Raw genomic sequence first — 72089 nt, 5'->3', positions numbered from 1 at the left:
CAGCGTGCGTTCTGCATAGTTGTCTTGCAATTGATTGAAGATGATAAGAAAGACAGAAGACCTACTCAAAGAAGTAAAATATGTAGTAGGGTCCCACAAGTGTCGACTCTAGTACGGGCAGGCAGGCAGGTGTCACAAATCCTCCGTATTTCTGGGTCATTCTTTTCCAGTTCGGGCAAGTAAAGAAGGTTCCCTCTGCACAAACTATTTCTACACTCGATGATTGCTATAGATGGTGTAGAAGAAAAGCATGTACAAGGGGACGTTTATGACCTTGTTTTTTTTTTTTTTAAAGTAGTGTCTCTGCCGACAAGGGATATCAATCAACTTGCTGGCTTTGCAAGCCCATACAGCTTTGCAAATCTGTCGCTGACGCCTATTACATTTACTGATTTATATCTGCAGCGTGTGCTTTTTTTTTTTTTTTTTGGCTATTGTAATTGTTTTGTAATTATTTTATTAGATCTTTATTAAGTTATTTAAACATAAAAAGCATAAGAATTGACAAATATAGAATAGTAAGACAATCAAGCTAAAAAACCGCTGTGGAAACACGAGCGAGAGAGAAGCCGTGATATAGCAAAAAAAAACATTCTGTCTTAGCCACATTTTATGTTAGTATATACTTTATAATTTATAATGTGTTTTACGTATTACTATCAAGTTCCTGTTATTTAGAAACACCATAAAAAGAAGAAAAATATTAAACAAACGCCCTAAATTGACCGACCCAAATGTGACCCAGGGAACCTAGGGGTCGCTCAGCCCGCGTAGCTGTTCTGGAAGGGTTAAACCTAATGAAAATAAGAGATTTAAAAGTTGAAATTATGGAGACATTTTTTTTAATTGAAGCCTTGATCTGCATGTCGGTGTGATAGAAGCAGCGTTACCGGCTACATTTCCCGCCCCAAGGTTATTTCTCACCCCATCCTGGGTCCGCTCAGCAACAAGCAGTTGCTTAACAACACAGGATAGAGAACGTAATGGGGAGGAATAATCGCGCATACACAGAGCGGTGCAATACGACGACTTCATCTATTGTAAATACACAAAGTACATTTTTAGCTATCTTGTTTAGCCGAGGACACCGTCACGTGGGTTTATTGGTGTATCGATCTGCAGAATATGGCGAGTGACTGATTGCCTTCAACACCAGATAATACATTAGTTGTATGTGATTTAATTTTGTATATCTACGTGATCGTAAGTAACTCGTGACCCAACAGGACACTTAATGAGCAATGTAGTTAATTTGTCTCTGTAATTACAGTAATAGCTGCCATCGTCGGCATTCTAAATATGATTTAATTACTGTTCCGGCACTTAGACTTAAAAATGAAACTTATTCACGATATGGTTCTGCTCTAGCACTGGGAAGCCACACACGTGTTTCAATTCTAAGTATACGTTAGGTAAACGTCAGAGCTTATAGTATAAATGTGTTTATTAAAACTATCTATTTGTACTTTTTGTTTGGTAATCGTGTAGCTGTGTTTTGAAGATATTATATGGCATAAAAACGTACTTCCCAAAAGCTGAGATCTATTCCTGCATGAATTTTCTCGCCTGAAGTCCTCTGGCTTCGCCATCGATGGTCAACAACCAGCAGCTTAGCAATAGAGAAAATATAACTTAAAGGGGAGGGATGCTTTCTCCACGGAATATAAAGAATTACATTTTTAGTGTGTGTGTGTGTGTACATATATATATATATATATATAGTAGAGGTTGTAGCCGTATTAGTCCAGTGGTGTCGATATCAAATAACAGATGGAATAAGTATCTTGTGATAATACCTTTTTTTAATTGGACTAAAAAAGGTATTATCACTTATTCCGTCTGTTATTTGATATATGTGTGTGTGTGTGTATGTGTATATATATATATATATAATAGTACACAGCTACATTTTGTAACAAATATATTTTCATATATATACCTCCCCTTTTTTAACTAGATTTCAACCACTTTTACGCACGTTGATTGTCGAAATTGACTGAGTTTAATATTTGTAAAATTTAGGAAAACAATGTTAGTTTTTTTATATATATATATAAATATTGGGTTCTGAACACCGTTCACTGTTTATTTGTTCTAGATAGAAGCATTTCAGCGCCCTCCGCAGTCAGTACGTGGCGTTTTAGTCAAAGCATCTTCTCTACCCCCTGATAACATATCATCGGATTACACCAGGGTGGTTTCAGGAACCCCAGCGGGACAGATATCTCCTCTTCGACCCTGCAGACCCTCTCCAGCGGGCTCCCCGCGTAGCCGACCCATCCAAACCAGCTCCACCAACCTTCACCTTTGTCAGGACTCCTTAAGCAAAAACCAGGACGGGGCTGTGGTCACGCATGAGCAGTTCAAAACTGCCCTCAGGATGGTGGTGGATAAGGGAGATCCACGATTATTAATAGAGGATTATGTGAAAATAGGAGAAGGGTCAACCGGGGTGGTTTGCATTGCTCGAGAGAAGCACAGTGGACGCCAGGTGGCAGTGAAAATGATGGACCTCAGAAAACAGCAGAGGAGAGAGCTTTTGTTTAATGAGGTGAGTGCCCCGTCTTTTTATTTATTGTTTTATATAGCGCCATCATATTCCGTAGCGCACTGCAATGGGTACTTTCTTTCTATACTTCGCACTGGTTACTTTGATCAGGGCCTTGAATCAAATCCGATGATATTGCGAATCTTGCGTTGATACATTTTCGAAACAAACCGGTCATATTTGTCTTATGCCAAGTACTATTTCAGCAATACTCAACGCTCAATGGGTTTAGGGAGACCTCAAACCAAACCAGTAATCTGCAGGCTTCTCTGTGCAGTGAGTGACCCTGACCAGCAGAGGGAGCTGTTATCTGAAAACTACATGGATCGCTTTGCTTATTGCACTGTCAGCATATTAATGTGCATTGTGTCAGCTGCCAGCTCATCCCTGTGTTAAAATATTTTTCTTTAAATAAATTCCTAAGGGAAATGTCGCTGCTATCCTTACGATCCTTCTCTCTGTGGTGGGCTAACCTGGGGGGCATCTGTTCAAATTCTCTGCTAGTGGCGATGGGAGCTCCGTGGGGTCACAATAGTCAGAATTGTCAACCCTATTATCATCTTAGGGTCTAAGGTTACCGTCGCAGACCAGCACGTTAACCCCTCAAGGTGCCAAATTTGAAATGTTGAGGAGAGTGGTGATACGTTAGTCTCTTAACTACCCTACAATTTTATGCCAGACAGCTTCAGGTTTAAGAAACCCCTATTCTTCTTCCTGCAAGCATTTTTCCTTAACTTCTCCCTCTAAGGATCAGCACAGCTTGGTTTGTCACAACTCCCTGAATTGAGGACCATGATTCACATTTTGTCCATGAGATTGACAGTGGCAGATGGAGTAGCCAAATATTGACTGTTTGGGGCATCTTATGCTTTTAAGTATGTCAGAGGCATGGGTGTCCGCAGGAGTGCTCCTGGGGATGGGGGCAAAATATTCTCCGCACCTTTCCCCTCCCTAACCCCAATACCTCCTTACTTTCTACCCATTGCCTACCTTTGTTGACTCAGGAGAGGGGTTTCCTGATGAAAGACAGACAAATGTTAATTACCCATTACTAGGAAAAATGATATGACCACGGTAGTAGTAGCTAAAGGTCCGCCATGAACCTGCTCAACATGAGAACTTTAATTTACAAGAGCTGAGGTGGTAAAGATTAGCCACAATTTCTATGGAGTTCAGCCAGTGATGGCTGACTGTATATAATGGGAGCTGCAGTTAGTGTGTAGCATAGACCACCACAACCCCAGTCTTTAATTCCCATGTTTACTCAGCCATATGGCTTCTGAATATTATTGTAGCTGTTTGTACAGTAGACTTCGTGTAGCCCCCAATCTACAGTTACAGCTACTATTCCTGTAATAGTCAACTAGTAATGTTGTTGCTCGATACCATGGGAGTTGGAATCAGGAAAAGTTAATGTTGTGTAGCTCTGTGATGCACAGCAAACAGTATGAGGTACTACAAAAGGATGATTGTTAAGAGTTTAGTAAAAAAGGGACCAAAGTCTTGGTACTAAAATAGGATGCTTGGTTGTTTTTGTAGAAGACTCAACAGCTGGAGTATTAACTAAGCCTAGCTGTAATACATGTTTGAATTAAACTACCTTGTGTCTGCAGCATGCAAACTGTGTCTATGCACAGGAAAACAAATAAAGGCTCCAGGCACTCAAGGGTTCCAGCTGAGGCAGATTTATTAAAGGAAGACAGCAACAACGTTTCGACCCCACAATGAGGTCTTTATCAAGTTCATGGCCAAAAAAACTTCCATTAATATCTCCTGTACACCCTGGTCTGCCCTTTGACAATAGAAGCTGGCATAGCTGGCACAGCTGGCACAGACACAATGTAACGACCCAGACAGTCTCCCCTCCCTTCAGATTGGGTAACTAACAGTCTGAGCTCAACTATGCACAGTCTATTCCTGTGTGTGGTTTAAGGGAGTGTAGTTAACCTCTTCAATGCTGAAGTGCAACTTTGATATGTATTTGTGGTTAACCTCTGCCGGTGTTCTCTGTGTGTAGATATCCTCTATCTTTGTGTGTGTATTTAACCCATCCAATTATGGAGTGCAAAGCTTTGTGAATTTGATGGCATAATGTGATGCCGTGCCAAATTGATGGGTGTGTGCGTGGCACTATGGCTGCAAGGTGCTCTCCAAGGCGATTGGCAAGTCTACATGTATGACATTTCTGTTTATCGTAACAAGTATCAATCCACATTAACTTTTATGCATAGCCGCCAACAGTCCTGAACAGTCCTGGCATAGTCTTTATAACTAGATCTATGTGTTAAATGTCCACTGTATACAGTTTTTTGGGGGACTTGCGGCACCTTTTCATGTGTACGGGCATGAAGACAGGATTCCATGTGACATCGCTGCAATGTCCATAGAAGATTTGTCCTAGGTGCACGGACCATGGGAAAGCTGGCAAGAAGACGGGGCATTCCCCGTGCTGATCACTTATTAAGATTCTTTTTATTACTGGCTGGGCATGTCACCCCCCCGGCCACCAGGCAAAAACCCTATGGGGCAAGCGTAAGATTCTAAACAATCACTCGTGTTAGGAGTCCTAGAACAATGCATAGACATGATGGCTGTAAATCTGTATAACCCAACCCAACATTAAAAAGTCATACTGTGAGGGTAGATGGTTGTCGGTGATGGATTTAGTTATGGTTATTGTACATTCCCTGTTTAACGGAACACCGTGTCCTCTGTATGCTACACAGGTTGTGATCATGAGGGATTATCAGCATCCAAATGTAGTGGAAATGTACAAGAGCTATCTGGTGGGAGATGAGCTGTGGGTCCTGATGGAGTTTGTCCAAGGAGGTGCGCTTACTGATATCGTATCACAAACCAGGTACGTGGGAGGAAAAAAGACCCCCAAACATAATGCATTATGAGATGTTCTGTATATTTGATGGTTTGGTTTGCAAAGGGCAAACACTGTACAAAGAGTAACTTTTTGTTGATATCCTATGCTTTTTTATGCCATGAAAGCAGCGCAAACAGGTTTTACACTTATGAATATGTTATGATTTCCTCTTTGAAAAGTTGGAACCGAAAGAATTCCATACACGAAATACACTTACAGTGGCAAGAAAAAGTAAATGAACCCTTTAAAATTCCCTTATTTTCTGAATTAATTGTTCACAAAATGTGATCTGATCTACACTAAGTCACAAGTATAGACAAACTCAATGTGCTTAAGCTAACAACACACAAATGATGATAATCTTTCATGTATTTATTGAATGCACCCATTAAACATTCACAGCGCTGGTGGAAAAAGTGGGTTCTAGGGGTTCACATACTTTTTCTAACCCATACTGTGAATGTTTGAATGATGTATTCAACAGGGGCTTACCTAGAAACCACAGGGCCCTGGTGTGGAAATTAGGGCTGGTCTGAGCCATCATTGCCCCTCAAACAACTTGTCTCTGCTTTCCTTGCACCTTGCACCCTTCAAACTTATCCTCTGGCACACATATGTAAACACACTTACACAAATGACACACACTTATTCATACTCACTAACACATTCATTCTAACACACACTCCATCTTACCCCACTTACACATCCATGTTCACACACATACAATTACACATCCACACACACACACACACACACACACACACACGCACTGCTCCTGCAGCTTGCTGTCCAGCAGCCCCTTTTTTTTTTACCGTGGGGTCACGTGACATAAGGTGACCCGTTATGTTATGCCTCCCAGTGCCGGTTCAAAATAATTTAGACAGGGCTCGTTCTAAACAATTTTGAACCGGTACGGGGGAAACAGGAACAAGGTGTCTCAGGTGTCATACCCAGCCCACTGTAGTTATGCCGCTGGTATGCAATATGTACAAGAACAACACAATAATTTGTATGTTATTAGTTACAACAGATTGTGTTTGTTCATTGTTGTAAATTAGATGAATGCTGGTAATTCTAAAGGGCTCACTTACCTTTTCTTGCCACTGAATATAATAGAGTTTGTACATTACAATAATCTCCTCTCTTTTCTTTCTCTCTCCTCTCTCTCTCTCTCTCTCTCCCTCCCCTCTCTCTCTCCCTCCCCCCTCTCTCTCCCCCCCCCCCCTCTCTCTCCCCTCTCTCTCTCTCTCTCTCTCTCTCCCCTCTCTCTCTCTCCCCCCCTCTCTCCCCCCCTCTCCCCCCCCCCCCCTCTCTCTCTCTCTCTCTCTCTCTCTCTCCCCCTCTCTCTCTCTCTCTCCCCCCCTCTCTCTCTCCCCCCCCCTCTCTCCCCCTCTCTCCCCCTCTCTCTCTATCTCCCCCTCTCTCTATCTCTCTCTCCCCCCTCTCTCTCTCTATCTCTCTCTCCCCACCTCTCTCTCCCCCTCTCTCTCTCATCTCTCTCATCTCTCACTCTCACTCTCTCTCTCATAATGCTACTTTCAAAGTGTACATATGCAAAGAGCTGTGGCACCAACAGCCAAATATAAATAGAAGTTTATCAGGTTTGGCAACCGACGTAAAGATTAGGAAAGATTTTGTAATCCTAAATCCTTAATTCTAACTTTTTAGGTTAAATGAGGAGCAAATTGCCACAGTTTGTAAATCTGTTCTCCAAGCACTTGAATATCTTCACTCCCAGGGTGTGATTCACAGGGACATCAAGAGTGACTCAATTCTTCTTACCTTAGATGGACGCGTGAGTTTCTTTTATTTTTTTTTTCCCCAACCCCAACTTCTATTGCTCAGATTACTTCCGTCAATTTTTTAAATTCTAATCCACTATTCCATGGCCAATATAGCTGAATACTGTAGCATATTATTCTCAGCCCACCTCTTCTTTCAGAATAGCACCCAAAGCCATTGCCTTACTTCAACGCAGCTGGTTTTTTCTAAAGAAAAGTCTGATTTGTAGGTGAAATATCTAGCAGGAGGAACAAAGCCGAGCTTTGTTTTTTCAGATGATATTTTTTTTATATTGGGCTCTCTGAGACTCCGAGTCTTATATTGGGCACCTGGAAGGCGTTAGCACTGCAAAGCGCTGTCTGGCATTTGGAAATCTTTCTAGGTTGGGGTAAAATGATGTCATATTAGTCCAGAATCAAAAAAGGAAGCTGCCCCCCTCATTCTCACATAGCTTCGTAAAATATTCAGCCCTCATTTTAGTACACGGATTTATGTGCGTTTTGAGATATCGCCACGTTCATTCGTAAAATTGGTTGTTATTGAGCTATATTTTGTAACCATCTTTTGATGCTCTTGGACGATATATTTGAATACATTTCAATAAATCTGATCCTGATGTTTGGAAACGGTTTTTGTTTTGTAGGTAAAACTTTCTGATTTTGGATTTTGTGCACAAATAAGCAAAGATGTTCCAAAGAGAAAATCACTAGTGGGTACACCGTATTGGATGGCTCCAGAGGTCATTATGAGGTCTTCATATGGAACGGAGGTAACCTAATTATGATAGAGCATAGTGTCTTGTGACAAAATCGTGCTTTTAATTTTAATTATAATCTAAATACATTATGTTCTGCACGATGCACACAGTGCTGTGGAATCTGATTTGATAAAAACAATAATAATGCAAATTAAGTTGATTGTCCTACCGTCTTAAGTAATAGTATGGAGGTAGGTTGGTCCTTGGCGTCAGACCTCTCTGTGTTTCATGTTACTGCAGGTGGATATCTGGTCTCTGGGTATTATGGTGATCGAGATGGTAGATGGTGAACCGCCATATTTCAGTGATTCTCCTGTGCAGGCTATGAGAAAGCTGAGGGACAGCTCTCCCCCCAAACTTCGGAACTCTCATAAAGTAAGTGAGTCGCACTTGGGGTGTTATTGACAAAAGCGTCTACCTGCTCTTTAAACAAACAAGCGTTGCGTATCTTAAAAATAAATTTTGCATCCCTCATCTGAAATTCTAAAGCCATTAGTCCACTTTAATCATCTAAAAGGGCTGACTACTTGAAAGTGTCACAGAAAATTGTACACTTTGGTCTTAAGGGGAGCTGACTTGTGGAATATGTCACTGTCACATAATGTGCTTTTGTGAATGTTGTCTGTTACAATTCACACTACAGGCTACAGATTCTACAATTATTCTTTTGGTATTCATTACTTGTATTGCCTCTCCAGGCTTCGCCAATTCTGAGAGATTTCTTGGAACGGATGTTGGTTAGGGAAGTATCGGAGAGAGCTACAGCCCAGGAACTCTTGGATCATCTTTTCTTATTGCAAAGTGGCCTCCCAGAATGCATGGTCCCTCTAATCCAGAAATATCACAAAAGAAACGTTACCTGCTAATATCGGGGGACCGATCGGTGAATCTGAACAACTACGAAACAACTCTATTGCATTTTTCAAACTAAAAAGCTATAAGGGATGTACTATCCTTTGACGGATTCTCTACCCTGTGGCATGGGACAATGACAAACTGACTTGCTAGAATATCCTAATTGTACAGGGATGACGCATAACTGAGAAACCGTGGTTTCAAATAACAAATAAGCTACTTGAAGCTTCGAGAGCTAGAATCCACCTGCCTTTTAACAGGGTTTAATGTGATTGTTTACAGAAGTTAAGCTCATCGCTGCTAGAGGCTCCAGAAATGCAGTGCTGGTAGTTCTGGCAGTAGATGGGTGATTTCTTTTCCTTAAAGTCTTTTGACACAAGCAGGAGCAAATTATTATTGTGCTGTTGCATTTCTGCACATGGCCAGCAGAGGGAGCTGGTGACACCAGAAAACCCATTGACAATCTTGACTTTTTTAACCCTTGGCTGCTGTTTGGGTGCTTTAACAAACCAGTGCTTTATAGGTTTAAACTAACTTTGTTTCTAAGGCTTAAAGTTAGCAGGATACAGGTAAGCTGCGCAGTAGGACTCCGGTCGCACTCCAGAAATCCAGTCATGTTGGGTGTTGGTTAAAATAATTGTTAAAGTTAAGTGTTTTATAAAAAGAGTGTCTATCCATCTGTTTTTTAAAATGTGTACAACAGTACACAGTGAATAGAGTATGACAAATAATGCAAAATCAATGAGGTGTGTGTTTAAATAATGTTGTGAATGTTAGAAACTGTACACAATATATTAGTGCAATTCTCTAAAGCTAAAATACGCCTCGTTTGTTTTGCAGAATGTGGCTGAATTTAAATGAGTTTGAGTTAGTAATTTGATTAGTTCCGTTTGATTCTTATTGATGACTCCAAGAATACCAAATAGCTACCCAAATTTGTAGCCATCTGTTTTCACATGGACTCTCCCGCTCGTCTCCTTTATAATGTTATCTGGCCGACTGGCAGAATGTAGAATATCATAGAACAGCTGACAAATTCTTTATTTTACTGTTCAATGTAACCTGCTCTGCTGTCAAACATAAACTGTTTGTGTACAAACGCCAAGCACTTTGAACAGAATTGTTTTAATAAAAACTTTTGATGGTCTATCCCAGCCGGTTCCATTTGATGGCTGTATTCATTTGTTTAGAATCAGCGTCTCCAGTTCTTTTGCCAGATATCTGCTATCAGGCAGACATTAGCCAGAAATGGCTTTTTATAAATCTACATTAACATTCGTACACAGGAAACCAGGGAGAGATTAGGATATTTATCTACATTCCACCAATGTTTGAAAGTTTTCAGCTGCAGCTGCCACTAAAAATGATGTGTCAAGGAAGTACATGAGATTGTATTAGCATTTTTTTGCACTGCCGCAGTATTACACAGTTACATAGTTCATAAGATTGAAAAAAGACCATCAAGTTCAACCTCCCTACTCTTGATCCTAAAAAAGGTAAAAAACCCTATTTAAGCTAATTCGAGTTCTTGACTCCAACAGGCAATCGGATTTCTCCTTGGATCAAGAATATTAATGTTATTCTATTTATAGCCCTGTATGTCATGCCTTTCTAAGAAAATATCCAGAACCCCTTTGAAGGCATCTAATGTATTGGATAACGCCACCTCCCTTGGCAGTGAATTCCACACCTTTATTGCCCTCACTGTAAAGAATCCCTTCCTTTGTCGTCTATGAAATCTCCGCTCTTCCAGTCTCGGAGGGTGACCTCTTGTTCTTTGTACATTTCTGTTAATGAACAGGTCACTGAAGAGTTTGTAATATTGGCCCTGCGTATATATATTTATATAATGTTATCATATCCCCTCTGAGATGCCGGTTTTTTTTTAGTCTCTCTTCATAACTAGTATCTCCCAATCCCCTTATTCATTTTGTATTTGTGTGGTAGGTGAAGGAAGGCACCAGTAAAGTGTTATTGAAAAAGGGAAAAGCGATCGTTACATGTACAGTTACAGAGTATCACCAGGTCCTTGATCTTCATGTTCTAGAGCCATACTGCCCAAAGGGATAAGTGTGGATCCTTCATTCCCTCCCCGGTCAAAAGGCCTGAGGGACAGCCAGATCTTTTTGATCCTTATCTGAAAAGAAGAACCACTGAAGTTATCCTCTCTCTCACTAGAAAACAAGTCTTCAGGTGCCCGACAGTACTGTGGCAGTTCTAGTGCTTGCAAGAAAGTGAAGAAAGTCAATCAAGACATTAGCTTAGTATTCATCCATTAACCATCAGCCATAGGTCAGGTCTGGGAGGGAAAAAAGCGTAAAGAAGGGTCTATACACTGTAGGGTATAAATCAGTGGTCTTGCCAACTCAAATAAAATGAGTGGTCAAGTGTACCCTGTGATATATTTATATGCACAAATTGTTGTAAAGAAGAGGTAGGGAGATCCCAATAGAATGATCTACACTTTGGTCCAGGGGCTGCCACCATTTTGGACCTCTTTTCCCAGGAAAATACATTACCACAGGTGGTAAGACTGGCCCTGGAATATTGCATTATTAACCTGGGCTGCCATCAGGTTACAACCAGTACCCGTGCATGGGTTGGTGGCAAGCCGTTATCTACATTAACAGCTGGGCGCGTCTGTGTGGGTTGGAGTTCAATTCCTGGCTCTGCTTAGCTTGTCAAGACTGAAGTAGCGTGAGCCGGAGGTGAGCTGCCATAAACTCCCCTTTCATTATATTGCAAGTGAGCCCGTCTCAACCAAAATTAGTGCTGTATGACCAGGGAAAAGCTGGACCCAGGGGCAAGAGGGTAAATTCACCCAACCATACCCCCCTGCCAGGCCAAATTCTTAAAACAGGGGGTAACTTGGCATGAAATTACATTATTAACCATCAGTAATAGGGTGGAAGCTTTGAAGACTGGCTCCTTCAGGCCAGAAGGGTTCAGCTCTCCCCTGTGTATTAGCAAACACCCTGCCCAACTCAATGACTACCAATATTGTGTATTACTACATTTATATAGGAAATATGTGCCTTTATGTGCTGTGGCATGTTTGTTAAAGGTACATTCCAGACATCATATGCCCTTTAATCTATGTTATGGGAGGGTGTTACATTGAGGTTATTTTTTACATGTAATAACCCATAAGGATTCATTGGAATCCTCTTTATACATTTTCTCTGTTTCCATGTGTGAGCTGCATGGAAGACAGACTCAAAGTTCAAGGTGAGTGATTGGATGTGCTTGTATTAGCGTAAGCGTGTTACATTGTGTGTTCGTGTTGGTTGGTAGGGGATCCAACAAGACTCTCGGCACACATGCTAAGAAAAAGCTACAACTGATTTCAGTGGGAGGATTTCCCTGCCAGCGACTGGAGACGAGGACAAATAGTTGTTCCTCTTGGTGATGCTGTCCCTTTAATATAAAATAAACATTTTTATCATATACCAAAGCAATCTGTAGCAGTTTATTCCGTAAATTAAATACGTTCTCCCTTGGGTGACAGAAGCATTAAAAGCATTCTAAAAATTCATGGGAAATTAAGGAAAATACGCATATAGATCTAGACCTCTTAAAAACTGGACGTTAAATAAAGTTGACAATAAACAATGTGGCTTTTAGAGTTGGGCCGATTACTGTTTGTTTTATCCCCTTTAAAATAAAACACAATGTTGGTTTTCAGAGCTGAGTTGAAATGTAGTTTTATTTTAGACTTGACAGTTTTAGTGCATGATGATCAAAACAATTCATACCCAACGGAAGTCTCTTTCTGAAGCACAGTCTACCTTAGTATAAGGACTAGGTTGCCTTAAAACTCTAGGCATTTAAAAGTGTTTTGTAGATGTAGTAGTCATTTCTACACTTCAAGGTTTATATTCTGAAAGGTTCATCTCTGCAACTTCACTGTGCATTATAAACATATCTGGAAACTCTAAGGGTTTCGCCCAGAGACTCGGGCTGAAGCCCCGCTTCTCTGGGTCAATACACCAGGTCGCCGGGAAGCCAGAAAGTTCCCAGGTATAATTATAAAGGGTCACTTGTGTTTCTTCTACAAAAGAAGAGTTAGAAACAGAATTTCACTGCAGATATGAACCGTTGAGCTCATCTAGTCTGCCCGTTTTCCCCGCAGTAAAAATTCTCAAACCTTCTTTGGTCTTGTCTTATAATCAGGATACCATATCCTCATTCCCTTGCATATTTTCATTCTCTCACTATAATAACCTCTACCACTTCTGACGGTAACAAAAGACATCATCACATTATACCAAAGTCTCTGACCTCCTTTCCTGACATTTCTCCTGCTCTGAAATATAATTCCCACTCCTTCTTATGTATTTAAATGCTTCTATCACAAACCAGTCACCTCGTCTATTTGAGATCTGACCAGAGATCTGTAAAGCGGCAGAGCCACCTCTCCACTTTCTGCTATTAATGCCTCTAGCTATATAAGTACCCTACTCTATTAGTGTGGCTTCATTGGCCCTGCATTGTGCATAAATAGATTTGATAGTAGCCCACTGATGTACATAGCTGTGCCTTACGCATGCGCGGAACTCACTAGTGTCCACTCAAGTCAGTGAACACATTTATAATTCATGATAGATCAAAATTCGGACCTTAACCATCAGTACTTTATAACTGTGTTATAATGGTAACAAATCATAAACTATACTGTATGTAAACGTTTTAGTATTATTACTATTATCGTTATATTAAATCATAGAACTTGTGTTTTAGTCTTTAAAAAGGGTTTAAAAGGCTACACTTTACCTGTACTTGTGAGCATGCAGTGTGTTGTGATAACATGGAAGTTTATACTTGTTTAGAGATGCATTTATTACAAGAAAGTGTAAAGAAAATACAACATGGAAAAATAAAAGCTTTAGATGAATTTACCCAGAACTAAAACACAGTCCAACCTCTTGTTGAATGGGTTTGCAAGGCATTAGCATTTCAGGGGTATCTGCAATCTGACTTTTCTGCTCTTTTGCATTTAGGATTCTGCCCCTGACTGTTGGTGGCTCCCTGACTATCAGCTACTTAAGTTTAATGACACATCTCCTGGAGTTCTTCCTTCTAAAGCCATCACCTGCTACTGGTCTTGACAGCATAAAACCACAATGCTCTATACACTCTATATAGTCTATACACACCGCAGCACTTTACCTTTAACATATCTCTAGCAGAAAGGTGACGTGTAGCCGTCATTCAGCCATTCTGCCCCATAATTCTTAATGGTCCTTTAAACAATCAAAAGCTGACCGTTACAAGCGCGAGTATTTGCTCAACATTTGGAGAGTTAAGTAATTTTTAGATCTTTTCTATGAACCTGGACCATAGATTGGTAAGTAACTCCAACCTGGCTTATAGCCCAATGCGCTAGCCATATAAAGTAGACATCTGGGGTTTATTCACTTCAACTACACCTCTCTCCTCTTTGTTATTAAGTCAAGAAAAGTTGGTCACTTAGACAAAATCGCATTTTCAAGGGTCACATAAGCGCCTCTTGCAGCGTAATCTCACTAGGGTAAGATATTGAAAATGCATTGTAAAGCGAGTGAGTTGATAACCCTCCCTTTAGTGAATAAAACCTCCTTATGTTTCATTTATGGTTGGAATGGTTGTCCTACCACTTGATGGCATCCAGTCATTCTGCTATTCGTATTTGATGACCCACTTCTTTTCAAAGCATAGGTGTCAAAGATTCATTTATGGCACCACTAATTCATGGCCAGTTGGGTAACTATATAACTTATTTTTTATTGTTTTTTACAGCACCATCATATACTACAGCGCTGCACAACAAACTGTCTAGGTCCCCTCTTGCTTTTGGGTCATCATAATGTATGCCATTGATTTAAAAACTATTGCTGGGCATCTCCATCGTCTGTTGGCGAGGATACCAAGGGATGAACATTCCCACCGCTTTAGCCGTACTGTAATGTAGACGTGTGTGAGTTATGCTCCTGAAAGCAGTACCAGGTGTGTGTGACAACAAATACCAGTTGTGACTGTTACATTTAATGTTTTTCTGCCGCTATGTTCTCATAACAAATTACAAATGTATAATATTGTAACAAAATCCCTGTCTGGCTACCATCATACCACATGCAGACCTTTATCCTCCTTAAGACATGTTTTGATAACTCAAGGTACTAGTTATTTTTCATAAACATTAAGAGTCCGCTACACCTTGTCAGCACTTTATCAACTAGCACAGTAGCACTAACGCTAAGAGAATGATTACTTCTTACCGGTCCACGACACAAGTCATAGACTGTCAACCAGTTATTTGCGTGTCCATAAGCACCATTGTAGGTAGAGATAAAGTACGAGATTTAGGGTTTCTTCAGCAGAAAATGCTTGGTAGGGGCAATAACTAAAATGGTCCACTCAGTAGAAAACAGCTATGTCCTTTGAGTGTCTCATGGATGTGGACCCATCACATTTACAATAATAAGAAATATACAAAAAACTCAAGTCTACTTGATGCCAGTCAACGCATAGTTGTTGCCCATTTGCTGCCATGGAAGTGCCTCCTGCTCCAAGGGCAGGATCTTCAGGGCTTGGACTACCTACTAGTCTAGGAACTCTGTCCAAGGGCAGATTGGCGGCATGGCTAGGTTGGTGCACAACCCCTGTTAGGTATTGGTGTCCGAAAGCCTGGACGTCTAGGTTCCTGCCCATTGTGTGCCCCGGCAGTGTCCCCACCGCTGGGCACCGGAATAGGGGCTGAAAAATATATCTATAGAGATACATAGACATATATACAAGTCATTGATGTATCCCATCTTGGCCCCTGCCATAAAGGAAGCAGTGCCATGGTGGCCACCTCGGCTGAGTGTCCATCGGGAGTCCTCCTGCCTCCCTGGGATTCATAGGGTAAGAGGCTGCCTGCTGCTGGGCACGATGAGCTGGCTGCTGCTGCAGTTGCTGTCTCTTCTCTCCTTCCTCAGCATGTCCCCGGGGTAGCTCGGTAGGAGACCCCCGGATAACCCCTGACAGAAGTCAGGTGAAGTGAACCGGCGCAGCAGGCGGCTGCAGTGTGAGGCGCCCCCTCGCACCGGCCCCTCCCAGCTGTGCGCCCGCTGGATGAGGCAGTCGGGGACAGAGAGCGCCTCCTTCTCCGGGAGGGACTTGCGGTGGCAGCCGGCAGAGGGCTCGGTGCTCGCCGGGGAGCAGCTGCTGGAGCGGCTCAGCATCCCCCGAGGCTGCAGCCTGATATCCGCCTCCTCCCTCCGGTTAGAGAAAGGGCGAGCAAAGCGCTGCAGCATCTGCCTGGACAAGGGTTTGGGGCTTCGGATCACCCCGTCGGTGCTTCTCAGCGACTCCGCATCGCCTCGCCGGGGCTCCGGACTGTGCGAGCAGCGGACACTGAGCGCCCTTTCGCACTCTCTGTGCCCGTACACCCGGGCGGCATCTAACGCGGACAGCCCGGCTCTGTTGGTGGCGTCCAAGCGAAGACCAAATCGCTTATACGAGCGGAGCAAGAAGTGGACCTCGGCGCTGTGACCGCAGGACGCGGCGTACATAAGGGCTCGGTTCCCGGCTCTGTCCGGGATCTCCGGGTCAGCGCTGTGTTGGACTAGAAGCTTCACCGCGTCCAGATGCCCCAGTTCGCAGGCCAGGCTAAGCGCCGTGCGACCCGCCTCGTCCTGCCCGTTCACCTCGGCTCCTTTATCCAGGAGGAGCCGCACGAAGCGTGTCCGGAGCTCGCTTTCCCGCAGGCACACGGCAAACATTAGCGGGGTGCGCCCGTGCTCCCCGGCCGGCGAGTTCACGATCCTTCGGTCCAGGGCGTCCAACACGAATCTGGCCAGGTGCACCTTCCCTCCGTGCATAGCGTCTAGGAAGGTCCGGGTACCCGAGCTGCGGCGGAGGTCTCTTGGACGGAGCATGTCGGCGCTTTTACTTTCTAGCACCCGGCTATAAAGAACCGGGCAGTCTGACTCAGTCTGCGCGTTAAACCGGCTGAACTGTCGCTTTCCCGGACCCCCGACTCCTTTCAACTTCTCCGGTACGGGTGAGTCGGGAGCCAATGCTCTTTATAGTTCATGGTCACCATGGTAACGGGTACCGGTGATGCTGCATCTGTCCTGGGAGGGCCAGACAGTGAGAGACACCCTTTACCGTGACCGGGCAGAGCGATGTGGTTACTTCACAACCACAAAGCAACCCTGGAACCGTAACCGGGCTGGGCAGGCAGGGACTACCCTGTATTGGAGAGGGGCCAGAGCCAGACTTACTTCATGTGAGACCCCAGTGGCCCTAGGGCAGAGCACAACCAGGGGCCCCACTGCCGTATAGTCTCCCACAGAATCCATATTTCGCAAAAAATAAAATGCGTAAAACATTAAAATGATGAAGTCCAAAGAGATACCCCTGTGTTTGTCACCTCAGGGACAGGGGCATCCCTAGAGTAATTGGCACCTGGGGCAGATCCTGTATGTGGCACCCCTACACTCACACACTTGAAAACTGTATAACTGCTATCACTATATACTGAGCCAGTAATCACAGTAGAACAGCATAACTACTATCACTGTACACTGAGCCAGACATTGACAGTGGTACAGCTTAACTGCCATCATTATATAATGATGCAGACTTTGATGGTGGTACATGATAACAGCTATCATTATATAGTGAGACAGACATTACATAACTACTATCACTATACACTGAGCCAGGCATGGACGGTGGTACAGCCATGTTTCCCAGGACACATAATTTTTCCATATTACTGACCAGACCAAAGTGCTGCCCTGCAGTATGGCTGATGTAAAACTGACTAATTGGTTCCCTTCCATGAGTCTTTACATCTCACATACTGCAGGACAGTACTCACCCGTGCTGGTCATCAATATGAAAAACATACATGTCCTGGAAAGCATGGCCAATGTGGTCACCCCGATACAGACATTGACGGTGGTATATAGCAGTCGGAGTTATGCTGTACCACCATCAACCAAATTGTAAGCTTGCAAGAGTATGGTCCTCTTCCTCTTTTTTATGTGATTTTTTTATTTCACTGACTGATACTGATATTTTAGAGCATAACTCCCATCATTACATACTGAGCCAGGCACTGATGGTAGGGCAGTATAACTCCCACCACTATACACTGAACAAGACACTGACAGTAGTACAGTATATCTCCCATCACTCTCCTACACTTACTTAGGAGGCAGGTGCTCTTTAATGTTCATATGTTTAATTAACAGTCAAGCTAAACTTCATACTGAGCCATTCAATAGCTGTTTGCTGAGGTTTGGAGGGGTTGGTGTAGCAGCGTTTCTTTCATTTAACCACTATCACTGTATTCCACCAATAAATGGGGCGTTATAAACTCTTGAAAGTTCAGACCGCAGTAGTGCTTTTTGGGGAACTAATTAATCTTCTAGAATTATGCAACCAGTATGGCTGATGCATCCCCCAGGATCATTGTCTTCCCAGATCACTGTTATTTCTCTTCCTGATAATTTTCATGTCACGTTCCAAACCATATATGCTTCATCACCCGAAAGCTATGTCTTTCAAGCAGGAACCCTGTCGCTGTCGAGGCTGCTGCTGCTGTACAGGACTGTCAGAAAGGAGGGGATCACTCTGCACTTTGTAACGTTAAGTCGTATTTTCTACTAGTCTGTAGGTGGCTTTGCTCAAAAATAAGCATTTCTTATCAAACCAAGAGGGTTGAAACATGTCCATTTTTTCCTCCCTTGTGCCAGAAAAAAGGCATTAGGGAGTGAGATTTTCTGGAGAAGCCTGTCATTCTTACTACATTTTGCTTCTTAAAGCAAACTTTCAACCACTATTAATCCTTCAAGATGCTAGCGGCAAATAAACAGCTGACATCATGTTAGACATATAGAATTTGATATCAGAAACATTCGGCCCATGTAGTCTTTCCTAATGTATGGGTCCTTTGGATTCTCTTGGGCCAGGACAGCCATATGCCTAACCCATGCATGTTTAAATTCTTCCACTGTATTAACCTTTACCACTTCTACTGGATTACTGTTCCATTAACCTACAAACCACGTTATGGGTTTTTTGCTAGCAATAACATTGTTATTGTGGAATTAAGGAAATCCGGATTTGGGTGAGATCTCTTTTAATTTTGGTGTTTACAGATCAAATTGTCTAGTATACAACATGTATTAATTATCCATATCTGTATGTCAACAAGAGTAGAATGCGTTCCATCATTCGTTCCTCCTAGAAATGTGTTCTGTTTTTGTAGGATCAACCTCAGCAGCAAGGCTAAAGAAATGGTATTTGAGTTCATGATGGGGGGTTGATTAGTAATTAAAAATGTTCAACCAACCCGGGGTGAGCTGGTCCAAAGTCTTCTAACAAGTCTGGTTTGAATTGGTCCGGGTCATTATGGTAGAGGGGACTGAGGTGGGGTCACGTTACATGACCCTACTTTTATTAGAGGGGACTGAGGTGGGGTCATGTTACATGACCCTACTTGCATTGTGAGTGTGCAGAGCACAAGTGTGTGTGTGTGTGTGTGTGTGTGTGTGTGTTTGGCTTTGCTTGCATCCAGTCCAAAAGCAGCCAACCTTCCCCTGCCATCAAGGGGCATTATTTAGAAATTGGTCATGCAGTATAAGAAACAAAAAGCACAAGCTATATGTAGTTTCTTAATGTCATGTTGATAAAAGCATTGATCCGCTTGAATGGAGATGATTAAACATTTTTGCAAAAAGAACACATTGTAATATTTTATTCCAGAGGTATACCAGGTATTGCCCCCTGGGACAGTCACAATTTCTTTAAACAGGGTCGATCCAACTTGGACCTACCCACTTGGGGAGGCAGGAGTGCAGTGGGGTCATGGGCTCTGTGCAAGGTAAGTGTGTGTGTGTGAGAGGGACTGAGATCTCAGTACTTTCCCTGGCCCCCGGGCCAGAAAGTACCAGTCTTCCCCTGCCAAACACCGTATTATAGATTGCACCTTAGATTTTCCTAAGCAGGCACTCTTTGTAAACTGTGAAATGCAAGATTGGCAGAAGCAGAGCAGTCAAGGTACATTAACTCTGCTGTGAATTGTGGTTATTATGTTGCCCTTTGTGCGAAAGGCTTCGGCTCCTGGGACCGGCTTATTGTTTACAGCGCTCTGGATGATTGAAGTACCAGGTGCAGATGGGTAATTAAAACACTTTCAATTCCAAAACAGCAGCTATGCTGCACCTTTAGCAACTTTCTGAATGTAATTGATAAAACTACTGTCTCTCTTAAAGGGCCAAGCTTCCTGCACTGACATACGCGGGCAGTATAGGCAGCTATATTGGAATAAACAGATATACGGGATTTTATTTACCGCATGCATTCTCATGTTTTTTGGGTGCAGATCTCATGTATTTCTGCGAGGGGGCGCACAGCCGCCCGATCAGCAGCTGCAGGACTAGTTGGGAGATCACGGATCTCCCTCTAGTAGGCTCAACGTTAGGGAGCGCAAGGTCGTCAGACCTCGCTTTACTGCTCCCTCATCACTACGCGCCGGCAAATAATGCAGAGCGCGGTGATATGACGTCATCTCTGCGCTCTGCAGCAATAGCCGGCGCGTAGTGATGAGGGAGCAGTAAAGCGAGATCTGAAGTGACAGACTTCGCGCTCCCATCACACAGGATACGGGGATAAGGAAGAAGGATTGAGGAAGAAAGATGAAGGATTAGGTAAGAGATGGGGGAGAAAGGGTTGTTATGGCAATATGTATGTATGTATGTATGTATGTATGTATAAGCTTGTGTGTGTGGACAGGTGTGTGTAAGAGCAGTATAAATGTTTGTAAGCTGTGTGTAAGGACAATGCACGTGTATGTGTTTGTAAAGGCAGTTGTGTGCAAGGACAGTATATGTCTATATGTGTGTGTAAGGACAGTGTATGACTATATGTGTGTTTATGAGCAGGTGTGTGTAAGGGCAGTGTATCTGTATATGTGTGTCTAAGGGCAGCAGATGTGTGTAAAGGCAGTGTGTATGGACAAGCGTGTGTAAGGGCAGTGAATCCAATGATACTCAGTCAGCATTATGGTGGACACCTGGCTGGCTGAGAATCATAGGAATCGTAATTCACAGCTAGCATCTGCAGCTTTACTGTTGACTGCACTTCCTATGATGCTCAGCCAGCATCATGGAAGCAGTATGTCTGGCTGAGCCTCATGGGAATTCCCCTAAAAAACAGTAGCGTGTATATATGTATATATATATATATATATATATATATATATATATATAAAGGGTGTAGGGTGTAGAGTCAGCTGCACGATTGTGCTCTCCTCAACCAGCCCTGCTCATCGGGCGCCTCGTGGGTGTTGCGCTGGTCTGGGTATGAGGTGTCTGATGAGCAGGGCTGGTTGGGGAGATCACAATCCTTCTCTAACCTGCCTAATCAGTACGTGCCGGCAAATGATGCAGAGTGCGGCAGCTAGCCGGCATATAGTGATGAGTGAGCACTAAAGCAGAGGCCTGGAGTGACAGACCTCACGCTCTTATGACAGCATGGAAGAAAGGCTTGTAAGGGCTGTGTATATGTGAATATAGATAGATAGTATGTAGATAGTAAGAAGGGGGTAGAGGGGGTAGATAGTAAGAAAAGGGGGGCATAGATAGTGAGAAAAGGGAGGAGATGTAGCTAGAGAGAAAGGAGGTAGTAAGAATACTGAAATAATGAGTGAGAGAAGGCATTAATTAATGTGTGGACGAATAGTGTGAATGAGTGAGAGAATAAATGGTGTGAATGAATTATGTGAATGAAAGTGTGAATTAGTGAGTGTTTGTATGTATCATAGATGTATAATAGATTTGTAGAAAGGCAAAGATCACACAGGCTGGGTGTTTTAGCCTTGGGGACCAAGATGGCACAGGGCCGGCTGTTTGGGGACATAGTTAACAATGTGTGTAATCTGGGTGTTGGTCAGCTAGGCTGGCTTTGGGGTGTGCAGTCTGTGGTCTATACCTGTAATTTAGGGGGATTTATCTATACATTTAATGCTAAGTTTTTATGTGAATTCCAATTGATCTATACCTGCAAAGCTGGGTTTGTGTGTTATTCTGTTGACCCATATCTGCTATGTTTCCATACATTATTTATGTATTCCTGCAAATACAGGGTTTGTATGTCTTATTCAGTTGATCAATACCTGCAAACCTGTTTCCATGTGTTTTTTTATTTGATCTATACCCTCAATTCTGAGTTTACATGTGATTTCCAGTTGATCTATACCTGCAATGCTGGGTTTGTGTGTTCTATTGATCAATACTTGCAATGCCATTTGTCCATGCATTATTATTATTGTATACCTGCAAATTCTGAGTTCACATGTGAATTTCAATTGATCTATACATGCAACGCTGGGTTTGAGTGTTCAGGTGTTGATCTATACCTGCTATACTATGTTTTCATACATTTATGTATGCCTGCAATTATAGGGTTTGTATGTCTTATTCAGTTGATCTATACATGCAGAGAGGCATGGCTTAGTGAATAAGTGGACAAAGGGATTCTGGGGATGATTACGGAGGAGAGGACCTCTCAATGTCACGGTAGGGTCAGAAGGAGGAAAGACTTCGCTGATTCTCACAGTCTTCCCCTAATCTGCAGTGAGTGTGGCAAATATTTTTTGTGGTGTGGTAGTGGAGGGAATTATTGCATGCCAGGGAGTGTGATGTTTCATTATAAAATTGTCAGCAGGGGCTAATATTTATATATATATATATATATATATATATATATTGTCCTTAAACCCATTAAAAACAATGCATTGTTTTGTCATGAAGGGGTTAATATACATCGGCAACAGGATCTAATATTAAAGAACGAAAACTGCCAGTTCAGCTGTTATTTTGAAATCATATTTCAATCAGCCTTTACTTCAAAGAGATAAGTACATGTTATGTACTTACAAGTGCATGTCTAACCTGTGTGTGTATATTCTCATGCACTTCCCTGAATGGCAAAATACAATGTGGTCACCTTAGTGTGTATGTACGGGCAGTGTGTGTTTGGGCAGTATAGGTATGTGTGTATGTAAAGGCAGGGGAGTTTTAGGGCGGTTTATGTGTATACATGTGTGTATGGACAAGCTTGTGTAAGGGCAGTGTATGTGTATATGTCTGTTTATGGGTGCAGTTTGTATGTAAGAGCAGTGTAGGTATTTGTATGCTTGTAAGCTGGTGTGTGTAAAGGCAGGGTTGTGTAAGGGCATTGTATGTGTATATGTGTGTTTATGGGTAGATGTGTGTAAGGGCAGTGTATGCGTTGGCGGCTGAGAAGTTTGTCCTGGCGCCTAGGTCAGGGGCCTCCAACGTGCGGCCCGCCGGACTTCAATGGCAGACCAACGTTCTGCTGGGTGGTCTGGCAGACCAATGTTCACGTGGTGCGGCCGCAAGGTGAGGTGGTAAGACTGCCGTGTGTGCCGCTTAAAATTTTTTTAGATGTGAGGCCAGGGGTGTCCAACTTGCGGCACTCCAGCTGCTGCAGGACTACATCTCACATCCTCCTCAGCCAGCCCCTTAGCTGAAAAAGCATTATGGGAGATGTAGTCCTGCAGCAGCTGGAGGGCCGAAGATTGGATGCCCCTGCGTTAGGTGCTTGGCTTGCACACACCCTGCTGTTGAGTGGCAGTGCCTCAGTGAGTTTCTTCGTCCCGCCGCTTTCAAGACGTGACGTTCAAGGGGGCGGGGCTCACAGAAGAGCGAAAATGTAAGTATTAAAAAAAAATAGGGGTTTGAGGAAAGTGGACCTATATGTAAGGGAGAGGGGGGGAATTCCCTTGGGACATCATTAATTTTTGTCGTTGAAAATAAAACTTTGTTTAAAAAAAATCCTGGCTCCTAACTTTTTAAGCTGGCTCCTAGATTTAAAACAAATTTGTCAAACCCTGGTTTATGGGCAGTCCTGTGTAAGGGCAGTATATGTGTGTCATGGGCAGGTGTGTGTGTAAAGGCAGTGTGTATGTGTAACTGTGTGTAAGGACAGTGTAAATAAAATAAGCTCTGAAGAAGAAAAAAAAAAGCTGGGGGGCACAATTTTTTCCATTCTTTCATCGGGCGCAAAAGTTGCTAGCTATGGCTCTGGTAGAATGAGTAGGAAACTACATTGGAGTTGGTGCTATATGGTCTCTATTCTCTAATGCTCCACTCTAAAGCTTAAGGGTCATTGTGGATGGTGGGGTGGGGGTGCTGATAGCCGACTGTCTCTTTAATATAAAAAAATAATCCCAGCTAACTGTAGAAATGTGGAATAATTATTCCTCGTTACGCCAGAACTGACAAGCTTCATAGATATTCTAAACAATTCTTGTTTTTAAATCTTTACTGTCTATTTTCTATACTTTATATACTTTTATATATGTAAATATTTGGAGGTACTTTCAAACGGCCATGGACACAGGTATGAATTAGAAGGAAGAAGAGATGTAGCTCACCTCTAGATAGGGTAAAAGTATACAATACTTCCCAACTTATTTCTTAGAATTATATTACTATATAAGGGACCAATAAATAGCTTATAGTGTAGTAAATAAATAAAAATAACACATATGATGCAGAACAAAAACAGGAGAGGCTCTTACAATCTCCAGAGCAATCTCTGCTGGTGTTGTTCGGCGCAGAACAACCCTCAACACAAATGTCTTTTAGCTCATCCAACAGAATGGTTACAGAGGTAACCTGTGAATGTACCCAGAAGAGAGAAAACGAAGAAGGCGGAGACGGGGGTTAAGAAAATCACACATTTAATATGTAAAGTCGGAATGCTGCAATTATGAGTTTTAATTTTCATCCATGTTTCCTTATTAAATTTGAGTGTTTTGCATATGTAGACCAAAATCGAAAAACTACTTTGGAAAAAATATGTACACAGCCTACCGCGTTCCACTGTGCAATCCAACGAGTATATCATGGTCCAGCCTGGCAGCTCCCTCTCTATGCAAGTGACTGGAAGGACACTCAAATGCTAGTTTTGACTCCTACTAACCTGAAATTAGAGGAGGAGGCACCTGGACCCCCCCCCCCCCCCGGACCACGTGGGCTCACGTAACTCTGTGTAAAAGGGTGGCTGCTAGAAAGAAGGCTCTGGGAAGATAAATGGATAAGAGGAAAAAAGGGGGGGGGAGGAAGGAGTGAGAGGGTGAAGGAGTGAGAGAGCGTAAGGGAGTTAGGTACAAAGCGAGATAGTGGGTACAAGTGATAGGGAGTGTGTGTATGTTAGAGTGAGTGCGTGTGTGTGTTAGAGGGAGCATGTGTCAGTATGAGTATGTATGTGTGTTTTAACATACGTTTGTGTTACAGTGTGTTAATGTAAGTATGTGTAGCATGAGTGTGTGTAGCATGTGTACCAGTGCATATGTTAAGGGGAGGCAGGTGTGCCCCTGGGCCAGAAAAGCCCTGCCTTCCCCATCTCAGGACCAACCCACCCATTCTTAACATTTACTGACACAGACAAGAATAGATTCATATTATTATTAACTTGAATGGCATCTACAGCTCTACAAAAACTGGTGCGTGATAAAATCTTTATTGTACAATGTACCTTTTTATCGGAATGTGGTATACATTTGTAAATACAGCTCTCGTAGTCTAGGAAAACCCCTAACATGACAGCAATTGCACCAGTTGGGGATCAGGTGGAAGGGTGTCCCAAACTAAGAGTGATCCCCATAGGCATGTTCTGTTAGACAATGAGCATTGGAAAAAAGTGATGGTGCCATGGGAGTGAAGCCTGTTAGTTAGGCAGCATGATACTTGGTAACCAGGAATCTTGGCACATGTGGTTAATAACCGCTCATCGCAATGTTTTGGGACACCGTTATGTCTTGCCATTGCAGCTACTTGTTTACAGGGTTTAAGTACATATCTGGTGCAAATATTACTATAATTGCCATGTCCTTGGAGCACCAGCTGGTGAGGGGATGACTGTATTTTCCTTTTTTCTTCTTTTCCCATTATGTTTGCATGGTGCCAGTGCTGTAAAAAAAGAGCTGGCCTCCCATTTTAACCAGTTTGAAAACTAAAACTCCAAAAATGTAAATATATTTACGTGGATAAAATTGCTTCACATTGGAAGAGTTGATCTCAAATGATTTATATGCACAGCTAATAAGGGTGCAAATGCATTAAGTTATTTGTACCAATGTAACTTGGCTACAGTTCACTGGCTGGAGAACAAATCCCTTGGTGCCTTTTAATGGAGGCAGCAAATAGTGAAGACAGTGTGTGCCACTATCCTTAATAGGGATAGAAAAAAGAAGGGGAAAGCCCTGGGTCATGCCTAATACAAGTGCCCTCAATCCATGGGCACACTAGGAAGTTGCCCAGGGGCCTGCATTCTCCGTTGTGGCTCTATTTTTGTTGAATAAATCATGACAGGGTATAATAACATGTCATGTGTTGTTCATCTGAGGTTGTATTTACCTAATTTTTAGACCTACTAGGGAACAGATAATTAGTATTATGTTCTTTTTCACACAACAGTAAATACCATTAGGGCGATCAACCATGGAAAGCCCCCTTGTGATCTTTCACCCTAGGCCTAATCAGTCTAGGTGAGAAAACATCACTGGAGGAGAGAGAAAATATGAATAACAACACTGTATTGCACACAGCGAGAGTAACTTAAGAAGGTTTACTACAGTTTCAACAGTCACATCCGTAACTCAATAGCTAAAATAATTTAATGTTTAGTTTATCTACACATTTTTTGCATCCAAGTTCTTACTCATGACATGGGTTTTGGCAGACATACAAATACAAACTAAATACATCACGTCATACATTTTGTAGACCCCCAATATTAATCAAATGCTTTAAAATGCAACAAAGTATAAGAGAATACAAAATCTAGTGTTCCAGAAGCCAGCGAAGTTCAACTGCAACCAGCAAAGGGCCCTAGTGTGAAGACAACTCTTTTCCTTTATCCTCTTTGGCTTCCACTTGAGATGATGGCGTGAATGGTACTACATCATCTTGCGATGCACCATTTGTAGTCTTTGTGGTCTGCTCTGTATCTGTAGCAGATGCTTCTCCTAATGCTGGATCCCCAACTGGCTCTGTAACGGTTTTGTTGTCCTTTGCTGGGTTTTTCAAGTTGCTTTCATCCAAAGCAGTCTGACTTTCCTTCACCACGGAATGTCTATTGTCAGTTTTTGCCAAGAGAAATTCCCATTTGTCGGCGGAACAGGTTTTTGTCTCTTTCTTCGCAATCTTAGCCTCGGTGGGAAAAAATGCCACCATGCAGTTATGAACAAGTTCCAGCACTTCATCTGCTAATTTTTTGAGCTTCTCTTGGTATTCCTCCTGAAGTTGTTTTTGAGTCTGCTTAACACAAATGTAAAAACGATTACAGGTTATTAAAAAGTTGTTAAAAAAGTGATAAGACAATTATTTATGATGTCCCTTTTATATATTGCTGTCCTCTTTTATATATTGCTGTCCTCTTTTATAAGCATTTCAGAACTCTATGTAGCTCTCCTTTCCCTTTACAGGGATATAGAAACTGAAATCCACATCTATAGAAATGACAACGTAATTGAAGTTTTATCAAACTACTCACTTCCGGGACAGGAAATTGTTACTTTCCCACGCATGACACAGAAAGACATAAAGATTGTAAAGATTAATTGCTTCCTTTAGTCTGATGGAAAACAGCAGCCACTTTGTAATATATGGAAACACCGCATTTTACATCTCATGTATAGCACCTCTAATATAATGTAATATGTCTGTATATTGGAGCTTTGATATATCTTCCATTGTACACTGTAATATTAACACCACATACCTACGTAAAAGACACATATCTGTGTTTTCTGCCCCGAAGGGCAGTATGCTATAAACGGGAGTAGTGGACAGTAGCAATCGTGCCAAGGCAGCAGCGACGGCCCGGGACGTCCCAGTAGACCCCTTGGTTCCCATTACAGGGATGGCTAGCAGCAATGGCTAGCGTTGCAGTCGTGACACCTGTCTCGTACGGTACACTCTCAAATCTCAGTCTAACATTTACTGATATAACACAGGGACCAGGAAGGGAATCAAAAAATTATAGACGGTTTAACGAAACACATAGCAGTCAGTAGGCAAGTTTTCAACCCTCTAAATTAATTTACAATTTTATCCTATACTCCATCCACTGTTCATCAATGTGAACATTTACATGAAGATTATCAAGAAGAACGTCTTCCTTTTGATGTTTATCGAACTTCCTGGTAACATAAGATACTGAGGCCTCAAGTTCTAGATCATTGACCGATGTCTGAGAAAAATTTGTAGTACATGTTCCCAGAATCTGTGTTCACTTCTGCCAGTTTTCTACTCAAACAACACCCCCAAACCACTACCTGGTTTCTACCAGTAAGCCACACAAATATTTCTTTAACTTATAAACATTACTGGCCAGTTGCATTTGGAGATATGTATAAATAACGAAGCGCTGTTACAACAGGATGTGTCACAGCCGCTAGTATATGAATTATTGTGTCACAGCATCAGCATGGGAAAGCAAAGATTGTTATGAATCATTGCACATCTGCCAGAGGAATCTTATCCTGAAAATGAAAGTCATTGCACAAGGCCAAATCTAACCGTTACATTACCAGAAAAAAATACTCTTTTTTTTAATAAGTGAAAATGGAATATGTTGAATCCTTATTTACTTTAAAATAGTATTAATCACAAAAAAAAACAACACTTGTACTGAGATTTCTCATCCCCTGGCAAACAGTTTACCTGCTCTCCTTTTTCTTTGATCTTTTGTAGACCTTCTGCTTGTTTTTCCTCTAGTTTTTGCTGGTGGTTGTTCCATTTGTCAGATACCTAAAAAGAAAACCAAAAGGTTATTTGCAGTGGCAACACGCTGTTTCACACGCATCTCAAATACAAAAGTTATGCCTTATACATTAGAAATCACAGTCATAATTCCTAAATCCCCTGGAACTGCATAATCCCTTAGACCTTTTTTCCGTTTATAATTTCACGTACCCTACTATAGATGTATATGACTTTACCTCATCGCACTTAAACAATGCTAGTCTTTAAGTCCACCCTCTCGTAATGACCATATTGGTAACTTGTAAGTAATGGCTCCACCTAATGAAATAAGTGCAGCCGACAGCTGGATACGACAGGCTACATGTTATGTCTTTATGCTAGTGTAGCGTTCGGCTGGTGGTGACCATATGGGCAGTCCAGGCCTGGTGTTACCCACGCATGCATGCTGTTGGTGTCAGAGATGAGTTTAGAATTAGCAAAGGAGAGAGGAAAATAATGTGTGTGTGTGTGTGTGTATGGTGTTTGAGCGGGTAAGTGTTAAAGTGAGTTTGCATGTGTTTCAATTACATGGGGGGGGGGGGTGCCGAACAAATAAAGCACCCAGAAGCAACTAACCCTGGGCTCACCTTTTGTTAACTTCTTTGGGGCCATTCTACTTTACATCATTTGGGACTCTATATACCCTCATCATCTCAGTGCCGTTGATGGTCTATACATGCCTCCTACTATTTGGTTTAGTGGTGTGGCTGGGGGTGGGGATTTACGGAAACTTTATTTACAGTTTATTTTCTCTAAATTCTGCCTGCACACACCATTATCATCTCTCTGTATTCATTCTGTTGAAAGCTGAAGAAACATTTGGGAAATACATCGGCGCTTTGTTGTCTTAAACATGTTAAAGGTAGCACTCACCATTTGTAGGACCTGTACTACTTCCTGGATGTGGGAGTTATTTATTTCTTTTTTTAATCTGAACAATTACAAAAAAAGAGCAAAAACACATTACAAACAAGATTAGGACAACATCGGAAGAGAAAAATAGCAACCCTATCTTTAGTGCCAACGGGCCCTTGGATCAAACAGTGCTGCGCTAACAGACCTCAAGTTACTTACCAAAGTTTAGGTGTGAAGCACGACCATCCTGGAGAGGAAGGGAGAGACTGGGTTCTTTGGATACCATGGCATTTGAATACCAAAAAGTCTAAAGCCAACTTTGCCAAATGCTGAGGTATGTCTCATATAGTTCAAAGAAGGATCAGTTCTCCTAACCACTTGCAAGCTCTACAGCCACTTTCCACTGGTAGGAGTTATCAAAATGACTTTGATTATGGTATCTTCATTTAATCCCTTCGCCACCAAAGATGTACTGGGTACGTCATGAAAAGATGTGCCTAGATGACCAATGACATACCTAGTACATAATCAGGAGGAAAAAAATGGCCCCACGTTGCTGCAATCCCAGTGGTCTCTGGGTCACTGTAGTAGCTGACCACTCCATGACCATAGCAATCAGCGTATAGCAGATCCCCTGAGTTTCTGTGTATTTGATTGCTGCGACAGCCAATCACATATACGGATACATTTAGGTGACAAAGGCAGTGCTTGTAAGCACAAAATTCGAATTTGAACAAATTAGAACAAATTTGAAAAAAAGAGAGAAAAAAAACCTTGCAAAACAAGAAAATTTCTCTGGTCCTATAATGTAAAAAAAACACTTAAAGAATTAAAAGCAAATACCTGGTAACATTGAAAGTTATAATGAACTCAGAGGACATATCGGGCAACCTGTACAGTCTTTTTCAAGAACAGTTGACTTTAGGGATTTATTAAAGACATTAATATGTACCTTTCCTGAGCAGGTTTGTCCATTGTGTTATTGCTCATAGTTTCGAGCCTTTCCATTCTCTTCATCTCCAACTTCTTCTTCATCTGTTTAGTGTCACTGCAAAAGGCACGGCAATTACATGCATGGACCTCGTACAACCCCCCTGAGAATTACGCAAACAACAGAGCTCTTCAAGGTGAAATAAGGCAGGTCTTCCTATCTCTGTGTTTAACGTCTGTCATAAATAATCATTTCTAGGTATATTTCCATGTGTGCTTTGAAGGTTTGTGCTGATTTACGTTTCGATAGTATACAGACATTGGGAAATTATTACAAATCCAAACAGATTTTGGGATTTTATACATAATGGTTTCTTTTTGGTGTATTATACACTTTGCTAATCCTTTATGGGACATTCTATTTTTTTTAAGTGTGTATCTACACAGGGGCTAAATACTCTAGGGGAAGGTGGGTTGCCATAGGCGAAGAGTCAGGTCTAGTATATTGGCTCCTCCAAAGACCAAGTTCACCAGTTCAACACTGGGCAGAGCTGGTCCTGTCAGGTAAATGATGTTGTAAATGCAACAAATTATGGAAATCTTTAGAAACAACAAAAGCTCAGTTGCAAAGTGATAGACTGCACAAACTTGCAGAACACGACTGCTAGAGCGCGCTCTACCAATTCACATCCGCAGAACTATTTGGGAGCCTCATGAAATGCATTTCAATATCCGAACAGCTGTACAAGCCCAAGATCACCAATGCCGAGTGTCGGCTGGAGGGTTTGAAGCTCATTATTAGGCCTTTGACTCCAATTATCAAATCCACCATAACATACAAAAATGAAAAAAAGGTTTGCAAAAAACATCAGCTGAAAAAGAGAGTCTGTATGACCACTGCTAATCAAGAGGGAGGGGGAGATTATAATTTGGCCTATATGGTGACATATGGTTTTAAATGTGGACCTTGAGGAGAGAGCATGAAAAAAAAATGTATTCCACATTGTAGAGAATGGAGGGTAGCATTGTTTGGCACGATTCATCCCTGCAGTATAATTACACTTTGAGCCTTGTGTACCCTTGCTGCAGCTTTTAATTTCATTTTTATAACACATGGCTGTTAACATGTTATAACTAAAACCAATAAGGGAAATCTAAATTAGATGCCATGTCCCCTTCGTGGTATAAAGTAGACATCTGACATCATAGGTATGGGAGGCATGGTGCCCAGTGTGTTAAATCCACTTTTATATCCTACAAATAGGGAATGGTGAAGCATAGTTGGTACCTGCTCAAAGAGTTACATTTAATTATTTAACCTTTATCCCACGCTATATGGAATAAGAGGCAAAGCTGATGAGTAGGTGGGCTCCGCACCTCCTTGAGAGCACATGATAAGCTTCCAACATCTCACACACAACTAGGGCACACTCATTGGGCCCCTTTCCTAATGGAATTCAATAGGGAATTAATTAAAATGTGTTATGAAGACAAATTATACCCATAAGCTGTTTCTTTCAGGACTTTCAGTTCCGCTGTCTGTTTTTCTTGTGCCAACTCCATCAGTTTGGCTATTTGCTGTCAAAAATATAAAATATGTTGTTATAGCTAACAGTGAGAGCAGTAAAAGGGAAACAATGCAATCAAAATTTTAGAAAAAATATTACACACTAGACCAAAAATGGACCAAAAACAATTCAGAAGGTTTTCCTGGTTTTTTTTTCTGGTTCTCCTGGCCTTTTAGTCTGGATGAAATTTGGAAGGGTTGTTTCATTCGGAAATGAAATTTGTTGTCGCTTACCCTCTCTCATGCTCTCTCATTCACTCTCATGCTCTCTCATTCAGTCTCTTAATGTCTCCCTACCTTCTCTGCCAACCACTACCAGGTTCCTGTCTCCTCCCGCAGCTCTGCCTCTTGATTTTGGGTAGAAGCGAAGAAAGAATAAAGGATGAGGCAAGATAAGAAGCAGAGCTGCGGTAACGGAGACAGGGACACAGAATCGGTCGGAAGGTAGGAAGTCAATGGAAAAGAGCGTGAGTAAGAGTCTGAGAGTGAGTTACGTGTGTAAGAAATCGTGAAAGGGGCGTGAGTGAGAGTGTGAGAAAGCGAAAAATGCAATTGAAAATTCTGAGCTCTCTCCTTTGTTTTCGTTTGAATGAATGTGGAGGGGCCTCAACAAAAGAAACAAATTAACGAAATTGGCAAATTTTGTTAAAATTCATATGAATCTGAATGCACAATTCTATTATACACTAAAGAATTAGCACTGAGGTACCTTGTAATGTTTCTGCTTGAACAAGGGATGCATTTCTACAACAAATGGTGGCATATCTCTGATTTTGCATTGGTTTAGATTTCAGGGTTTATCATGCCCCATGCATAATAACCGCTAAAGCATGTTAAATAAATCTCTGGCTAGGTGCCAGTGAAGTACAGTAACTATTGCCAGGGTGACAACCTGGGAGGAACCTGCTTAAAGAGACATTTCTGACATCATATGCACTTGATAGCAAAGAGTAACCTTTAATTCGCTTGGTGTCCCTTTGCCTGCACTGGGGCTATTTTATGCGCTGGAGATGTGTTAGGCTGAACACATCTCCTTCCACGTGATATATGTACCACCAGTTAGCTCCAAGACAGGCTCCATGAACTTTGTGGTCTATTTCGAGACCCCTGTGAGCATTTGCAGTAAGTGCTGCCAATCATTGACAAGTATCATCTGAAAATGGAAGCAAGTTGCAGCTCTACATATGCAGCTTCTTGCTAAAGTAAGTACATTTTTTAATTATGATCAATGCATTCGAAAGTATATACAGAGCATTACATTGTTTGCTTAGGGGCTCTTTGGACAATGAGTGTCCCTTTTTAAAATTAGTTCTGACCTGAACAAATCTGATCCAGTGCATACCTCAGTACAATGCTGCTCTTTCTTTTTCCATATACTCTCATAAAGTTCTTCCCCAGCATGTATAAGTTCCTGTTCCAGCTTCTCCTTCATCTCTAAGACTTTGGGATCACCTTTACCAGGTATCTCTCCAGCACCCCATACCGAGCCATAATCATCCTCAGGTACAGCTCTGCAATACAAATATTGCTTAGTCAAGCATCTTTCTCGGAAAGGAAAAACACACACATAGTAGTGCAACGTGCGAATAAGTACCAAAAAAACCCCTCAACATATTTATGAAAGAATCTGTTTAATTATTGTCACAACATAATTATTAGGCTGTAAAGGATAGTACTTTAACAAAAATGAGAAAAAAAAAACATTACGTTGAAACGTTATAACTAGGATTCTAATTGTACACAAAAAAAATATTCACAGGTAATGTTCATTTTCCATAATTACCATACAAATAAATGTGACGACGTGCCCGGGGCACAAACTGACTTGCCCCGGCACCCAGTGACTTGCTAATTCACACCTGCAGGCCATGGCACTTCAGGATTTCCCGCTGCATGGAACACTTTAGCTTTAGGGATCTGTCCATGCTTAGGTGGCTAATAAGATATGAGGCCAAGGATAACCCTTTTTACAATACCTCTTATGCAAAAATAAATTGAATTTAAAACCAAACCCTGTGTCAGTTCTCTTGCTTTATACAATACCTATATTATCAAATGACAAAATATTATAAAATACTTTCTAATAAAACAGAAAAGAAACATATGTTACCTGGCGTAACCTGGCAATTAATCAGGGGCATTACCAGATCATTAAATTATTACATTAGATATTACAATAAGATTGGCTGTATACTAAAGAAGTTAAAAAAAAAAAAAAAAAGTAATTTACAGGCACTGATGAACTACAGCTACTACTACAAGGTATTGAAGGCACCGTCTAAGGCACCTTATACGTGCCTGCCCATACACACATATACACTGCCTATAAACACATATATACACTGCCCTTAAAAACACCTGTCCATACACTCGCATAAACACTGTCCTTATACACACCTGCCCATACACACAAATATACACTGCTCATACCCACACATATACACTGCCCATATGTACGCAGACTGCCCTTACACACACATATACACAACCCTTACAAATCCCTGCCCATATACACATATATACACTGCTGGTATATACACACACATACACTGCCGTTACACACTTGTTTTATTTCCAGGTAAGGTGTAGCCCTATATATTCAGTTATGTCACACCCATTATTTGTGCCCCCTGCCACACAGAGAAGAAAGCATGTCCATTGTTAGAATTCAAAATCTGGCACCATTGATACATGACAAAAATGTGCTAGGGTTTGTGTTATTTGTTACCTCTTCTTTTTGAGGTCCTTGCTTGAGGAACATTTCTTTTTATTAGTCTGTGCATAGAGAGTGCTAAATGCGCTTGAATATTTCTGCAGAATTTCATCCCGACGCTTCATCCCCTTCCGTTCCATTTCTTTCAGTTCTTTCTCTTGCTTCTTCTGCAGCTTTGTGAAGCTTTTCTGTTTTTGTAGCTCATCTTGGTCTGCAGTCTGTGGCTCTAGGATGTAATAAATACGTTTTTCAAATCTAGCAGCACATAATCTGAGATCCAAAGAATTTTGGTATTGCTTTGCTGATGTGCAGAATACGTTGTATTGCGACGTGTCATTCCTCGAAAGCACTTAACAGACAAGATGCAGTTATGTAAATCTTTCTCAACAGATTGCAAAAACTTCCAAGAGCTTGCATCCACTCGACGGCGTTTGAGGGTTTTGTGAATATGCCTTGTCTAGCACGTCAGATTTGTGTCAGCTGAGGGAATAGATGCTCTGTTGTCATTGTAGTCATAGTATATCCATACTGTGTTTCAGACAACCACAAGACTTTGAGTTAATATAATAATAGGAAGTGTATTTCTTCAACAAAGGCGACAACCGCATGCTCGGTGCGGTTCATAGATACATTCTAGTGACCAGGGCTGCCCCCTACACAGATGCAAGCAGGGTTCCACCCTGAGCCCGGCACTTGGGAGACCCCACTGTTTTGCTGCATACCTGGGAAGCACCACTTCTCCGGTTATCGGGGTCAAGACCCGAATCCTCCAGGTCGTGGGAGCAAGGTCTTCACACGCCCCGTTCCCTGCCCATTTTCCCTTTAAATGGAAAATGTAAGTGGGCAGTGCTGGCCACAAGCCTGAGGCAGACAGTAAGCCTTACTTGCCTCTTCCTTAGGGCAAAGAAGCCTTGCCCCCAGGCCTAGCAAATCCTCAGAGTACCCCCGCGATGTACTCACGATATTTGCAAAGCCTGACTTGCTTTACTTCTGACATTCTCGCATTTTAAATGGCTAGGTCTCTAGAAGAAGGAAGAAAAAAAAGTCGTAAAAAAATTACCTTCAGTTTCTTTTATGGGATCTTGTGTCCCTTTTGTAAAAGAGCCTAAAATATAAAATACATATCGGTGCAAAGTCATACAAAAAGGTTTTGTCATTTTGCTCCCCATACTAGCGTTTTGTTATTATTATATATATATTTGCACATGAAGTTAGATTTACTAGACCATGTCTAGTAAGAGCTGTTCTGCCTTATTTAAATTTAAATGATTTTAAACAGGATTGGTCCCACAGAGAAGATTTTCTTGAAGATTAAGTGTTCTTCTTATCAGGGTAGAAGGGGCTTTCAAGATAATAGTTAATAGTAGACTTGTGCATTTGTATTTGGGAGAACCCGAATAAACTAATATGACGGCGGATAAACATACACATAAACATGAAGAGGTACAACACGAAGAATCTTCGTGTTCGTCTTTGTTAATATCTCCTAGCTGGTTCCTTCCCCCATACAAGTCACCACCTCTAGCCTACCTTGTCTACATATCATTTCAGGGGTTAATGGGAACGGTAATCCGTAGGATAGCTCCAGGAGTTAAAGGTCCGTAAGAGCAACTCTATTGGTCGCCGGCACTAAGCTCTTCTGGCTTCAACCAATGAAGGGCAGCTGCCCTACAACGTATAATAATATAATGTTTACCTGAAGGTCCATTTGACCCTTTACTAGATCCAGCGCTGCCATTGGATTGATTTGAGTTGAATTTCTATGCGTCGGATTAAACAGAAAGATAAAAGGGAGAGAAATGTAATAAAATATAAATGTACATGGACACAGTCCATTAGCTATATTATTTGTCATGTTGTAACATCATACCAGCTGTATACCATGAAACAGGGAATGCACACAGGGGCAGGCATTAAAGTAATAAAAATGGTATGGATGTGTCATTCTAAATAAATGTACATGTCTCTGCTACTCAAAGATCCATGAAAGGTACCAACACATGCCACCTCCCTGCCTTGATTGCAAATAATTTTGAGGGAAAAAAAATGTAACCATATTTTTAGGATTCTTCTGAGCCTATCAATAAGCCACAGAGGACCACATGCAAACATGCAAGTATGTGTTGCTTGGTCTCTGTGTTTCATTTTTTCCAGTGTATTTTGGCAGGAAAAAGAATAAAAATAAAATCACAACTGCCGTATTGTCCTAATTATAATTGAATTCTTCAAAAAAAAGCATCACACTGTATGGGTGCAGCCTAATATATTTGGGACAATACAGTATGGGGAAGCTCAGCTATCATAGAACTATCATTGACATAAAACCCACATGCCAATCGTTTAATCGATACCTACTACCTGCATATGTACTCACCTCCTGAGAAGCGGTTGACCCGTCTTTCATTTTTATTGACTTCTTCTCATTAATATTGAAGTATTTGGTAGGATTGGAGAGAGCATGAGTTAGGTCTGACAACCAAAGCATGAAAAATATGTTACTTCAAACTCATTAAAGAGGTCAGTAACTGCATCAACAGAGAAAACATATTGCAAAATGGAGAAAAATGTACTTGAGGGTAAGAATGAGTTGAGGGGGGGAAAGGTGTATTCAAAACAAAAGTTAGGTGTTAAAGTATTCAGAATGTGGTCAAAGGGTAATTGTGTTAATAGCACTGAAGCTGGTACCTGCCCATGTATCCGGTACATAGTCCTTAACCTCAACGTACACAAACAGTGAAGGCAAGGTGAGAGGCATGTTACTTTCACTGCGAAGGCAAATGTGATGATAACCTGGAGATAGTTGGGACCAAATTCAGAAAATTGCATTTTACATATGTAGGTAAAATAGAGACACAAAAGAAAAAGAAAATTCCAAATTACATTTTAACTGCACAGAAATTCGTTGAAACTAAAGCTATCATTATGATGTGGCATAATTTTAATTATGGAAGTTGGCTAGCAACTATTATTGGCTTGGCAACAACAGTGCTAACTGTCTCAAGTTTTCAAGGACTTTACCAACAATTAAGCTTTTGTTGGCACATTCTAGGAAAATCTCAAATGCTGATCCTTTAGGCCCCCTATGAATTACTGGACCTGGGGCAACTGCACCTTTTCCCCATATTAAAGACAGACCTGTGTGGCACTAATTTCTTTTTTGTACAGGAAAGTATTTTAATAATAAAAATCGATACAGCTGTATTAGCCCAAGGAAGTCGAATCTTTAGTGGAAGTTGATACCTTTTTATTGAACCGCCATCTTTTTTTTATTGTTGGTCCAATAATGAATGAGACGTTTTTAATATTTTTCATGACAACTAATTGAAGTACCTAAACTTTACCTGATCTGATAACATCAATAGGAATGAGTCGATGACCAATAAACTTCCCTCCCTCCTCGTATGCCACAATTCGGAGAGAAGCTAGTTCTGGCATAAGAATCTGGCAATACATAATGCAACAGTGTCCATGGTCAGAACATCATCCTGCTTCAAAGTTTGCAACAAGCAATGAAATATAGAAAACGCATTCAGGGAAATGTGGAAAGTGTAGAAATCAGGCTTTCTTGCTACATCCGGTGTTTTCCTCAATGTTACATACTTTGTGTACTTTCTGTAATACTGCTTTGTTTAAACGTTATTATGGCTTTTAGGGCAATAGAACACAGTGATACAGTAATACCCAGCAAACATTCTGTATTCTTGGAAAGGAGGCATATCAGGGGTGGGACGACGGACACAGGGATTTTAGTCCCAATAGAACAGTAAGTATGGTGTTCCATGGGCTGCAACCAATTCAGAACTGTCTCCCTGGGAAGAATACACCACTATCCTACTCCTAGGACCGCAGGCAGCTGATGGGTAAGACCGACCTCAAATTAAAATGATGGTAAAGCGTTGGTTAGTTCCTCTAAACTAACCCAGAGACGTCAGTATATCAATTTTCTTATACGAGCAAGAATATTGGATAATGATGTGTCCTAGAAGAGATTTACCTTTTCAAACACAAATGGCTCTTCATTCCACATTGGATTAATTGAATTTGAAGTTGGCGCTAATTTTGTCTTGTATCTTCGCTTTGGATCTCCCGGCAGCCCAAACAACTCAACCTCTACGTAAGTCTTTACACTTTTGTCAGAAAGAAACTGACCTGATATTACCTGTATATATACACAACAAACTGCATGGTTATTAATGTCAAGCATATAGAACAAACCACAATGGCCATACAAAGGAAGGCCATACAAAGGCAGATGGTGATAATAATAACATAATGATGTTTCCCTGTCCATTATCAGATACCATTTGTAAGTGGATGAGTCGCCTGAATCCATAGGACCCTGCTGGTCATGAGTAGTGGAGTAGACTGAGACATTCTGTCACTTATGGGTTGTAAGCTCACAAGAGCAGGGCCCTTCTTTACCAGTATTTCCTAACATGTTAATGTTATTGTCACTTTTATTTTCACTTTGCCTATTGTAATAGTGCTGCAGGATCTGTTTGTACTCCATAAATAAAATGTCATGTAGTGTAATAATGGTTGTGTGAAATGTACCCACTTTCTCAAAACTCATAATGAGAAAGATCCCCAGGTAGAACAAAGCCCCGCCACATGTATACCAATACACATACAAATCTAAATGTATGTGGGTAACAATGTAATTAAGATTGAAAAAAGACACTATTACATCGTTGCTGAGGGCAGCGGAGTTCATGATATGCCCAAGATATTAAGTCGCTGTCTGACATTGAATCTTTAACTTGTGAATGCATGTATCTGACAGTTACGTCCTTCGGTTATTTCTGTTCATGCTTCCTAGGCAGACTCTGTAATACATCTGAAGACGCATACTATTGCATATAGTAAGATGGTGGACACCTGTTCTTCCTATGATCCTCTATGGGACCACCTGCAGGTCCAACAGAAAACCCCTTTATAAGAAACTATACAAAATGTCAGGCATGTGAATTTTATTACATTTACCTGTGCCCTACTGAACAAAGTAAATAAGTGGATTTATAGGTTTATTTATTTATTGGTGGACTTTATGCATTATATGTATAACAAATATAACCTAATAGATGCTTCCCACAAATATTAATGACCAGAATGCACCTGGCCAAGATAAATGTGGCAACATATGTTCATGAAGTAGCCAAATCCACTTTATGTAGTTACATGTTATGGCTAGAACTTAGATACTTATATGTCATCATGTCACTTTGATCTGAAACGTGATGGTTGATGAAAAGTCCTCTCCCCATCTCGTACTCACTGATATTGAAAGCGTGTTGGCTACAACCACATCAATCCGGTCGACGGTGAATGGATCAAACTGCTTATCTGCCCGACGCATAAACTCGTGTTTCAGAATGTAGCCACTGCTGCCATTGAACTCAAATACTGACATGTTATGCTGCATTGCCACATCTGGGAGTGAAAAGTTATTTGGAAAGGGGAACCGATTTAGCATAAACATTGTTATATACACCAGATTACATCAAAACATATGAATGCAGTTAAAATAATTCAAGAGGAAATGATAATGCAGACATAAGAGTCACAATTAGATAATCTGTTCTTTTTCAGAATACTGAAGGCTAATAATTGAAAGCAGTTTTTATTATTATTAATAAATATCTTCTAACCCATGGTTTGAAAGTTCAACGCGACCATCTGACACCCAGCATTCCAAAACATTTGTGGCATGTAGTTGGAGGAGTCCATCCTGGTGCCTTTTGGATAAATCCGGCTCATCTGTCTCTTATTGTATCTGAGGGAATGCTATAGGAAATCAAACCAATATATATAAAGGCTTTTCCTTCTACATATTTAGGTATAAAACTCTATGACGTCACCACAGAAAGGATACTCTACAAACTGGACAGGAAATTTTGTCAGTAAATCATAGGCTTTGGTTTCCACAAATGAAGAGATGACATAACTCTGGTTCTTTTCTGGATTGAGAGGAAGCAAAATATCAATTAAGTACATGGAAATAAGTACATGGAATTAGGGCCTAGTATGCAAATTGAGACAATCTGTCATTGGCCACAACGTGTATACGTGGGGCGTTAAATATAAAAGTTGCTTTGTGGAGATAAAACTTGTATCTGAAGATAAATAGTAACCTCATCAAATGTCGTACTCACTAACGTGGGAGGTTGCAGTTTGAAGTCACCAACTTCATTATACGTTCCAAAGAGCCAACCCCAGTCAGCATCTTCTCTAAGAAGAGTTTGGTTGGCCACATATAATTTAATCATTAACTGGTGAGTTAAAATAGCAATTCTAGGTGCAAACCCACCTGAAAACTCAATTTACTCAATTTAGCCAATAAACTGATATGCGCAGTCATGTTACTGATGCTGCTAATGGATAGATATTACATAATTATACAAAACATGTGCAAGTAGCAGTCATCAATAGTATTGGTGTACATAAATTCACATTCAATAAAGACACACTGCAGCATTTATAGTCAATCCTGAGATTTTAAAACCTCATCATAAACATTCTCTTCTTAAAAAAACATATTTGTCTTAGAATTTGCATACGCGTTGATACTTCAAAGGAATCAAACTTGATCGGTTGGATGTAGTTGACAAGACTTGACATCTCTTCGTACGCTGTAGCCTCCAAACCTGCAGTGCCCTGTAAATGTGCAGAATAGAGAAAGTAGCATATCCTATCCAGTTCTTCGCAACAAAAAAATGAATTTAATATTCATGCATATCAGCCTAGGGTGGCAAAAATCCTTGCACCAGCCCTGCATATAAGTAATGGTAGTACTAATATTGGCTGGAGGCGGAAGAGAGTTCCGATATGTTTGAGAGAGCTCATGTTGTTTACATGCTACGATAAATCGCATAAAATGTAGCATTAGCAATAATAAGAATATTTTATTAATACTGTATATGAAATTAGTATTAGCTTTATGCATATTGAATAAAGTTTTCTTAATATTATTAATCTGGCGTTTCCCGGATGACAAAGTTGCTAAACCCAATATATATAGTTAATGGAAAGTTCACAGTTAATGCACAATGTGACAAAAAAAGTCAATGGAGGCCACACTGAAAGAATAACCAGTTTGTGAATACTAATTATTTAAGGACCTTGGAGTGTAATTTTAGTGCAAAGGACCGGTTGGGTTATCTCCGTCAATACCAATGGAATGGTTCAACCACCAGGAACGCTTCTTCAGATGCTATGGTGATAAGACCACTTATGAAACTTTGGAGCAGAATCTACTTATGGCTTATGTAATTTGTTTTAGGCAAGAAACCACATTTGAAGCCGATCCAACTAAAAATGACAAAAAATGTCAATGCACGATATAACTTAATGTCAACGTACAGCATGCAACATAGGTAATAATACTACTACAATAAAGAAAACAGTGCGTACTACATTCTCTAGACTTTCTATGTTTTTAGCTTCACACTGGTAAAACAATTTAGGTAATAACAGTTCCATGACCTAGGCCTTCCAAAGGAAAACATACCTCATCTGATTGCATCTGCTTTATATCTTCCTCGTTTAGGTTTTCTGGCGCCTCCTCATTTTCCGCCTCCTTCGCTAAATCCTCTTCCGTCCCTTCATCTACACACAAACATCAAATCTGTCTCACTCGTAAAATGACCTCGTTCAAATCTTTTTTAACCAATGAAGAGTATTCAGCACATGGATACTGATGCAGAAATATAATTCCATACATGAAGCTAATTTTATATAAAATATAGAATTCAAAGTTTTTGGTGTTTGAATGGAAACACCCCAACTCGGCGTACGTCCAGAAACGGATTCTGAATGCCAAGGGAAGACCTTACGTTCCAACGATCTAACGCGTTACGTGATGACTAAGATCTAATCGGATTTTTATCTCCTTATTGACCTATGTATTTTTCTGAAACTTGATTAAAAAAAAACCCAAAAAAACTGACACTTGGACGTATCAGAAACTGATATTTGAAATATTTAAGATGAATTATTTCATATGATATACAGACTGGCATTTTTAATTACAGCATATTTGCGAAATATATTGTCCATTTGACATGGCAAATAACTTTATATCGTGTTTGTATTACCTGGATTTCCACTTGAATTAGCATTTCCTTGCTCTGTAGCCTTCTTCTCAGGGGATGAAAAAGACTGGTTCTTTTTATTTTTTATTAAGATTTTCCCAAGCAATTCTTGTGGGCTCGGCAATGGGGAACCAGGTTTCAGCTGTAAAAGGTATTAAATATATGATTAAAAAAGTCGTTTTTTCCATCGGAAAGAGAGAACTACGCCAACCGCAAGTGTTCAAGGGACTCTAGATTTAAAAATAAAAGACGTTGACTTGCTCTGTATGATGGAGTTCTGTAGCAGGCTTGGGTATGCTGAGGTTTATTGCGTTTGATGCCGGCAGGATTCTATTTAGTTAATTGTTTCACAAAAAGCTGCAGTAGGAGGGCTGATTTGGAAAGAGGGATAACACTGACCCTCGGTCTATTAATGGCATTTAAATATGGGCAGGCATGCAATGCAGACATTATAAATGGGAAATTTGGATTTTTGTTAAAATTTTATCACAAGTCCTTGAGATTATTGGCTTGAATAGGCAGTTTTTTTTTTGTTTTTTAAAGACACTCATGCTTGGAGAATGCTTAAATGACATACATAAAAACACGTGACCATAAACCTGTGTGTTCTAACTTTTTCTTTGTTACGCGCACATCTTATATATAACTTACGGGATATTTCTCCAGTGGTTCAGTTAAAAGCATGTCTCCGAATATGGACCTGCAATAATCTGCCATTTTTGCCTGTTGTTTTGCCCTGGAAGTAATAATGTCATTTTTAATTTGCAAATAAATCAAGATAAAGACACCCTAATATGCAAAACCTTTCTATAGAACTCTTCATAAAATAGATAAACTGGGCGTATATGGACCAGTTAGCAGATACTATAATAGCTCTGAACAGTAACTTCACTGTTAGAAGGGAAATACATCAAATACCAGGATATCAGGAACATTAAAAGATTTCCAATGGGGTTGGAAAAAACGTTTCCAGTAAAGATAAAGTCCGTATGAAATAAAAACTTTGCTTACCAGGACACCTAGTGGTAATTTTATTGCGTTCACTATGTTTGTTTTATATATATATTACAAATCCAATCCAAGTGAACATATTCAATGAGAAGTAAGCAGTCCTTATGAAAAACAGACAAGAGGCTTATAAAAGCTTACTCTGTAGATCCTAAAACCATACTTCTTGCCCAAAAGTATTCAAAACAGACTGGATTTTACAGCTCAATTAACACTGTGATATAATCTTATGGTGGGTTGTTTATTGGCATAAGGTATTCTACATCCCTAATTAACATACTGACACAGATAAATTACAGTCCTTTAAAAGCAATGTGATTTTAGACTGTGTTTCACTTTTTAACCACAGATACTAAAAGTGGAAGTCACACTTGATTTAGAAGTCCGAGCCATGTTGACACTTAAACTTCTTTTGCAGGACTGTGGTCTTTCGAAAGCAGATTTAAACTTTTTGTTTGTAAAATTATAAAGTCATTTAATTTTTACCTACGTTTTCATAAATTTGCAGAAAACAGATACTCACGAGTCAACATGGTTCTCAAAGGACAGAATAATAGGATATGGTGATGTTTTGAAAGCAGCTTCAGCAATGGCTTCAATGACATCCTGTGGAAATTTGAGGGAGTTTAACAATAAAAAACCCGGAATCGTAAGGTTGCCAGTAGTTGGTCACTATTGTCAAGGTAGAATCTAGGAAACCCAGCATTTTATTTGCCTTGGAGAAATAATATTTTTTTTTAATAATATTATATTTCTAAAATAATCAAGCAGGCCACCCCTGACAGCAGCAGCTGATGTTCATTGTGTCATGCGTCGCTGTTCAGTGTTTATCATACAGCTTGCTGTACCAGACAGCCTCCTAAACAAATAACGCATGGTACTTAGTGATTACGTTATTGTGCATTGTTCAACGTATAAATAAAAAACAGATATCTCCAGGGCTGCAGATATGTGCAGGTTTGCTCGAATGATATGGCGCAAAATTATTTACCAGGTATATAAATCTACAAAGCACTTTGCACTGTTTTTTAAGTATTTACAAGAATTGAATCACCAGAGCAACCAGTAATTCATATCACGAATGATATCGTGGGTCAACGTGAGTGTGGCATTCAGGGGAAGGCCGGTTACCATTCCATATTCGACTGTATTATTTTAAAGTTTCTATTTCAATAGGATAAGCTGTTTTATATATGGGACACAGGGCATCTAACAATATGTGTCTTCAACATACTATGACACTGCTCCATCCCCAGCTAAAGTTATTATTCAGTTCTAAGTAGTATTATTTCCATGCCAAGGCTTAAATTGAAATATATGTACACAAAACATTAAAATAAGAAAGCATATGCTAATTGTCTCGCACCTTAAAGAGTATCTCAGTAGTCATGGTGAAACCGTGAGTGATAATTGGCTCTTCATCGGGTGGCTTCCCCTTCCAGCAATCCAGTTCTACACAGCGGCAACCAGAAAGCAGGGTCTGTCTGTACATTTCAGGAGATGAGACCCCAGAAAACTGTCCGGCTGAAATGATGGAGGAATGGTATTCATGGTCGCCAACGGTTTGCCAATACTTTTGGCCCTCATGTACCTTCAAATGTACCTTTTTGTTCTTCAAATGTATAATATAAATAGAGCACATATGCCAGTAAGCCACGTCTCTATGTATGCCTTTCATGGCTTGTACAATGGGTGGCATAAAAATATGTTTAAGCTACATAATGAGAGAGGATACACTTGGAGGTTTTAAAAACAATACCTTCTGTATAATTTTTTTTTTTTTAATCATTAAGGCTAATCCAAAGGTAAAACGATCTGCACTCCAATGCATGCTATAAGGTATTTTAAATGATTTTAAGAAAACGATTAAAGTAGGCGTTATGAGTTGAGTTTAAGATGAGAATCTACTTCACCATACCCTGAGTGGAGTACCTGTGAGGTAGGTGTTGTGAGAAGAGTTGATAAAGTAATGCGAGAGTGGCTGGGTCATGTCTTGGTTTACCAATAATTTATCTAGAGACACAATGCTGTTCTCAAACCCACAGAGGAACCAGACCATTCCTTCTGGAGACAACTGTCCTAGAAGAAAGAAAGGAAAGGAAAACACTAAATGACGTTAGAGCATGGAGAGAGACGTGATATACCTGATATGTTGTATGGACAGAAGCAAACAAGGCCCTTTATCAAAGACTGTACTGTAAAGTATGGCACAAATACACACACACTGGAGTTTAAAACAACTATTTACTTTTAAAACATTGCAATGCATTACAATCGATATAGATAATATAGTTTGCAGATTATTTAGCTTCCGCAACACATTATGATGTGCCCATAAGATGGCCTAATTAAAGCTTTTTCCGATAAGTCGGGTTACATACAAGGACATAAGCCACGTCTACCATTTTCCCAAATTCAGTCAATGTTCAGCTGTTAGTCGTAACTTCACATTGTTAGAGCAGGTTATCGTATACTTTAAAATGATGGAAATCTTAGTATGTTATTTCTGATAAAACACTATGTAGTCGGGCATGTCTGCAATTAAGTTACTTATTAGCCTTACTTGAGCCACTAAACATTGATACAAAGTGTGTTACACAAGACTTTTAACCCCTTAATGACAAAGCCTGTACATGTACGGGCTCAAAATGTATTGTTTCCGAAGGGTTTAGGGGCCGCCCATTGTCCTTAATGGGTTAAAACAGCCATCATTGAATCTTGCGCTCACCTCTTTGCACGTTGATCACACTAGGTTCGTATTTCTCTATAAGAAGTTGCACCTGCTCGTGCTTGGCTGGTGGAAAAAGCAGCTCATTCAGGCGAGAGTCTCTCTGCCTGCTGTTGATGAACTTAGTGAGATGATCCTTAGTCATGTAGGGTTTGGCCTTGGAGTGGCTACAAATATATAAAAACAAATATTTATCAATATACGGAGATGGTAACAAATACGGTAGATATAAATTCTGGAGCTTGAAGTCATATTCCATATATTAATATTACCGTAGCAGGTGTTGGAATACTTAAGTAATTTATTTGCTCTCAGTGGCGATACACTTGTCTGAAAGATTTAACATGACTTGAGCACTGAAGTGGCCGAGTGGCATAGAAAATACTCTGCTTGCAGGCGCAAACCACATCTGACTGCGGCTATCTTTCTTAATTTCAGAAATTCATTTTCTTTGTAGGTCTCGGAATTTTCTCCCCTAAAAAGTTGCAGTCGTTTTTAGACACTTTTTGTAGGGAAAAAGAAAGAAAATGATTGCAGGCTTTTTTTTTAGCTTCATAGGATGATTAAACACTCACTAAGAGGTGAAGATCTCATCTATCTCTGGCCGTGGACAAAGGTGCATGAGAAACGTTCGGAAGACGGATTCAGGAAAATCTTCAGGGTTAATGGCATCATTCTAGAATCCAAACAAAGTAAAATAAGTAGTAGCTACGGCTTTTTTTTTTATATTTCTAACATAGTATTGTGAGAAATACATAAACAGAACAACACTTATTAATACATTGTGTGAATACTAGATGCATTTATTAATGGCCACACAGCAAAGAGTGACTATTCACATTATTATTATAAAATAAAATAGTTAATTAAGTGCCATATAGATTTTACTAATCTATTGTCTTTCAGAGGCACAGGATCAGCTGTAGGTTACAAGTATGTACGTTGAAGGTGTTGATGGTACAAGACTTACTTTTCCTTTTGCTAGATGACAAGCACTTAATGCGTGTTCTACCCTCTTCCTGTCTGCAGGGAACATCTGAAAAATACTAGCCCCCCAAAAAAGTTATATTTCAGCTTCAGTGGGCATACGATACACAGATTTGTGACCAAATGACGTTGCTCTCTGTTTAATAAAGAAATTTCTCCTATTTGTACATAATATATTAAACCATACTTAATACAAGCATAGGATTTGATGGCAGATATGGATCATTCTACCCATCCAGCCTGCCCATTTCATCCTTTTGTAAAAATGTCAAACCTGATTTGGTTTCTGGGATTGCCTCATGGTCAGGGTTACCTCATTTTCACCATATGCCTATTTAGACTCACTAATACCACAAGGACATTTCAGCCCATGTAGAAAATCTTTTCGAAAATGCCTTCGAAGAACTGTTGGTGCTCGTAAACTAGAGACAGAAGTCTGAGTATTGCTGACTAACGATCCTGGTTTGCAAAACAGTGCCATTAGCTTACGTCACATTCTGTTCCACGTTTGTAAAGAGGCAACCTAGTCTCTGGCCTCTTTAATTTTTACAGTTTAGAAAGTAATTACTTACTTCCGCACAGGGATCTTTCCATCAGGATTCAACTGAAGTTTTAGCTTCACATGTCTATATAAAAAAAAAAAAAAAAATATACATTTTCAAAACAAGGAATTCAAAGTACAGATACTTCTGTAGGATATGGTAAGTTTACTCTATTAAAAAAACAAAGTTTGGGCTTAATAAATAAAAACATAACATAAAAATGTCAACTTAACAAATATCAGCCTCCGTTTTTCAAATTTTTTTATTCAAATTGTCCTATGAATTTAGTGGACTACCAGGAGCAGAAGACTGTTAATGCAGGGCTGGAGTGTCCAGAGTGTTTGAGTGCCACTTATTTAGAGGGTGCTCTAGGAGAGGTAGATCACCGACTTTGATCGTACTCCGCCAGAACCGTGGCAGGATTACCAAGCAGTCTCTTAGGGCACCAACTTGATCAGGGCCCCCCTGCGGCACTAATGTATAAGTAGTTCTGCCTGGACTTATTACTGGGGACTTTTTTTTTTTTCCATCTGAACTCATTTTCTCAGTTTTGAGTATCTACACTTCTGATATTCTTTCAAATTATATTTTGTACCCAACTAATTTTAGAATTACCTTCCCGTTTTTTTTCCCCCTTGCACTCTTTCTATCACCCACGGTTCTATTCTTGTATCTTTAGTTCCTCCAACTTCCTCTGCCAGACTCTCACATAACTCAAAATGTAGCTTTTAAACTATGCCTTCTAAAACCCATTTTATGCAAAGCCAAAAAAAAAAAAGTAAACCAGCTTTAAAGTTAATGGAAAAAATAGAAAGAATGCTTACATTTTTTCATAAAAGTAATAACGACATCCATTTGCTACAACTGGGTTTCTAACGATTGCCATAATGTCCGTTGCCCAATCCTGTAACAAAAAAACATTAACTGTAGTGTTTGTGCCCATACAAAATAACTTTTGATTTTCTTGACAAAGCCAAAGTTTTTTTTTTTCGAATGTCAGTAGAATTTTCAAAACACATATCAAACGATGGTTGATTTTTTTTACGTGGGGCTCCCAGCAATGGCTATAAACTAAAAGTTGCATCAAGTTCTTTACTGTTGTAGGTTGAATAGGGCAATCTGAATGTGATCTTTGTAATTTAATGGTGGGAAGCGATGCCATGTTCATAAACTACAGGAACCAGGTAGTTGCCTTTCTTTGCTTTAGGAAAAAGGTTCTTGCAGGCTGACTTTTAATTGAACCTGCTTAAAAAAACGATTGATTGGATTTAAACGTCAGATATTTTCGGAAATTGTATCGTGGCTTTTGAAATAAAATCCAACGCTCCGTTTACCCTCCATTCCATGTCCCAATTACCTACCTTGCTTACATTTTCTCTGTATGATACAAAGTTATGGAAAGTAAGGTCTACCATATCTGGGCCAGTCACAATGGTGAGTGTCTTAGCCAAAAAGTTGTTATCAGGAAAGTCCATGTTAAAAACATCTCGAAGCTTCTGACCCTAGATTTATGGGGGGGGGGGGGAGAACGAAAGTTGTGTTAGATGGAAACAATAATATAGTTGCAAATATTTTAATAGCTTAAACATTGTATTTATTAAAGCTTTTTTTTGCTTGAGGTTTTTGTTTTTCACAGTTAGATATATTCCCCCCCCGATGGAAGCTGGCATCTGTTGCAAAATATTGCAGAACCAGCATATCATGCAATTTCCCATTCTTAAACTCTATCTTCTCCTACCCTTCCGGAGTCTACTGGTGCTATGTATTGACTGCTGAGCGCAAAGCCAGCCTGGTCAGCAGTATTTAAAATACGTGTGGTATTAAAAATGCATTGTTATGGGCAGAGCTGTTTTGCATCTTTGGAAATGTGCTCTATATTTTGCCTTAAGTTGCATTGGATGGACACTTTTGGGGGCAAAAATACGTGTCAACACGTCTAAATAAGGGGATGATAACCCGAAAACAGGGGTACCAGGGCTGCCTGCTTGCTACACAAAGCTGCACGCTGTGCTCTCACACTCTGACGTGGTGTGGTGTAATGTATCCAGCCAGATGCCACACACACTGAGGGAGCAGACCTGACGCAAAGCAGAGTGTAAAGACACAAAACAAGTAAAGACAAGTGGCACCATCTGGCACTGATCCGTTGGGCTGCCAGGTGAGTAATCCAGAACTGCTGTCACACAAAGAATCATAGAACAGGGAGGATTGTTGAAGAGGTATTTTTGTGCCCCTCACTTTTACTGACAGCACTGAAATATAATACAATTATGTATTATGTAGGATCTTCTTCATCACCAGGTCCTTCGCAAATCATAGGTTTATCAGTGCCCTAACTCTGTGTGTATATGAACCTTAAGCCCGCTCTTGGATAAGATGCAGCTGCTCTAAATGTTTTGCTATGAATTTCCCTAGTAGCCTTTGCTGTGCAAATCACACCTGTAATCACATCCTACTATGCAAATATTGGCAAAGGCTTCATACAAACACAAGATTTGAGAGTATTAAGGTTCAGACTAACAGGATTTTTATAAAACCCTGCAAGCGTAAATAAACTACCAAACAAAGATGTCCTACAATCGATAAACCACCTGCAACTTTTTTGCAGACGTACATTTTCATATGTACAGCCTGTCACCATGAAACACAAGCACAAGATACTTCAGGAAAAGGTGACACGAGGTGGCTGCTCATGAAGGGGGATCTTGTTGTGAGTGGGGTGCGCTATTGGTGGGGCTAGAGCCAAGCTGCTTAGGTTCCCTGAGAGTAGGACGGGGAGTCAGTGTGTAACACATCAGCCTCTGCTGAAAGAAAGAGGAAGGTGACCCAGAGAAGCAGCACTTCACCTGGAGACTCCGGGTCAAACCTGGAGAGGTTGGATTATTTCACAGAAATGCTCATATACAGTAACAGCTATAGTATTGTAACAGGTGTACTTTGGCTCTTAAAACCTTTAGAAGTGACAATTATTACACATTTATTTGCACGTTACCAAGGTCAATTATTGCAAATAAGGCTCAGTGACCATCTAGTTGCATAATCTATCAAATTTCCATGCCCATATGCATTATAGTAACACCATCCTAGCGGAACCCCGGCCGCCCATCAATAAGTTAGATCCTAATTAAATTAAGAAAAAGAAATAAACAACTCAAAACCGCAACCTCAACAACACTAGATATGTGTTTTACTAGGTCCCTAACAATGTTCAAGTCAGATTAATATATATATATTTATCAGATTATTCATATATCATTGCTTACCATAGCCAAATTGTTAATTTATTAAGCACTTACCTATTTAGGTACTCTTTTGTGTGTGTGCTATAAGAAAGGTAGCTTTAAAAATAACTGATTTGCCAGAATAGGGACAGACAAATGACAAGGGATACAGTAGCTCTCCACTAGATTACGATTTTACTTTACCTTTGGTATTTTAGCATGTTTTCCAAATCTTGTATCCCTTATGCTGGTCAAATCCACAAATTCGATCTCCTAGACAAATAAAAAGGACACTGTGTTTTACAATTTACGGGAGCAGGATCTTGACACGTTCCGCTCCCCACCCACTTCCCCTTTAAATGGGGGCGTTTCCCGTGATGTCAGTGGGCAGTCCTGGCTGCGTCCCGCAAGGGAAGTCTCCGGGTAGCCGGAGCTCAGAAGTTCCGGGTATGAAGACAAGGCAGGTTGTAGCAAATGTGCAAGATCCTAAAGATTAGAGAAAACTTTGGGCTTGCAAGTAATGACGGAAGTTTCCAGTCAAAGATAAGAAAAAAGGCATTTGGAAAGTAGGGAAAATCTGGTAATTAGGTTAATAGAACTCAAGATTGAACCTAATCGCAGAGATGAAACAATTTTTAAAATTGAGTGTGAAGTAGGGTCTGGATAAGTGCCATTCCTGGATGTCAGAACTTAGAACTAACGCACTATATGATGAAAAGTATGTGGATACCTGACCATCACGCCTATATGAGCTTGTTGGATATTGCATTCCAAAACCATGGAATGGCATTAACATGAAGGTGGATTACTGTTTGCGGACATAACAGTCTCCACTCCTCTGGGAAGGCTTTCCACAAGATTTTAGAGTAAGTCTATGAGAATTTGTGTCTATTCAGCTAAAAGAGCGTTTGTGAGGTCAGGTACTCATGCTGGATGGAAATGCCTGGCTCGCAATCCTGTTCCAATTCATCCCAAAGATGTTAAATTGGGTTAAAGTCACGAGAGTTCCTCCACAACAAACTTATCAAATCATGTCCTTATGGACTTTGTGCACATGGGGACAACCATGCTGTAACAGTAAAGGGCCTTCCCCAAACCTGTGCCACAAAGTTGGAAGCATACACTTGTCTAAAATGTATTTGTGGGAAAGCATTAACATTTACTGGAACCAAGCCTAACCCAAACCCAGACAATTATCCATCCACCAAACTTTGCAGCAGGAACTATGCAGTCTGGTAGGTAGCGTTTTCCAGGCATCCGCCAAACCCAGATTTGCCCATCAGACTTCCAGACTTTCCAGTGCTCTAGAGTCCAATGCTGGTGTGCTTTACTCCACTCCAGCCAGCGCTTGGCATAGTGCATAGTTATCTTCAGCTTATGTGCGTCTGCTCAGTCATGGAAACCCATTTGTGAGAGCTAACTGGGTTAGTAATGAGGGGTTCTCAAGAATTGTGGAAACTGGTAATATAACAAGATATGACTTTGTATTACATTGTTCCTGTCTTAAAGGTGTGTTGAGCCCTTTGATGCATCCTATGGAAGCTGGGCACAAACTTCCATGGTGTAAATTGGGTGGTTGGGGAGATCAGAGATCCCCTTTGGAACTGGGCCATTGAGCAGTAGCACACCGGGGGCCTAATCAATAGGGCGATCTGCCCCCCAGTTTTGTGGCAGAGGAGCTGCTGCTTCACATGACCTGCCGTCCAAGGCCCAGAACGTGTTGCTCTGTCAGCAGATGGAAGATTTTTAAGAATTCTTTTTTCATTCCAGACTGCAAAGACATATTTTTTTCTTTATGGTTATTGCCATACCTATAAACTTTTAAGCTGCAGCTACCTGGAGCCCTCCCTCCTTAGGGGGTCCGATGATGTTATGTGCCAGTGATAGCCTCAAATGGCCCAGGGGAAATGGGAAGGAGTGGGAAAGTAACTAAATACTGCTCCCGTGACTTTAGCTCTGTGACCCAGAGAAGCAATCCTTTACCCAGAGTCTCAGAAACAGCAATGTCCTAGGTATGGTAATTAAACCTGAAAATTATTTTAGTTTTTGTTGTTGTTTTCTTACTATTTTATTGTGTTCTCATTCACAGTTATAATAGGTAATACATTTGAAAGGGAAAACTTTTCTAAAAAGGGAATATTTCTGAATATTTATATATATATATATATATATATATATGTGTGTGTGTGTGTGTTTTTTTTTATTTGAAATGTACTATAATCTTGGAAGATTTTTTAGAGGACTTGATATAGAAAATAAATTCATATAAATAAGCATTAAAGAGTCTCTTTCAACTCCTGATGAAGACAGACATCAGATCAAGATGGGAGATTGGTTAGTTGTCAGATCAGGAAAAACACTGCAAACAGTGGAGGAAAAATTCCTTCTTGACTCCAAAAGGAAATTGGATTTCTCCTTGGATCAAGAAGCTCTAAAATATCTATTTATAGCCCTAAATGTCCTGATCCCTTTTGAAGGCAACTAATGTATTTGATAACACCACCTCCCTTGGAATTCCATACTTTTATTGTCCTTACTTCGTTTGGCCTCGTTGAAATCTCCGCTCTTCCAGTCTCAGAGGATGACTTCTTGTTCTTTGTATATTTCTGCTAATGAACAGGTCACTGAAGAGCTCTTTATATTGACCCTGCATTTATTTATATAATGTTATCATATCCCCTCTAAGACACCATTTTTTCAGCGTATATAATTTTAACTTTTTTAGTCTCTCTTCATAACTAGTATCTCCCAATTTTGTAGCCCTCCTTTGCACTTTTTCTAATTCTATAATGTCCTTTTTAAGGACCGGTGCCCAGAATTGTACCGCAAGGTGAGGTCTTACCATTGACCTGTAAAGAGGCAAGATGATATCTTCCTCCCGTGAATCAATACCTCTTTTTATGCATGCCAAAACCTTATTGGCCCTTGCAGCTGCTTGCTGGCATTGCGCACTGTTGTCAGGTCTATTGTCTACCACTGTTCCTAAGTCCTTCTCATTGGTAGTTTTCCCCAAGGATATTCCATTCATAGTATAGGTTGCATTTATATTATTTTTACCATAATGCATAACTTTGCATTTGTCTATGTTGAACCTCATCTGCCACTTGCACGCATAGTCCCCAACTCTGTTTAAATCCTTCTGCCTAATTTTGTGATTCCCCTTCGGCAACTGGCCGTCAGGTGTAAGTGCTATCGTCCTCCATTCAAGCAATCTTTCCAGGCCCACTCCATTATCGGGCCATGCAATGGTTGAAGGCCTTCTTCCTCAGGCAGCGACCTTTCTATGACAGCTGGTCCCTCTTACCGAAGAGGTGAGGATGGAGCTGGATTGGTGGATCCGGCATATGGAGGCATGGAATGGCACAGCTATTTTTGGTCCGGTGCCAGATTCTTTTGTGAAATGGGACGCCAGCCTTTGGGGCTGGGGCGCACCTTGCACAGGTTCAGCCACCGGGCACCCATGGTCAGCGGCGGAGGAAGGATTACACATCAACTGGCTGGAGTTAATATCAGGATCCTTCGACATACAGAGCCTGGTGAGAGGCATGTCAAATTCCTGTATCCTGCTGCGCATTGGACAATGTGTCAGCGGTGGAGTACATAAATCATCTAGGAATTCTTGCGTTCTGTCTAAAGTTACCAAAGACATCTTTCAGTTTTTGTTTTCGTCACAATATTACTCTAAAGATGGCTTATCTTCCAGGAGAGACTATCCTCACAGCAGAATGGTTTTCAAGTCATTGGAGGGATGACAATGATTGGACGTTGGACAAGTCTGTCTTCTTCAAATAGAATTACTGGAGTGGCTGGTGTGTGGAACGGGATGTCGAACCCTTTCAGGCTCCTACATCAGCCATAGTGAATTTTCTCTGGTTTCGTTTTTCAGTAGGTAAGTCATTCCGCTATTTCGGTGTTTCTTTTCAGGGTGCGCCAGTTGGGCAGCACCCTTTAGTGTGTAGGCTTTTGAGGGGCATTAAATTGGCAAGGCTGCCAACCCCCAAATATACTCATCTTTGGAATGTTGATGAGGTGCTTCTTTTTATTAGGAACTGGCCGAATAATGATATGTCTTTTGGCTAAGTTGACGTTGCTATTGTGTTTGGTGTTGTTTAGGAGAGTGTCTGATTTCAGAGCTTTGATGTTTTTTCCTTTTTCTCCCAAGGGTGTTACCTCTTCGTTTTCTCGTTGTTGTGCGATTTTACGTCCATCTCTTTTTCCGGGAGTCCACTAAGCTCTGCGTGGCTACCACTTCGTCTTTAAGATTTTCCAGTCCTGGACAGTTGTTGGTGTCCTGTGTCAAGCCTTACAAGCCAGTGACTACAACAACTCTGGCCAGATGGGTTAGATGGATCTTGTCTCTGGCCGGGGTGGAGGAATACATTCAGTGCTCATTTGGTAAGAGGCGCTGCTGCCTCTCAGGCCTTTTTAGCCGGTGCGTCTTTATCTGACATTTTACTTTTGGCTGATTGGTCTAGGGAAGGTTTTATTTTCGACCTGGGGCCAATGCGTCTTTTGCTTTAATTCTTGAGTGTTAAAACAGTAAAGTATGAAGCCTCCTGTCATGTGATAAAATTGAAGATTATGTTAGCTTTAGTGTATTTATAATCCTAATTTTAGTAATGACAGGAGGCAAATATTTTCCCTCTCTTCCCTTATCCCTGGGTTCTTTGGGTGAGTGTATATTTGATGTATAATTATTTATGCATTATTTTTTTCTTGTTGTGGTTGTATATTTTATTGTACTGTTTTCTGATTCTGTACTGTTTGTCTCAGTTTGTTTGTTGGCTAATGAGAATTGATTTAAGTACTATATTTAGTGTTTATTGAGTACACGGATTATTTTTCCTTAGGTGCTTTTCACAGTTTGTTCTTGTTTTTCAGCATAATCAATTATGGTTGGAGTATTCGTGCTCAGGGTGTTCAACCGTTCTACGTTCTTGGAAGGATGGGATCAAGTGTACAATTCAGATGTTTGGATTGCAGTTCTGTTGTTTGATCTTCTTCATGATTGGACTATTGTTTTTGACATTTGTTCCTGTTAATTTTCTTGTTTTCATCAAAGAAAGAGGAAGTGGTTATGGGAGCAGGAGCCTATATCGACTGTCACTGGAAAGGAGAAATTGATTAGGAATTAATAGTGTAAAAATGTCTTTTGAGGTGGCTATAAAAGTTATAATTGTTCCAGGTATTATGTACAATCACATCTGCCCCATTGTGTGTAAAGTTGTTCCCCATCTCTTGCTGATTGGATCATTCAAGTTGTTACTATGGTGATAACCCTACATTAGAAATGTTACACTAGAACTGCTCATTATAGATAACCCTTACGGACTTTGTATGGAGGGAAGAAACCAAATGCAAAGCAGGTACCTTTCTGTATGAACAGTTCATACTGATCCACTGACACATTTTTAACAACTTAAGTATCTGAACAAAACTAGCAACTTTGACTAGTTTTAGGAGAAATCCATGTGGGCTAAGAAATCAGCTTGGGGAGAGGCTAACAGGAAGCGATGGTAGAAATTGTGGTTAACTGCCCTGTTCCTGTTTATGCATTGTTTCTTAACCACGCTGTAATATTTCCAAATTGAAAAGAAAACCTACCAGCAAAGTAGGCCAACTACTGATCAAATATTTAGACCATTTTATAAGAGAATACATCTAATGGTGAATTAGGTACACCCTACCTTTACATCATATAGACCTCTTCATCGGTTATAGCATCATGTTGCCTGAAGTGACATCCCTAAGGATCCCTTATGTGCACAAAACGCTATTCAAAAGTGATATCCAAGTGATATGCTTATTATCAGGTCTGTTATATCACGGTTCTTCAAACTTGGACCCCAATACTGGGTTGTTACATACAACATGACCAAAAGTAATTCTTAAGTTTAAGTGTTTCAGCCACGCTCATTGCTAACAGGTGGGAAAAAAACAAGCACATAGGCCACCTTTTCCATAGACAAACATTGGTAGTAGAATGGGTCCTATTGAAGAGCTCAGTGCCTTTAAGCATGACACTGTCATAGGATGCCACCAGTGTGTTGGGAGCTTCACGAAATGGGTTTCCGTGTTCAAGCAGCTGCACACAAGCTGAAGATCACAATGCCAAGTGTCAGCTGGAGTGGTGTAAAGCACACCCCCACTAGATTCTGGAGCAGTGGAAACGTGTTCTCTGGAGTGATTAATCATACTTCACTATCTGGTTTGGGGAAGGTCCTTTCCAGTTTCAGCTCGACTGTGCCCTGTGCACAAAGCAAGGTCCATAAAGACATGATTTGACAAGCTTGTTGTGAATTATCTCGAGTGGCTGCACAGAGCCCTGAATACAAATACGAATCCTCTGATTGATTATTGTCTTCAAATGTATTTTAAACACCAGTTTAATGGGATCTAATTGTCACAGGGAACCCCTTTGTTTTCACTGATGACATTCCCAGTAGGCTTTTGGTGTACATTGTGTAATCAGTCAGCGGGGTAGAATATTGGCTGGATACCTGACCAGGGTCTCTACAGGCTCCACAAGTCTATGTCGCACAAACAGCACCCTTCCTGTTGCCTTCCATTGAGGCATTTCAATCCCTCTTTGAATGTACCAGCGTTCAGAGCGTCGCTACATTTACTTTGACAGATCTGGAACACAAATGTTGTCTCCAGGTGTCAGTGGGGAGACCAGGCTGTCTCTCGTAAAACACCCTCGGGGATATAGCCCTGTCTGTGTAAAAAATGGGGCATGTCAGAACAGAGGGATACTGGAGTGGGCTGGTAACAGCAGACGGGGCAGGAAGGGGCTGCTGGAAAGGGACAACAGAGACACGTCATCGTAGGAATTTAAATGCTGGGTGGGACAGTGACCAATCTGAGTGCCTTTGATGGACCTTACGTTAAGCCACGTCCAGCATGATCGACAATTCCCACGGTTAAAAAACTATTATATACTGTATATATAATGTGGCAATATTACAATGAAGAAAAGTAACAGTAAATATTTAAATGAACAAATAACATGAACCCACGTGCAATTTACTTTGTTTGGCAGGCTTGTGTCCTGGCATTTATGGCACCCAGCAGAGTTTAATCTCAAACTTTGCTGCTTAGAGATAAAACACTTGGGGGGGGGGAGATGCACTTGGGACCAGGGTTCAGAGGATGGACCTATCCTGCCTGTATTCAGGCTGCTTAGCATTATGGGGGGATTTAGTGTTACTATGAACTTTATTTTTTTTCAGATACTTGTTTTGGGGGTTTTTTTGTTTAAGGAAGTAAGGGTGAATACTATTGACTTTATTGACTGAGAAAATAAAAGTGTTTCTTCATGCTTTCTTACCTTGCTCTGAAATGTCCAGTACGCATAATAGCCTTTGGGATCCAGTCGCAGGATTACAGGAGAAGCTACACTAGTTTCCTGGATGCAAATTAAAATGGAATCAAAATGAGTAATCACAGAAAGGCTTAAACTTATTATATGTCTTTGTAGGGTGCAAGCACATTACATTATTTTTTAAAGAGCTGTTGTGTTTACCAACTTTAGCTTTAGAAGTGTTCAAAAATTTCTTTGAAACAGACAGAATTCTTCTAAGGATCTGTTAGAATTAAGCCCTGGTTAACAAAATTATCATTGGTACACTGCCATTCTTTTAAATTCACGTTTCACTTGCTTCCCAACTGATTCACAGCCGCATTTTTCATATATTTGCAAATAATATTTGAAACACAGCTAAATCAATTAAAGAAAATATATTAATTGAATTGGAAAGTAATTAATATTCCTAGAATTCTTTCTTTGCAAACAACAGTGATAAATAGAAATGATACCTTTTATAAGGTCAAAGTAGATTATTATTATTATTATTATATAGATAAGGATTTACAGGGCTTTTAGATTTCTGGACCTTAGAGGTCTCATCAACAGATGGAAACAGGGCAAATATTACAAGCAGCAGGTCTATATAGTTTTGAAAAGTAGGCAACCTAGGGTATTTCACTAGAATGACTTCTCTCCACATTTCCTTTTAGAGATTGGTTTACATGTCCCAATTGGGGTAGTTTAAAAATGTTGTATATTTATCACACTAATCAAACTCATTTTAATATTATACAAAAGATAACTAGACTAAACATAAAATACAGTTTTTAAATTATGACTTTATAGAATGAAAAAACCCTTCCAGGTTCTATGTGAAAATGTAATTGTCCCCTTAGTTACTAAATATAATTCATAATTGGGTTCAATTTCACTACACATGCCGGGACATGATTAAGGTAAGCCCTGTTGAATCCAAACATCAATTTAATAGAACCTGCTTTGCAAAGTGAAGTAGACTAAAAGGTATCAAAAAATGGCATCCATGAGAGCGTTTCAAGGTGAAAACCACTTCTGACCAAATAGAACACAAAGGTTGGTCTCACATTTGCGGAAAAAAACTTCTTGATGACCCCTTAAGACTTTTGAGATAATATTCTGTAGACTGATACGTCAAAGGTGGAACTTTTTGGACATGAGTCCTCTAACATCTGGCGTAAAAACTAATACAGCCAGCAGTCCACAATAAGAACACCATACCAGTCACAAACAGTGGTGCTAGTGTGATGTTCTGGGGCTGCTTCGGTCTAATTCCTATATGGAAAATTAGACTGAAAGTATGAGGAAAGTTTATCATTGTCATGGACCTGCAGGGAAAGCATCAGGTTTATCATGCACACCACAATGCTGCAATTAAAGAAGCTATTTTATGGTGATAAAACCTTAATCTTACCCTCTACCATGTTGGAGCAGAATTGCTCTGGAATAGATTTTCACTCGTAAGGCGAACTGATTATTAAGGAATGTTATGGTTTATCACAATTCCGAAAATTCTGTATTAATATAATAAGGTGGTCTAGGATAACTGACCTAGAACACATACTTGAAAATAAACAGGTGCCAAAACACTATTGTGTTGAAGCCAAAAAATATTTTTAAAAATCTATTTGTCAGTAGACAAAAACTATGATATGTATTGCCCTGTAACCCCATAAACCTTAAAACCTATTTGGTTAAACGTAAACTTTAGTTTTTATTTAACTCATGTTAATAGGCAACCGGCTCTGTTTGGCAGCTGAAAGTGTGTCTATATTGTTTCTCTTATAATGACATCGCATCCTGATTAAGCCGCAGTTTTCCTTCTTCAATTTAGTTGCACACATGTATATTTTGTATAGTAATGTGCAGACTATGTTAATTTTGATTAAAGGCCAGATCATTAAAATATTTTCATCATCACATTAAAAATATTTTTTTTAAACATTGAAAACAAGTATCTTAAATAAATAAATAAATAAATATTTATTCGATTTTTTGCATAATGTTCTTAGAATGCTGCGTATTTGTCATTTTGCATTTGTTCTACGTCTGGGTCAGCCCTAGGGCAGCTCTTAAGATAAATACATCATTGCACACGCACACAAACAATGCCTCGTGTAGGTCCGCTGTCCGTCATGGAGTGCAATGTGCGTTATGTGACCCGGTGGTAGTAGGGCAGCAGCATGGAAGCTCGAGTGTGCGAAATGTGCCGTGCAAAGTCAGAGGGAAAGGGAAGGACAGGGAGAGACAAATGCATGAACTGCATGGATAATAAGGGAAGGAGGGAGTGTGTCATGGGGGGCACTTTCCGATTTTTTTCTATCCACCACTACATAATCTTAATTTTGTTTAGTTTTTTGTAACATCAGGAACCATATGTTTGTGTGTATGCTAGTGTATGGTGTCAACATCTCAATCGTCATTGTCATGCCAGCAACCTTGTTACTAATAGATTCTATGTCATTAAAACTATAATTGTAATTGTTACTCTGGCAAACTTCAGTCCTGTAACCACCCTGTTGTCCAATTAGTTATTCAGCAAGTTAAGCCCACATGCAGATCTTGAATGAGAAATGTAACATTAGTCAACAATATCAATCAAATTGATATGCTGCTGAATAATCCAATTTATACAGCGCGTTCACAAAACACATACTGTATGCTACTTTGTACATTGTATTCATATACAAATAATTAGTTAATTGGTAATTAGTGATTAGTAATCGTATTCCTAATTACACGCATTTCATTTTTCAAACAATTTATGAATATATATTCATTGGTTAGTTAGATAAACAAAAATGATCTTGTATTGTTTACCATGTACTTAGTCCTCCTTACAGGAGAAACTCAGTATGATCAGCCCTTCATAAATTGATAATTCATATGTTGAGATTACATTTTTTCCTCTTAGAATAATTTAGTTATGATTGAGTTTATAGTATTAATACCACTATGTTACTGAGCAAATTAGCTTATTAAGAAAACAAACTACATATAGTCAATAAACAAGTTGGAGTAATTTAATTTTCATGCAATCTAACAGCACAAGTTTATTAATATTTAATTGTGACAGAGTATTCTGCATATGAAGAGATACTCAGGGCCAGAGTTACATTACATAGGCAGATGTAGATGGGTTAGATAATGTAAGCTGTGTATATGTGGGAGCAGATAGAGAGACCATTGCCAGCCGCACCTTTGGCCTTACACAATATATGGATTTATGCAGTGACATATCGTGGCCTAAGCCAAGTAGGCCCAGGCCTAGGGCAAAAGCAGTCCCCAGCTGCAGATCGGGCCCCTGGTGTCAAACTGCTCAATAGGCCGGTTGCAGGGCCATTTACACTATGGATGGTGTACCGACTCAGCACAGCCTCCACAGACTGCAAAAGTGCTGCGGGCCTTTAAGACACGGAGCATCGGGATAAATGATCATACCTGAGAACTCTCCGGGTTTGACCTGGAGAAATCCGGGAGAAGCGCTGGTTCTCCGGGTCAACACCCGAATCCTCCGGGGAATGGGGTCTTGACTCGCCCCACTACCTGGCCATTTTGCCTGTAAACCTGGAGCCTACCCTTGAGGGACACAACATGGACTGCCCATAGAGGTCATTGGGGCAGTCCTAGTTGTGTCCCGCAAGGGTAGGCTCTGGGTAGCCAAAGCCCACAAGTTCCCAGGTAAAGATATGATGTCACATCCTGGCACTCCGTGTCTAAATCGAGCCTAGGGCATCATGGAAGGTAAATATATGGCATATACCCAGGCATGTATCTTATAGCTCAACCCTTGGCGGAATTTTTAATTAATAATGTAACATTACACCAGAGCATTTTTTAACATCTCTATGTCAGATGCAGCACTTAAAAACGAGCTTGCCACTTAAAATGGATCTTGTTTTGATTCAGAATTGTTTCATATACAGGATTACTACCATTAGGGGATTGCTTGTGACTGTCAACCTAGCCACTTAGAACAGTAATACAATGGTCCAGAATGTATTTGGCAGAACATGTACCCAACATCTGTGAACCCAACCATGACGTCATAGATGCATATGCTGTTTAAAGTCACTGGAATGTGTTACGGTTTCCTAAACAAGCTTCCCTTTGAAGCCACTATTACTTGTTAAAGCACCTAAACAAGAAGGGGATCCCCAGCCCAGTTGTATCTGCTGCACAAGGATAAATACGTAATTCTTGGTGAGATGGAGATTGTGCACAGAAGTCTCGACTAGCGATTCCTCATATTCTGGGCTCTGAGATATGATGTTGTGAAGCAGCACGCTTGGAGAGGTCTGCCTTAAAGACTGCTCTCCCATTTGATCTTCGCCCTGGTGGCTGTTGAGCTAGTCCAAGGTAAGGGCCATTGTGGGACCTTGAGGTAGTTGTAGGCCTGGGCAACTACCCCTTTTGCACCACGTGAACACCAGACCTGAAGACTTGTTAAAACAACAACACAATCCTGGGAATTCAGGGACATATGACATGTTTGAATAAATAGACAAGAGCATGAGATCTCATTACTAACACATTAGCATACCAAACGATCATTCCAGAAGCATATTGTATTTTTTGTTGACCCACAAAATCTTATAATGTAAAGCATATAGTCTGGTACTAATTTGTCTGTGAATTTGCATTCATTTTCATGGCAAATTGCACTCAAATACTGCTTCAACTGCTAAACAAACTGTGATCTCTACCACAGTATTATAATTCTCTTTTAGCAATAAACCACATCAAGCAGATATCTGTCAGTTGGTGCTTCCAGCTCTCCCTAGAACAGCTGAACATTTGAAAGTGTTTTCGTGGAAATTACCTTGGTAAGCTCCCTTTTTATCTGATTCTATAGTAGTATTGAGAAGCACAAAATCAGAAACTCTTAATTTCTCCCCTCTGACATCACACTGAATGTTATTTTTCCATATGAGCCATTAGTGCTGTGACATCACGACCAGTCATGTGACATACACCAATGCTTGTGGCCAGATACACAACCGCTGAAAAAAATATTATTTCCACTGTTGTTTCCCAGGGACAGAAAGTGCGTCTTTCTGCCCGCCACTAGCCTTCATGCAGTGAGAAGTACTAGCACTAGCGTCATTACACCTTGCAATTTCTACCACTAGTTACACACAACGTGATAGTATGTCTTGGAGTTATATATCCTAGTACCACGCTCCGCATGGTAATCACAGATGATCGGCTGACGCTGGCTGTCTGGATTTCAGACAAACCAGCTTCTGCCCATCCAGGATCCCACATGCACGGAATCCTTCAATAGACAAAGGTAACATTTTTTTAACCTTGTGTTCTCTGCCCTTCCTAATCGTGAGCTGAGGAAGACTGGAGAAGATTATAGTAACAAAAAGCCATTTTAATTAAAGGTTTTTTTACACTGTGAAATCATACTGACTTTTTTTTTTTACCCTTAAGTGTTATGTTTGAATATTTTTTTCATTGAATTATATTATTTTATTAAATTTATATACTCACATTGATTGGAAGTTAATGGGTATTATTACATTGCTTAGTAAATTGGGGTTAGGGTGAGGGTTACTTAGCAGGGAATTTTAGGGTTAGGACTACTTAGTGGGGAATTTTAGGGTTAAGTTTACTTTAGATCAGAGGTAAATTTGCATAGGTAAACTAGGAGGGATTAAGGTTACATTTAGCTAGTGGGGAATTTTAATGTTAATTTAAAGTTTCATAATGTATTTTAATTTTACAGGATTGTTTGGCGGATAAGAAGTAAGTAAATTCTAATTATATTACATTCTTGTCCTATTTTGTCCAAGGGTAAAACAAAAGTATGTGTAGTTGAATGGTATTTAGTTTAGTTTTAAGTTAATTTCTGTGGGCTTTTAGAGAAGTGGGTGGTGCCTAGATGAGTCTCTGATGAAAATTCCAAGCTTGAAAACCAGGGTCACCACTTCCTACAGGCAAGGTTGGCCCTGGCCTAGAGTACACTCAACCTGGAGGGTGCCTCCTCCACGGTGGGCTAGCCTGCCTTCTGTAGGAGGAACAGAGCCGGTTGGGGAGATGATCAATCTCCCTCTAATCAGCCGCTCTCCAGAAGCAGGGCCATCCCTTACGTGGGTCCCGGTAAGTCCATGTGACCCAGGCGCAATTTGCTGCCCCAAAGTCATTGGCTGATCCGGTACAGATAAAGAAGTAACACACTTATAGCTTTAATTTTCTGGAGGAAACAGGGTCAAATAGGGTCATACAGCGTCATTGTGTGTCTGTCTGTCTGTGTGTGCTTGGGTGTATTAGTATTTGTGTGGGTATTATTATGGTTATGTCAGTGTGTGAACTTGTGTTTTTGTCTGGGTGTGTTTGTGTGTCTCAGTATGTTATAGTATATGTGTATTTTAATGAACATGTTGTTTTTGGGTATTTTAGTCTGTGCGTCTGGGTATGTTGGTGAGTGAATATGTTTCTTTGGGTAGGTTTGTGAGTGTCAGTGTATGTTAGTGAAAGTGCTTCTGGGTATGTCATCCTGTGAACATGTGTCTTTGAGTATGTTACCGTATGTGTCCGGGTATGTTAGTGCGTAAAAATGTGCCTTTGTGTGGGTAAGTGACTGGGTATGTTAGTGTGTGTCTGGGCATTTCAGTGTGTGAACATGTCTTTGGGTATGCTAGAGTGTGCATCTGGGTATGTCAGTATGTGTTTGTATGTCTGGGTATGTATGTGAGTGTATGAGGAGGAAGGAAGAAGACAGGAGAAAGAAGACAGAAGAACAAGAAGAGGCAAGATAAGAAGCTGTGAGAATGAAGACAGGGACACTGAAGCAGTCGGAAGGAAGCAAGGTGTTAAGTGAGTAAGAGTATGAGTGTGCTTTTGGTGTTTGTGGGGGGCAATATTTCATGCTTGGACCCAGGCAGCACAATGTCATGGGCTGGCCCTGTCTAGAAGTTACTGCTGAGCACCACCCGACACTTAGCATTACAGACAGTCACACACGCAAGCGTGCAATGGAATGGAAGGCCTGGCTATGACTAAACTGTATATCTGTGTGAGCATGGATGCCTATGTGTTCATGTGTGTAAGCGTGTGCATGTATGTTGGCGTGAGTGTGTAAGTCTGTGCAAATGTGAGTGTGTGTATGAAAACGCGTGCCAGCAGGTGTCTTCCTGAGGAGAGGTCAAATATAATAATGAGGAGGGCTATGGAGAAAGGAGAGACATGGGCAGAAAATGGATAATGGAAAAAATATCCTGGACACGTATAATTTTTTTATATTGATAACCAGCGCAGGTAAAGTGCTGCCCTGCTGGGCTGGTCAGCAATATGAAAACTATATGTGTGTACTGGAAAACTTGGCTGATGTGGTCACCCTACAGACAAATCCTATGAGTGCAACCTGTGATGTATGCCTGCAGTTTAGGTTTTCCATACATTGTTTATTTGATCTATTCCTTCAGTGCTGAGTTTGCTTGATTTTTCAGTTGATCTATACCTGCAATGGTGTGAGTCCATGTGGTGTTTATTTAACCCCTTAATGACACTGCCTGTACATGTACAGGCTCAAAATGCATTGTTTTCAATGGGTTTTGGGGACCGCCCATTATCCTTAAGGGGTAATCTATACCTGAACTACATGTAGGGAAAATAGAGGTCTAACACAGTGAAAAAAGGGACAAAAGGCACTGTCTACAATGGGGGGGGCAAGTTTTGCATATGATGTGCTCAGGTGACTCCGTCCCCATGGGCAGGGTCCTAGAGTGGCAAAATCCTTGCACCGGCCCTGTTGAAAACGGAAACGTGCATTTTGGTTGAAATTGCAAAATTTAAAGTTTGCATATTTTATTACCACCAAATTTGTGAGATGTTGGTGTGGAAACAGCTGCATTAAACATGCCAATATGCCCATAGGTAAATAACCTGTGCGGTCTAGTTTTCCAAAAATTTTGGTTTTCAAATGAGAGATGGGCCCAATAAATTGATTAAACTCTCATGTTTAAAAACTAAAGTCGCACTAAGCCTTGGCTTACCCCTGACACTCTACCGCTATACACTGGCACACACAAACTCACTCTAACACTAAACACTAACACCCACATACATGCTAAAATCTAATAAGAAACATGCACTCACGCTAACACCATACAATAAAACTCACACATGCATGCTAACATCAAATACTAACACAGACATGCTAACACCATAAACTATAGGTTGAACTTGATGGACTTTGGTCTTTTTTCAACCTTATGAACTATGTTACTATGTTACTATGTTACTTACATATACATACACTCTAACACTATATGCTGACAAGAACAAAGACAGCATACATATGCTAACTCTATACTGTCACACCATATACTCACACACGCTAACACCATACACTTACTCACACTGTCCCTCAGATAATCACTGCATCTATCACAGCATCCTCTCTCCCCTCCTCTTACATCTCTCTGAACTCTGTCTACACTGCAGCTCGCATGCAAGCTGCTTCCGCCTTACAACCACAAGTGATGTGACCCCACTGGGTGCCTCGGTTACTAAGCACCTACCTTAGCTCACCCCTGTCCGTAACATCCCAAAAAACATGGCATGTCGGACACGGCTGTATCCATGGAATATTGCTGAATATAAACATGAATTCATGTTTGATCTGTAATTACTAAAATTAATTTGCACTGTGAACAATGCATTTTTTTCAATTTTATCTAATTTCTGGGGGATTTTTTCACATAGCAAGGTTGCTGAAACTCCTTGCATTAAAATTATGTCATGGTGCTTTTAATGCAATTATATCTAAACAATAATACAATCAATAATACTATTAATAATAATAATAACAACTTAACTGTAAACATATACCCCCAAAACAAATAAAAAGGGCTATAACAATAAACCCACAATAATTATATGAATATAGCCAGTAGAGCAACTGAGCTTATGGGGGCAATTCCATGAGATTCTTTCCAGTGTTAACAAGTTGTGTGTGGGGGGGGGGGCATAGCTCACATAGCGGGGCAGTAAAACCTAGTAATTCCAAATCTTCATTTAAAATAAGATAAGCCAAGGTTTCTGAATCTGTCAGGTTTCTACACTCAGCAGAATATAAAGTTATATTATTGTTAATCATAACATTCTTTAAATGTTAAGATACTTACGTAAAAGTATACGCAATCCTCAGACCATTTTTAAAATACAAGTATCAAAAAAAAAAAAGACTTTGCTCTTTGGAGGTAGCGCCAAAGTATCAGTAATCCAACTGGCTGATCTTTAGTATCAACATACGCTATGATCATAGAGCAGAGTCCATGTCTCACCCACAGAAAGTCAACTGACGTCAAAGAGTACTTCTAACCGGTATTGGTGAGGACAGCTCATTACAGCCAAAGTGGTACAAGTACCAAGTGGTATCGATTATACTTTACGAATACTTTTAGACTTGCTAATGCATGTTTTGATGTCTGATATCCAGTGTTAAATTAATATATTTGTTTTGCCGCTAAGAGTATGTATGAAAAAGAATAATAATTACATTTCTATGTAAAATATAGGGATGGAAGTGAAAACACTGGTGGTACATAGTAGCTTGTCTCTTTATGCCACAGCCCATGTGTAGGCATTGAAGATGTTAAATTGTCAATGGTGTGCTTTCTATTATCTGTCCGCACATGTGCGGGGTGTTTCTTTCGGTTTCATAATAGTGCATTGAATTTATTTCGAAGTGTCTTGAAGATATTTTTTGTGGTCTGAAATGTACATGTAAGGTAGACCACATGTATACTACGCCCCTAAATGACATATATATATATATATATATATATATATATATATAGCATTCCGCAAAAGATAATATATTCGTTTTAGAGACTTGATGGATCTTGTCTAATAAATGGTCCTCTACCATGTAATGTACAATTGCTTGTCGCCTTTTAATATACACTTTCTATAAATAATGCACTTAAATGGGAATTGAGATGCCAGTACTATTTGGGTTTCTTTTAGACTGTAAGGTCCATGTGTCAAAGTCCCTCTCACCAGTATGTATACATTTCCATCACTTCATTCTCAAGGGTTATACCAGGAAAAAGCAAAGTTTTTGTCTATACCAATATATAGAATGATTGGCACACGAAAGAAGTGCAGGTTATTTATACCAAAAAAGTGCAAATATGTGACACACTTCTATTGTACCCTAAATCTGTAATGTAGACAAACATGCCATCTAGGTATACAGGTAAAAGATGATTAGAAATAACCCATACAGAACACTCTTGGTTTTCTTTCCAGGAGTGTTCAGCCAAAAGAAATAAATGATAATATATAAAATAAAAATATATGATTCATTCTGTGGTTTATTACACTGTAAAAAAAACAGCCTTAGAAATGTAGAAATAAAAAATGCTTATTTAATCTACTTTACTAGCCCCATTACTACTGATAAATCACAATACTCACATCATCCCATTTGATAAAACGTTCACCCTTGGTCAGGTAAGGTTTGATCTCCACAGGACTCAAAATAGGAGTTAGGGTGGACATGGTGCTGTCTGCTGCTGGTACTCCTTCAATTCTTTTTTCCTAGCCTCTATGGGTCACATCATTTCCTTTCCAGTATGCTGATCTCCAGCCATACCTCCCAAAACTCTGATTTTATAACCAGTAAGGTACTTTAACCAAATCACCTAGGATTCTCCAATCTGCATTGTAAATGAGCTGGCTGTGTAGAGAAACATCCAGTTCCTACAGTACACAATGAGTAGATTTTTCACAAATTCGAATACACTGCTAACAAAGTCTGCAGCAGACTATGGCTGAGAACTTCCTCTTTTTAAGTTAATGCTTCTGGAGAACTGTCTACTTATCTCATCAAAGTTTCATCACATTGCTTATACTTGTGAAACTAAAGGCTTTGATTTGGCAATGTGGACCGTTTAGAAGAACACACACTCCTCCTATGTGAAAGTACATTGCAAGCACTTTCAGATATCACTTTTTGATCTAAAGGATCTACCCACGTAGATCTACGTATGTACTGTATTATATATAACACATTTCCATGATTGATTTCATTGTATGTAACTTACCCCTTAAGACAGAGAAGGAGTTTCACTGCAGATAATACTGTATTATTATTATTATATTATTATTATTTAAATACAAGTATTTTCTATGTTTAAGAATAGCAAGCAGTTTGAGAAGTTACAATAATGAAGAACAGAATTGCGTAGAAGGATGGGCACAAGTATCAGGTATATAAAAAAAGGAGCAAAAATGTAGAGGTGTAACTAGAAACCACAGGGCCCCCTTACAAAAATTTCCCCAGGGCCCCCAACTTCTCCAAACAACATGTCCCACAGTGCCACCTATGCCGCAAGCTTGTATCTCCTTTGTCCACACACAACCTATGAGTCCCAAGCAGCTTATCAGTGCCCCCAAACAGCCTGCCTGTGCCATCTTTGCTCCAGCTTGTCAGTGCCCCCACATAGCTGGTCTGTGCCATCATTCCCCTTCCCAACATACACTCTGGCCCACATATTTACACAAATGTATACATGCTAACACACAAACTTACTCATACTCACTAACAAACATGTACACACTCATTCTAACATGCATTCCATCTAACACCACTCATGCTAACACACACTCCATCACACACCACTCATACATACATGTTCATACACACTTACACATACACATCTATGCTCACACACAGTTACCCACAGTCTAACACATGCATGCTCACACACACACATAGATATCCATGCTCACATAGACATTTAGGCTCACATAGACATTCATGCTCGCATACACTTACACATAGACATTAATGCTTACATACACTTATATATAGACATCTATGATCGCATTCAATTATACATAGACATCATGCACATTCAGTAAAGTAATATTTCCTGATATTACTTTTAAACCATTGCCTCTCTAGCATAAGACTGTGTCCTCTTGTTGTCCTTTATCATGTTGACCCCCTTTAAACATTTAAATGTTTCTATCATATCCCATCAGTCTTTCTTCCAAGCTATATATGTTAAGATCCTTTAACTTGCATTTGGTGGGGGTGCTCAAAGGTAGTGCTAGCTGAGCCAGATCAAGACCAACATGCTCGAGGCAACATGCCCAACAGACCAGGTCCCACTACTGGTATATGCATTTTCTTATCCCATCTCCTCGTCAGTCTGTCAAGTGAAAGAACATTTGTATATAATCTAAGGTAAATGTCTGGGAACATAGTTGTTTGTTTAGTGGTAGTGACACCAGGACATACTAAATAGGCTTTGTTTAAACGGCATCTTCTGTGTAAGCTGTGTAAATTCATATGTACCCAGATCTACAGCGGATTACATTATCATTGTATATTGCACGAAAATGAAAGTCATCTACAAATATAAACTGAAATTTATTCATATATATTTAAATAACTTGACCATAAATTGTAAGGAATCGGAAATTTAACAACAAAAAAAACATTTAATTTCAGTTGAAGTTGGAATGTTTTATTGGATTAACATCAATCAAGCGCATTAAAGATCTGTTGTGACCTGAAGGAAACCTCACAATGTTCCGACTATTTGGAAAGAGCCAGGAAAGTCCTAATGAGATGATACCTGGTTCCGCCTCGCAAGCAATCTCTGCTGGAGAGAATGCTCAGGTATAGGCACAATGGCACATATATAGTGGCATTTCCCTGCTCTCCGTCCTTTGTGGTCAGACACATTCCATTTAATTACTAAATGTATGCATATACAGGTGCTGGTATATCCCAAACTGGCTTTATTAAACACGTTCCCATACAGTTGCCCACATCAATATAAAAAAATAGTCACTATGGCACAGAATTTATAGCTACAGAAATAGTTGGAGCTAGAAATTTGAAAAATCCACATCCACCTAAGATACAAGAGGTCTTAAAGTTAGTCAACCACATTTGTCATTCGGAACAGGACTTCTATGGAGCCCTGTTCAATACAATAGGTTTTTAAGTACCGTATATGTGAGCCATGGTTGCATATAATGAATGGAAGTGGTATGCAAGCTTCTTCTAGGTAAGTATGCTGCCGGTGCAGTAGCGCATTTAGCTTTTGACATTTCTTTCCAAATATATATTTGCTAGCAACATGGAAAGATTAATTGAAAACATGTGGTCTTGTTTACATTTTCTACCTATCAATCCATGTAACTATTCAATATAAATGGGATCCTCTCTAGGCCCCACCATATTCCCCCCCCCCCCCCTCCGTGTCTCCATCCATCATGCAGCAACTTGGATGAAGAAAACCGGTAGTCAGCTTTACAATTTAAAGAAACGCTATGTGGTTAGTAAGAGGCCCAAGAACCTGCCACTCTGGGTCTCTGAAGTAAGACTGGGCACTGGACAATTATCCTTGTTTGCCTTACATTGAAGATGGTACTACATCATGCTTTACTGAATCTTCAATAAAGTTGCTTTTCATCATTCATGTTCTCGCAAA

General features: G+C 40.2%; 1 protein-coding gene and 1 pseudogene across 1 annotated transcript in view; one reads left to right on the top strand and one right to left on the bottom strand.

Annotated features, from left to right (window-relative positions):
- Window positions 1-8828, top strand: part of LOC149284032 (serine/threonine-protein kinase PAK 6-like) — an 11548-nt gene extending 2720 nt beyond the window's left edge. The window contains exons 3-9 of the mRNA XM_089497187.1: window positions 515-542; window positions 2106-2551; window positions 5275-5408; window positions 7092-7218; window positions 7849-7974; window positions 8203-8337; window positions 8661-8828. Of these exons, the coding sequence (XP_089353313.1) occupies window positions 515-542; window positions 2106-2551; window positions 5275-5408; window positions 7092-7218; window positions 7849-7974; window positions 8203-8337; window positions 8661-8828 (1164 nt within the window). The remainder of the gene's footprint in view (window positions 1-514; window positions 543-2105; window positions 2552-5274; window positions 5409-7091; window positions 7219-7848; window positions 7975-8202; window positions 8338-8660) is intronic.
- Window positions 8829-26717: 17889 nt separating this feature from the next.
- On the bottom strand, window positions 26718-69138 carry LOC149284031 (1-phosphatidylinositol 4,5-bisphosphate phosphodiesterase beta-2-like; annotated as a pseudogene).
- Window positions 69139-72089: the final 2951 nt, after the last annotated feature.

The sequence above is a fragment of the Sceloporus occidentalis genome, unplaced genomic scaffold, assembly GCF_023333645.1.
Source record: "Sceloporus occidentalis isolate IW3139 unplaced genomic scaffold, rSceOcc1.0.p SCAF_100, whole genome shotgun sequence".
Lineage (NCBI taxonomy): Eukaryota > Metazoa > Chordata > Lepidosauria > Squamata > Phrynosomatidae > Sceloporus > Sceloporus occidentalis.
This window is presented reverse-complemented; position numbering and strand designations above follow the sequence as displayed.